The following is a 72,089-nucleotide window of genomic DNA, read 5'->3' as shown; positions in this document are numbered from 1 at the left end:
GCTGTTATTTCCTGGTAGGGTCATTTCCTGACAGAGGGAAGCCTGAAAAAGGACCAGATGTGCCTTGCAGACAAGCAAGTGGAGATGTTGAGCAGGCAGCTGGATATTTGTGTTTGGAGCTCAAGTAAGCGATCAGGGTTGGAGCTAAAAATGTGAGTGCATTGGGCTGTGGTCACAACTAAGATGGCCTTAAGAGGGATTTAGGGGAAGAAAAGTACAACTTTTGGGACTAGCCTTGAAAAGTTCTAGCCTTTAGGGTTTAGGGAGGGGGGAATAAGGCTGAGAAGGAGCCAGAAAATAGGGTCTGGATTGCAACTCCAGCTTTCTGAATTCTGGTATTCCAGTATATTGCACTTTTTTTTTCTCTCTTCATGGAAAACAACATACCATTGTGGAATATCTCATATTCCACAAATGCTGATCTGAGTCATTTGTGTCTTGAGACAAACCTAGATGGTTATGTACTGTTCCAAAGTCTTTAACTGAACAAAGATGCATTGATTAGCAAAGCACTTAGGTCACATCTCTCTCCTGCTCAAAATCTGTCCAAGGGTTAAAATATTGCTATTTTAATTCCCATTTCTTGAGTTAAAATTAGCTGAGCACTGTTTCCTTTTCTCATATCAATAGGGAAATGGGAGCCACCTTAAAAATTTATGGCGGAGGGGCGCCTGGGTGGCTCGGTTGGTTAAGCTTCTGAGTTCAGCTCAGGTCATGATCTCGAGGTTTGTGAGTTCAAACCCCACGTCGGGCTCTGTGCTGATAGCTCAGAGCCTGGAGACTGCTTCAGATTCTGTGTCTCCCTCTCTCTCTGCCCCTCCCTCTGTCTCTCTGTCTCTCAAAAATGAATAAATGTAAAAAGAAAAAAAATTTTTTTTTAATTTTATTTATTTTTGGGACAGAGAGAGACAGAGCATGAATGGGGGAGGGGCAGAGAGAGGGAGACACAGAATCGGAAACAGGCTCCAGGTTCCGAGCCATCAGCCCAGAGCCTGACGCGGGGCTCGAACTCATGGACCGCGAGATCGTGACCTGGCTGAAGTCGGACGCTTAACCGACTGCGCCACCCAGGCGCCCCGAAAAAAAATTTTTTTTTAATTTATGGGGAAAAGGTGGAGAGGAGGACAAGAGGAAAGTTTCCAGGACTAATTCTTAGTCTCAAAACCTCTCTTCCCTCTGCCCCCATCTCCTGGGGCGTAGCCATGGTTTACCTAAAATAATTCTTGAAATAGACCCTGTCATCTCACATGGGAAGAGATTCAAGCTGCAAGGACAGCCTGAACCCTGGCCTTTTAGAATGGGAGAACATCTGAAGTTGAAGCGTGGGAGGGAGGGTGATCACCTCTTGCCTCTTCTGAGTACGTGAAGTAAACACCCCAGGATCGCTATTGCTGGTTTATATCCGTACTGCAGTCGCCAAGAGGGAAGAAAATGAGGAGACCATGGTGTCACCAAAGTCAAGGAAGATATTTCAAGGAGAAGGTCAAGTAACATATGGCCTCAGATATGTCTCATAAAGCTGAGGAGATCATTTTTCATGGGAGCTGTTTGGGGGTGAAGGCATGGACACTGTTTCAAAGTGAGTCGAGGAGTTAAGTGGGAAGTGAAGAAATATATCGGAAGTACAGATGTCTCTTTAGAAATTTGATTGTAAAGAGGAAGAGCAATAAGGCCGGAGAAGGATGTGAGGTTTAAGGAAGGTTTTTATTTTTTGTTTTTTGTTTTTACTGAGATGGGAGAATCCTGAGTGTGTTTAAATTTCTATGGCAAGGATCCAGTTGAGAGAGTGCGGTGAATACGCCTGTAGAGAGGAGGGATAGTTAAGAGGAATTGAAAGTAACATTCCTAAGAGAGAAGGAGAGACTGGGATCCAAACTCCTGGGGCACTGGCCTTACATAGCAGAAGGGAGATGCAGGAGAACTCAAGAAATGGGCAAAGATGCTCTTGAAATAAGGACTGCATCTTCTCATCTTGAAAATGAGGAAAATGAAGCAGTTTTAAAACTGGCTAAAAAATTCTCCCACTAGGGGAGCCTGGGTGGCTCAGTAGGTTAAGCCTTGGACTCAATTTCAGCTCAGGTCAAGATCTTGTGGTTCGTGGGATCGAGCCCTGCCTTGGGCTTTGCACTGGCAGTGCAGAGCCTGCTTAGGATTCTCTCTCTCCCTCACTCTCTGCCCCTCCCCCACTTGCACACGAGCACTCTCTCTCTCTCTCTCTCAGATAAATAAACATTAAAAAAAAAAATCTCCCATTGGATTGTGAGTTCATGGAGGTTAAAGACTCTATCCTAATTATTTTTGCTAAAAAAAATAAACCCACTCAATAAATGTGTGTTGAACTGAATTGTTAAAAGCCTTACTATTTCTTAAATCTCTAGTAAATGAGTGCTAAAATCCAAATCCAAATCCTGTGGGCTATGGATTATGATGTAACATATAAAACATACAGATCTTTTTTAGCCTGGTGAGAGGATATATCTTAAAATGCATGGAGGTTGATAGAATGAAGCCTCACCATATTTACAAACAACATCATTATTGATAAATTTTTATTTTAATCCAGCAGAATTTAAGAATGTGTGTCTTACCTGAATGTGAAATTCAATTTTATTTGTCTATTTGCCTGATTTTAATGCTTGAGCTAGTGGTCCAAGAAAGCCCCAGACTGGTATGTTTGCATTCTGTAGAGTCCTAAAACTAACCGTATCTTATTTTATAGTGTTCAAGGTATGTAGTGGTATTTAAGGTAGATCTATAAATGAGGAATAATTATGCATTAGAACACTTGTAATATCAAATAAAAGTCAAACTTGTTGGCAGCCACAAAGATAGCCACCAAGAGCATTATGTTAGGAGAGAACACTAGATTGTGACTTCCGGTTTCAAAATAAATAATTATCATAAACAATTGAATCAGCAGTAAGTCTGGCAAATTTCTACTTTCTTTATTAAACTAGATTTTTGTAGATAGAGAACAAGTTTCCCTTCCTATTTTTTTTTTTAATTTTTTTTTCAACGTTTTTTATTTATTTTTGGGACAGAGAGAGACCGAGCATGAACGGGGGAGGGGCAGAGAGAGAGAGAGACACAGAATCGGAACCAGGCTCCAGGCTCCGAGCCATCAGCCCAGAGCCTGACGCGGGGCTCGAACTCACGGACAGCGAGATCGTGACCTGGCTGAAGTCGGACGCTTAACCGACTGTGCCACCCAGGCGCCCCTCCCTTCCTATTTTTAAATAAAGTTCATCTGTCCCTCCCTTAAGTCAGTCTGACACCTGTTAAGTCTTTAACATAGGGAAGATACTTGCATTAGAGATACAGTGTTGGCTTGGGTCACTATTGAACATCATTAGAATATTCACTCATATTTATTTATATTGATATTAACTTGTTATCCAATATCAAGTTCCATAAGTTCCATGTCTCTTCTGCACTCATAAATTTTGTATTCACATGTTTTTATGCATATGTATCAATGCTGAGCACAGAGCCTGGCTTATCAGTCAGTGATTATCAATTAAACAAATTAATGCTTCCCAATGATACATGTAGATGTCACGTATGTGTCTCCTCCATTCAACAATAAATGTAGGGCAGGTGCCATATCCTGTTCACCTTTCCACCTCTTACATTGCCTGGCATGCAGTAGATACTTCATAGATATTTGTGGAATAAGTGCATATTTTGATAATTGCATTTAGTGCTGAGTTTGCCTTTAATTTACAATGTCTCGAAAATAATCATTATTTGCTTTCTTTAATTTTGGTTCTTTTTTTTCCCCTGTTCCTTCTCTCCCCGTATATTGGTCAATTTCTCTCTTTACCCTTTCAAGTGTATTTTGGTATTAATCCCTTTAAATTTTGCAGTCTGGCTGAACAGGGGGGATTAGGTCACACAGCCTCTTCAGTCGTAAAGACCCCACAGCGTCAGTGCTATGACTGATAAAGTATAGTCAGCACAATGATGACTCACTGTGACGCCGAAACACTTGGATGTCCTTCAGAATTTGTCAGTTGAGGTGACTTTAGTGTGTGTGTGTACAAGTGTATGCACAAGTGCATGTGACTGTGTAAATGTGTATGTATGTTCCATTCACAACCTCTATCCTTATTGTAATAGAGAGAAAAGAACACTATTTTCCACTTCTCTTTTTGTGGTTTATTGACCCTTCCTTGTCGTGTATTCATAATAATGATTTTGGCGTTGGAATCATGACATTTGTGGCTATATCAGCTTCCCTTGGATGTTTAATCACCCACAAAAGCGGCTCATTATGTTTTATACTCCACTGTCACGAGCATTATTTCTTAAATATATTTTGATTCAGCTCAATGGGATTCATGTACTTTCGAAAAATAAAGTAACAATGATGATAAGTTTTTGAGTCCGATACTCACGGTAATTCTTGTTTGCACTTTCAGACCCTCTTTTTTTTAGGTGGGCTCAAGGAAGCAACATTAAGCTAATCTGAGTCTTGCATCTTGACAAATTGTATCCTAGTGAATAATAATAATTATTGTCCTTGATTGATGGTTTACTCTGTGACCGTACTTGACTTATATTATTCCTCACCATCACTACATCCATACAAGGTATTATTCTCCTTGTTCAGATGAAGAAATTGAGAGCAAGATTAGATTACTTGCTTATAGCTATTCAACTAGTGGCTCGATTATAAAAGAAGGAACCCTATACACAACTTCCAAAGAGAAACATACTTTGTAAATGGGGTGGAGGGTGGTGGAAATGGGGAGAAAATGGTTGGACAAAGAGGATAGACAGGGAAAGTGATTTCCTGACTCCTGACTTCCTCACATGACTGCTATGATCCAGATTCCCACCAGGAATTTCTGGCACCATTGCTAAACGGAGGTAAGAAACTAGTATAAAGTCATGCCCTACTCCAGAAAAAATTTTCTACTGGCATAAAGAGTGGAGGGAAAACAGAGATGCGGGGATGGGATTAGGAGATTTCATCGAGGTGTATTTCGACTAGGCCATTCATCACCTGCATCAGATCACCAGGCATGCTTATTAAAATGCCAGTTCCAGGGGCTCCTGGGTGGCTCAGTTGGTTAAGCCTCTGACTCTTGATTTCAGCTCAGGTCGTGATCTCGTAGTTGGTGAGTTCGAGCCCCGCATCGGGCTCCATGCTGACAGTGTGGAGCCTGCTTGGGCTTCTGACCGTCTCGCACTCTCTCTGCTCCTTGCCCGCTTGATTTCTCTCTTTTTTTTTTCTCTCTCTCTCTCTCAAAATAAATAAATAAATAAACTTTAAAAAGAAATGCAGTTTCCTGGACTTGCTCCAGGCCTGCTTCAATGAATCTTGGAACGGATGGGATGGGGGCTTGCCAGGTGACACTTAGGCACAATGGGGAAACTCCTAATTTAGGGTAAGAGCCAAGAGACTGAAAGGTGCTAGGACAGGAAATCATGATGGAAAGATGATATAATTTAATATTTCCAGCTTGCTCTCCAAAATTGACTTACAGTCCCTGCTTTGCCAGCACATATACCAAAAATAATTAACAAGCAAAAAAAAGAAAAATCAGAGAAATAAACTTACTGATAGTTTATTGGGATTATTTTTACAAGAAAATTAGGAAATTCAGGAAAATATAAAGAAGACAATAAAAATAACAAAAAATCCTACAACTAGAGAAAATCCCCGTTACTATTCTTGCTATTTCCTGTCAGTCTTTTTCAGGATCCAAATCCCAATGTATTTATGTAATTGGGGTTACACTCTTTATACTCTCTTCTCCTAACGTTTATCTATCATCAGCAAATCTTCAAGTTGCTAAAGATTCTTTGAAAAATTGACTGCATAATATTTTATCGTTAAAATGAAACAATTCAATGATCTTTTCATCACTGGACATTTAAGTTGCTTTCATTCCCCCCCCCCATTATAGTCAGTATCTCCAATATTGTTTTTATTATTTAAAATTCAGCTTTAACTGAGTTAACTAATCTTTTTCATATGTTAGAAAGTTCAAGGAAGGTTCTGAAAGATATGTGTTTCAGGTATTTTTTTAGAATTTTTGCATTCTGAGATGCATGTCTATTTAGCTGGGGCCCAAGGGAATGGATGTCTCTGGGTACAAACAGGGGTAGCGTAATGAGTTTGGCTTAGAAGCGCATTATTAGAAAGAATGAATGAATGAAATAGTTATCTGAATAAAATCAAAACCAGGGGATTTTGCTGAAGCTGCTTTCAAAACATGAATGACCTATGCTGACATAAGGAAAGAATAAAGATTACAAGGTTTGGTTTCTATATGATTGTTTTGGGGGTTTTCCAGTGAAAAAGTGTTATTTACTAGTACTATAAAAGTATGCCAAAAATATGTCTTCAAATGCAGAAGAGATCATTGGATTTCACTGTCCCAAGTCAAAAGAAAAAGAATTATTTTCTGTCCAATCTCTAAAACTTTGGCCACCTGCCTGGTATTTCTCTTCAATTTCACACTTTGGAATGGCCTCCGGGCAGACACCGTTCAGGATCAGTACCAAAGAACAAAGCTGCCAAAGTAACCTTTCCACACATTTTTCAAAGCAAACCAGCCATATTAAATCTATATGGAGAGGGATTGCTAAAATTAACTTTTGCTTATGGAAATTATTGTTTTTGTGTCATATTTCTTATAGTATGGCTATCCCTGATTATAAGCCAACAAAACTCATGCAATTTATAATAAACATAAGCTATCTCACCTGAATCTTCAGGCTTATAAAATTTTAACTAGATTGTGCTCATTTCCCCACAAAACTAACTCTCGGCATATTTTTGAAAAAGATAAAGTGTTTCTTTGGATATTCTTGCACTGATGTTTTTGGGGTCCTTACACGTTCTTCCTTTTTTCTATCTGCAAACCATTCACGCTAAGTTACAAAGCACCAAAAATCACATAAAATGTTACCCCTCCCAGATGTTATCGCCTGTAGGCAATATTTCTCAAAGTTTAGAGTGCAAAAAAGTCCTTGCTAAACTGCAGTTCCTGTCCCCGCCTTCCTGGGTGAAGCCCAGGAATCTAAATTATTAATAAATACCTCAGGTTACTCTGATGCAGGTGATAGAGAACCCCATATATAAGGGGAGAAAGCTCAGATGGTTGGGATTATAAATGCTATCCAGTGGGCAGCTGAATTATCATATTGAATATTGGACTCTTTTCTGTGGTTCCTAAAATGGATGCAGGGAAATGTTCTTTTTTTTTTTTAATTGAAGTATATATGACATGCAACATTATATTAGTTTCAGATGTAAAACATAAAGGTGGTTGGACATTTGTATACGTTGTGACATGATCACCACAATAAGTCTAGTTACTGCCTATCACCATACAAAGTTACAACATTCTTTCTTCTTGTGATGGGAACTTTTAATATTTACTTTCTTGGCATCTTTCAAATTTGCAATACATTATTGATTATAGTCACCTTGCTGTGTATTACATCCCTATGACTTATTTTATAACTGGAAGTTTATACCTTTTAATCCCCTTCACTCATTTTGCCCACCCACAACCTCCCTCCCCTGAGGCAACTGCCAGTTTGTTCTCCGAATTTATGAGTTTTGTTTTGTTTTTTAGGTTCTACATTTATGTGAAATCGCACGATATCTGTCTTTCTCTAACATTTCACTCAGCATAACACCCTCAAGGTCCATCCATATTGATAAAAATGGATAAGATTTTATTCTTTTTTCATGGCCGAATTGTATTCCAGTGTGTGTGTGTGTGTGTGTGTGTGTGTGTGCGTGCACGTGTGTGTGTGCACGTGTGTGTGCACATGGGCACACGTGCATGCATGCTCATGTATGTACACCATCATCCGTATCCATTTTCTTTAGCCATTCATCCCCTGATGGACAATTAGGTTGTTTTCATATCTTGGCCATTGTAAATAATGCTATAATAAACATAGGGGTAAACATATCTTTTCAAATTAGTGTTTTCATTTTCTTTGGGTAAATACTCAGAAGTGAAATAGTTGGATCATATGGTAGTCCTATTTTTAACTTTTTGAGGAAACTCCACACTGTTTTCCACAGTGGCTGCTCCAATTTACATTTACATCAACAGTGCCTGAGGGGTCCCTTTTCTCCACATCTTCACCATTCGTTATTTCTTGTTCTTTTGATAAAAGCTATTGTCAGGTGTGAGGCTACATCTCATTGTAGTTTTGATTTGCATTTCCCTGATAATTAGTGATGTTGAGCACCTTTTCATGTGCCTATTGGCCATCTATATGTCTTCTTTGGAAAAACGTCCATTCAGATCCTCTGCCCATTTTTAAAATTGCATTTTTTTGGTTGTTGCTGTTATTGAGTTGTATGAGTTCTTTATATATTTTGGATATCAACTCTTCATCAGCTATATGATTTGCAAATATCTTCTCCCATTCAGTAGGTTGCTTTTTCATTTTGAAGCCATTTGTTTGCTGTGCAGAAGCCTTTTAGTTTGATGTAGTCCCATTTTTAAATTTTTGCTTTTGTTGCCATTGCCTATGGAGTAAGATCCGAAAAACATTGCCAAGACCAATGTCAAGAAATTTACTGCCTATGTTTCCTTCTAGGACTTTTATGGTTTCTGGTCTAACATTCAAGCCTTTAATTTGAGTTTATTTTTGTGTATGGTGTCAGATAGTTTCATTCTTTTGCATGTGGCTGTTCAGTTTTCCCAACACCATTTACTGAAGAGACAGACCTTTCCTCATTGCAAATTCTTGCCTCGTTCATCATAAATTAATTGACTATATAGGAGTGGTTTATTTCTGGGCTCTCTATTGTGTTCCACTGATCTATGTGTCTATTTTCATACCGATACCATACTGTTTTGATCACTAAAGCTTTGTAATATAGTTTGAAATCAGGGAACGTGATGCCTCCAGCTTTGCTCTTCTTTCTCAAGATTGCTTTGACTAGTCAGGATTTTTTTTGTGGTTCCATACAAATTTTAGGATTGTTTGTTCCAATTCTGTGAAAAATGTCATTGGAATTTTGATAGTGATGGCGTTAGATTATTTCGAATAATACGCACATTTTAATAATATGAATTCTTCCAATCCATGAGCACAAAATACCTTTCCATTTATGTATGTCTTCTTTAATTTATTTTTTTAAGGATTTAAAAAATATTTATTTAGTTTTTGACAGAGAGAGAGACAGAAAGAGAGAGAGTGTGTGTGTGGGGGGGGGGGGAGGCACAGAGAGAGCAGAAGAGAGAGAATTTTAAGCAGGCTCTGTACTGTCAGTGTGTACTGACGTGGGGCTCAATCTCACAAACCATGAGATCATGACCTGAGCCAAGATCAAGAGTCAGACATTTAACTGATTGAGCCACCCAGACGGCCCTCTTCTTCAATTTCTTTCATCAGTATCTTATAGTTTTCAGTGTATGGGTCTTTTACTTCCTTAGTTAAATTTTGTCCTAGGTATTTCATTCTTTGTGATGCCATTGCAAGTGGAATTGCTTACTTAATTTCTCTCTGGTGTTCACTGTTAGTGTATAAAAACAGAACAGATTCTTGTATATTGATTTTATACTCTGCAGCTGTACTGAACTTGTTCATTAATTCTAACAGTTTTTTGGTAGAGACTTCCATATATTTTTTAAAAAGGGTCTTTTAATGTATAAAATCATGTTGTACACAAATAGTGACAGTTTTACTTCTTTCTGTCCACTTTAGATGCCATTTGTTTATTTATTTATTTATCTTTCCTACCTAATTTCTCTGGCTAGGACTTCCAGTATTATGTTGAATACAACTGGTGAGAGTGGCATCCTTGTCTTTTTCCTGATCTTAAATGAAAAGCTGAAGCTTTTCATTGTTGAGTATGATGTTAGTTGTGGGCTTGTTATATATGACCTTTATTTTGAGGTATGTTCCATCTCTATCCACTTTGCTGAGAGAGGGAGAGGCTCCTAACCTACTTCCAGCTAGGTGAAATCTATTCTTCAACTGTTTGTTAACTATTCATTCACTTACTCATTCGTTCACTCACTCATTCAATCATTTAACACATTGTATTTTATGGGGCGCCTGGATGGCTCAGTTGGTTGAATATCTGACTCTTAATTTTTGGCTCAGGTCATGGTCCCAGGGTTGTGGGGTCAGGTTGCACCCCGTGTCAGGCTCCATGCTGACCATGGAGCCTGCTTAATGTTCTCTCTCTCCCCCGCTTGTGCTTGCTCTCTCTCTCTCTCTCTCTCTCTCTGTTTCTCAAAAAAAAAATTATTTAAGAAACATTTTAAATGCATGATCTTTTAGGGAATTGATGGAGTGGGATGTGGAAAAGTAAAAGGTGAAAAAGACTTTATATTTGCCTATGAATTATACTATGGAATTTGCATATGTTAACAAGGAACCATGGTATGAGACAAAATTCAAGATATACCAAATAATATTAATTTTTTGTAAGTTTTTGTTGACTTATTTTTACCTTATTTGGTTTCAAAAAACGATGTGAGATGGCCCCAAGGATACACAGCACACAACTGAATGAAAACAGAACAGATGAAGAAGTCAGAAAAATATAAAGGTAGGAAAAGAAGATGAAATCAGAGCCAATACCATACACAAAATGTCCATCTTAAGCATATGTATTACTAGAGATGGGCAGCACATTTGGATCTGAACTCTCTTGGCTGCCAAAGAACTGGCTTATATGTGGCAAATTCACTATATCTGTAGATATAAATCCTCCTGGAACTAAAGCTTGAGAAAAATCTCTTTTGTTGGTCTTTATCAGGGATACCTGTGTGATATAGTGGACACTGTTACCAACCAACCACATTGCTTCAAAAAATACAAAGTTGTGTTTCACAAAGCAGTTTATTATAATGCTAAGATGCTCCTTGTAAAAAGAACCTAGGACAGCTACATGCAAAAGAGTGAGTTGGGTCCTTACCTCACACCATATACAAAAATTAACTCAAAATGAATCAAAGACCTAAAAGTAAAATCCAATGTTAGAATACTCTTAGAAAAAATGTAAAGGTAAATCTTTGTGACAATGGATTATTTGATATGACAACAAAAGCACAAACAACAAGTACATGGGATTTCATCAACATCGAATGATTTGTGCTTCAAATCAGCAACAAAGAATGAAAAGTCAACCCATAGAATGAAAGAAAATATTTGCAAATATAAGGAACTTCTTTCTTGAATATACCAAGAACTTTTACAATTCAATAATAAAACAACAAAGAACCCAATTTAAATAATGATCAAAGGATCTTAACAGACATTTCTCCAAAGAAAATACACAAAAGGCCAATAAGCTCATGAAAAGATGCTCAACATCATTAGTCATCAAGGAAATGAAAATCAAAACAACTAGATGCTACTTCTCTCTGACTAGGATGACTGCAATCAAAAATTCAGATAGGGCACCTGGCTGCCTCAGTCGGTAGAGCATGCAACTCTTGATCTCGAACCCTACATTGGGTACAGAGTTTACTTAAGAAAAAAAGTCAATTAATAGCAAGTGTTAGAGACAATGTGGAGAAATCAGAACCTCATAGACTCATGGTGAGAATATTATAGTTACTGTGGAAACCAATCTGGGAGTTCCTCAAAAATTTAAATTAAACATAATGAGGGGGGCCTGGGTAGCTGAGTTGGTTAAGTGTCTGAATTTGGCTCACACCATGATCTTGCAGTTTGTGGATTTGAGCCCCATCAGGCTCTGTGTTGATGGCTTGGAGCTTGGAGCCTGGAGACTGCTTTGGATTCTGTGTTTCCCTGTCTCTCTTCCCCTCTTCTGCTTGTGCCCTGTTTCTCTCTCTCTCTCTCTCTCTCTCTCTCTCTCTCTCTCTCTCAAAGATAAACATTTTAAAAAATGAAAAAAATTTAAACATAATGATCCCATTTGGCCCAGGAATTCTACTCTTAGGCATATACCCAGAAGAAATGAAAACATAAACCCACCCCAAAACCTGCACATATTGATAGCTGCATTATTCATAATATTCAAAAGGTGGAAACAACCCAAATGTCTATCAACTGATGAATGGATAAATAAAATGTGGCATATCTGTACAATGGAATATTATTTGGCCATTAAGAGGATGAAGTACTAACACATGCTACAACATGGTTGAACTTTGAAAATATTATTAAGTAATGAAGGAAGCCAGTCACAAAAGACTATATATAGATAATTCCATTTCTATGAAATGTCCAGAATAGGCAAATCCATAGAGATGGAAAGCACTGTAGTGGCTGCTTAAGACTGGGGGAGATAGGCTGTGGAGAGGTGATTAATGGGTACTTTTGTTATCATTGTCATTAGATGATAAAAATGTTCCAAAATTGATTGTGTTGATGGTTATACAACTCTGTGAGTATTCTAAAAACCACTAAATTCTACACTTTAAATGAGTGAAGCATTTATATCTCAGTAAAGATGTTACCAAAGGGGGAAAAATCCTAGGAGATTTCAAAAAGTTGCAATCAAGTATATGGCTGTCTGATGGTTTGGCTTGATCCCAGACAAAATTGAGAATATCTAGGAATAGACAGGTTATATGTCTTTCTGGAAATTGTCCATTAATATCATTTCTCATCAGTGGGCTTTGATAAGAAGAGGGTAGCAGAGAGTTCAAGTTACATTTTCTGGCAGGATTCCAAGACATAATTATTTTTTGATGATTAAGGATAAATTCACATACTTTGGCAATCCAAAATACAGTTCTTTCTACACCTGAAACTAATACAACACTATATGTTAATTATACTGGAATTAAAATAAAATTTTAAGAAATAGATTTCTTTCACAGGGCCTGAAACTTTCGATATATTCTCTCGAAAGTGCTTTGAGGTCTTTTGATTAAAGCACCGCTCAGTACTGAAGACAGAGATAAAACATCATAGTGATTTTAGTCAATAGTCAGAATAGTTGTTCTCAATGCAGAATGTACTTTTAACAATTAAACTAGCAGTGGTCCCAAGTACCAGAATAAATTAAAAACAACATAATTTTCTTTTTTAAAAAACATTTTTTTGTTTTATTTTATATTTGAGAGAGAAAGAGAGAGACAGAACATGAGCAGGGGAGGGGCAGAGAGATGGAGACAGACTCTGAAGTCGGCTCCAGGCTCCACGCTGTCCACACAGAGCCTGATGCAGGGCTTGAACTCACAAACGTGAGATCATGACCTGAGCTGAAGTCAAGAGTCAGACGCTCAAACAACGAAGCCACCCAGGTGCCCCGAAACAACATAATTTCCTAAAAATAGTGGCATCTTTTGTGGTTTTCTTAAAGTTCTTACATTAAGAACCACGGTAAGCGAAAAAAAATGTATATTTTTTTAGAAGACTCGTGGTCAACCAGAACAGTCTTACATAAGCTCTCGGTTAGCAGGTGCTCATCAGCTTCTCTAGTCAATTCGTTGTGTGATGCCTGTGGAGTTTGCACAAGCTCATATTCCCTCTATCAAAAATAATTACAGTGTAAAGGGGAATAAAAGCCAAAGATCATCTTGCTCTGGGTACCCCGAACTTGGATAACTCTTCTCCTTGAATCATTCTTTTGGTTAGAAAGAGCGCAAGAAGACATGACTGTCTCCCCCATTTGGAAAGCCCATGTTTGCAGCCATCACTGCTGTCTCCAAGGAAGAGGCCTTTGCCCAGCCCAGGGGCCTAGAGACATCCTCACAGGCTGCCTGCTTTGAATGTTTTCTAACACAAGGCTTCGTTGTGTCACAACAGCTCCAGAGGAGGCCACTCAGGTCCAACTCTGTCACCTTGAGGCTCCATCTGTCTGCCTCAACATACTGCCGACAGTTCCCATCTTGGGTTTGGGCCCTCCCCCCGAATTATTTTTAAGGCTTCTAGAGGAAGCAAATAAGACTATCCTGCATACTGCTTGCAGAAGGTGCAAAAGTTCATGGATAATAAGAATGAATGTAAGTTTTCTAAATGACTTGTTTTCAAAATGATTTTTCCTGAATGAGATGGAGAGTCACATTATCATCTTATCATAGCAGAGGCTCTGAACAGCACATCAAGAAGGGGGTGAGAGGTAGACCCCATCACTACTATTTACTGGGCCAGCCACTGAATCTCCCTGGGCCTGATTTTCTTCATCCGTAAAATAAAAAAGTGGGGCTGTTTTATAGTTATTAGGAGATGGTATTTAAGGCATTTTCCAGCACTAACATTTATAACTATTTTAATGGATCCTACTCGTCAGATGCAGAGAGAAATCAATCAAAACTGTGCTGCTAGGGGCGCCTGGGTGGCGCAGTTGGTTAAGCGTCCGACTTCAGCCAGGTCACGATCTCGCGGTCCATGAGTTCGAGCCCCGCGTCAGGCTCTGGGCTGATGGCTCGGAGCCTGGAGCCTGGTTCCGATTCTGTGTCTCCCTCTCTCTCTGCCCCTCCCCCGTTCATGCTCTGTCTCTCTCTGTCCCAAAAATAAATAAAAAACGTTGAAAAAAAAATTAAAAACAAACAAACAAACTGTGCTGCTAACCTGTTACTTTGTTTCCCTCAAGGATTATGGCCTTTATACTGGAAAGAGTGACTAAGAAGGATTTGATGCCCCATTTGGATGTCAGAGTTTTGGAAGAAGGTTCAGCTTAGAACCCTGACTCTACCCCTCAGGATACAGCTCCTGACAAGGAAAGGAACCCATCCTGACCGGCTAGGATCCTTTAAGACTTATGAACTCTCTCCCAGAGGAAGATTCCAGGTGTCCATACCTGCTGCAGGGTTTTGCCGATGGAACAAGAGCAGCAGGTCACTGTCCTGGATCTCAGGCCTAGTTTTTGCCCCATGCAAGGTTTCTGTCATGTAGCAAATATTTATTGAGCACCTACTATGTATTAGATCTTGAGACCTTAGCAGTGACCAGATTGACAAGGTCTTCCTTTGTGGAGCTTGGGGGAGGTGGGCAAAAAATAAACAAATAAATATGGTAATTATTCATAAGGCAAGAACTAATAAAGAAGTAAGTACGATGTCTACATGAATGCAAAGATAGAGAATTATGGGTATGGGATGGGGAATGTCCCAGAAGGTTAGGTTAGGCAGTGCCCCTCAGTAGAGGAGACTTTGAACCTGAGACCTCAAGGCAAGAGGAAGCTGGCCTTGCAAGGACTAGGCAGAAGGAAAGCCGACACAAAATTCCTGAAATTCTCTCTCTCTCTGCCCCTCCTCTGCTTGCACTCTTTCTCACTCTCTCTCAAACTACATAAATAAAAACATTAAAAAAAAAAAAAAAAAAGGTAGAGGGGCAGACAGGAGGCTGAAGGGAGAGCCTGGACCGACTTGTCAGGGCCCAGAAGGCCCTGACAACCGTCCGGGTTGTAAGAGGAGAGAAGCAGGATCTGATCATGGGTTTTAAGATCAGTCTGGCTCTTGGGTGGAAAATAAATGAGAGGGGGTAGGGGGTAGGGGTACAAGGAGAGGAGGGTCACTGAGGATTGATCCTAAGGAGTAAGAAGTTCCATTCAATTTTGCCTAAAATAGCTAGCCAGTTGTACCATAGTATTAATTAACTTCTCTTTCTTTGAACTCTTTTAATTTATATTCTACATCCCCAAGTATGCACATTGATCTCTTTCTGAGCTCTATTTCATCTGTCTGTTGTATATTCATGCCAGTGCCACTGTTTCAATTGCCATAATTTTATACTCTATCTCAGTATGTGGTAGAGCTAGTCCCCCTATTACCTTTTGAATATCTTGAGTACGGTCATATCAGTGGTCTTCAAACGTTGCAGAACACTGGAATCACCTGGGGTGCTTTATGATGCAACCAGAGCATTCGGATTTTTTTTTTTTTTTAAGTAGTCTCTATGCCCTACATGGGGCTCAAACTCACAAACTCAATCAGGTGTTGCATGCTCTACTGACTGAGCCAGCCAGGTGCCCCAGGGCACCTGGGATTTTAAAAGATCCCTAGGTACTTTGATAGGGATTGCATTTAAGTGTGTAGATTGCTTTGGGTACTACAGACATTCTAATAATATTTGTCCTTTCAATCCATGAGCATGGAATGTTTTTCCATTTCTTTGTGTCTTCTTCAATTTCTTTCATAAATGTTTTACAGTTTTCGGAATACAGATCTTTCACGTCTTTGGTTAGCTTCTTTCCTAGGTATCTTACGGTTTTTGGTGCAATTGTTAATGGGTTCGATTTCTTGATTTCTCTTCCTGCTGCTTCATTACTGGTGTATAAAAGTGCAACTGTTGTCCACAGAGCTAGGACAAACAATACTAAAATTTGTATGGAATCACAAAAGACCTGAATAGCCAAAGCGATCTTGAAAAAGCAAAGCGAGAGGAATCACAATTCCAGACTTCAAGTTATATTACAAAGCTGTAGTGATCAAGGCAGTACTGGCACACACACACACACACACAAACCACAAAAACAAAAACAAAAAACAAAAAACAAAAAATAAACCCAAAAAAACAGACACATGGATCAATGGAACAGAATAGAAAACCCAGAAATAGATCCACAACTATATGGTCAACTAATCTTTGACAAAGCAAGAAAGAATATGCAATGGAAAAAAGACAGCCTTTTCAACAGATGGTGTAGGGAAAACATGCAAAAGAATGAAACTGGACCACTTTCTTACATCATACACGAAAATAAATTCAAAATGAATGGAAGACCTAAATGTGAGACAAGAATCCATCTTGTCTAGAAGAATTTCTAGAAGAATTTCTGGCCTTCCCTTTCAATTCATCCTCATGAACTCCCACCACCATCATCTCTGCCCAGCAAGGAAACTATTTTTTGCTTCCGTGAATCCTAATAGCATTTTGACTAGACTTCTCTTGTGGTTCCTATTCATTATGATAATGATAGCACTTATAGCTGGTTTCCTTATAAACAGTAGGCTTATTGAGGTTAAGGTCTTTTTTGTTTTTTCCCATAGTCCGTACCTCAGTAACTTTGTAACATATTAAACACTCCATAAATTTTGTGGAAAAAAAAAATGAACGATGACATCTGTGTAGAAAAAAATAGATGACGTGATAAATGAACAAAATGAATGAGCCCTTGACTTAACCACAATGAAAGTTCTGTGCTGACTTTTGCCTAAAAGTTCAAATAAACCTAAAAACTAGGATTTAGTAGTATGCTGTGGGAATTTGTCCTTGATCCTATGTTGAGCCCTTCAATCCTTCATTTCTTCTCTCATTCATAATGTCCTTCTATGTGCCAGGAACTATGTTCACTCGGGTGGGAGCAGAGGCGTAAAACTCAGAAGGCTTGGTCTTTGCTGTCTAGTAGACTCTGGGAAAGCAAAAAATAATAATAAAAAAACAATGATAGAGAATTAAAATGATTGGCTACAGAAGGTGAGTGGGTGAACTGGAAACACAAAGAAAAGAGCAGTTGATCTGAGGTGGGAGGAAGGGAGGCATTGGAAAGGCTTTATACAGAAGGTAACTCTTGATGTGAGTCTGTGTTTGGAAATTTTATCAAATTCAGACTAAGAAAAAAGGTGTGCTTATCACATTTACCGAAAATACAAAACTAGGAGAGACATAGTAGATGACAAAGTTAGGAATTAAAAAAAAAATTATGATAGTGGTGCTTCTAGTAACTTCTACCAAGGAGATAATCATACAAGTGCAGAAAGACTGTTTACCATAGTTCTGCTTATAAAAGTATAATTTGGAAGCAAATCACTTGTCTAAGTTGTACTTCACAAATGCAATAGAACACTACACAACCATTAAAAATAATGTTGTTATTCTCTATTACCTGAAAAGATGTGTATGTTGAGAGAAAAGAGCATGTTATAAGACAGAATATAGTGTGATCCCGTTGTAAACATTGCACATTCACATCAATATGCATGGAGTTTCTTTTTTAATTAACCAAAGTGGAATTACACCGTTTGGCAACTTGTATTTTTTCTGTATTATGCCACAGGTCTCATTCTAAACTTAAAAATGACAGAACACAGGCACCTGGGTGGCGCGGTCATTTGTGTGTCTGACTCCATTTTGGCTCAGTTTATGATCCCAGGGTCATGGGATTCAGCCCCATGTTTGGTTCTGTGCTGAGCGTGGAGCCTGCTTAAGATTCTCTCTCTCCCTCTGCCCCCCTCCCCTGCTTGTGCGCTCTCTCTCTCTCTCTCTAAAAATAAATAAGCAAATGAGTAAATAAATAAGTAAATATTTTTAAAAAGACAAAACATAATTAACAAAGCAACGGTAAACTTACTATTATAAATAATGTTTTCTTTGATACCATTATAAAAATAAACTTGTGTGTTGATTTTTTTAAAAATGCAATCACTCCTAGGTGTAGAATTGGGGATGATTTTTACTTTCTGTTTTGTACTATTACCATCTGAATTTTTACAAGGAAAAATAATTTTTTTAAAGCATCAATCTACTCTTTTAATCATAAAAAGCTAGCTACGTATCAAAATAAACAAGCTGAGACAAAGAGGGATATTTTATATCCTCCAAATAAAGCACACAAAATAGGGGAGGGGCAACTTGATAGTTTATATGAATAAGATCTGGGGTTTTAATTATTCATATAATTACATGCCCACCATGCATAGCCCAAGGGTATGATGTAGTTATTAAAATTTGAATGCAATTTTAGGCTACATTAACAGAATTATAATACACCAACCATTGGACTGTGAGCCTGTTTAACCACATATGGATTCAGTTGCAACTTTGCTCTATAGCAAGAGACATTATAATTTAGGGTGTGTTCAGCCAGAAGAGAGAGATCAAAACACTGTCACAGATCAATGTTGTTGAGAAAACTCATAACAATTAGCCTGGAAAAGACAAGATGCAAGAGGGCACATGTCCGATATCTTCAAATATTTTGAAAATGGAAAGCAGCATAGAGTTCTTCTGTGTTGTCCCAAAGAGCAAAACTGGGCATAGGAATGGGATTTATAGCAAGGAAGGGTTCAGCACAATATCGGAATATAAATCAGAGCTGCCCCCGAACAGATCTAGCTGCCCACAAAGCAGTAAGGGTTGGAAGCAGGTAAGAGATCATTGGGGGGTTTTGTTTTGTTAATTTATTTATTTTGAGAGAGAGAGAATGAGAGAGAGCATGCGCGCATGAGCTGGGGAGGGGCAGAGAGAGAGTAGGACAGAGGATCTGAAGCAGGCTCTGTACTGACAGCAGCAAGCCCAGTGTGAGGTTTGAACCCACAAACTGTGAGATCATGACCTGAACCGAAGTCAGAGGCTTAACCGACTGAGCCACCCAGGTGCCTCGGTAGGAATCATTTGACAAGGAGGTTATAAGTGCTGGGAAATGGCTTCAAATAACATACAGATGAATTAGATCCCTTCTATTTTTAAGATTCAATGGCTTATTTTTTCCCTCCATAAATGTGAATCCTCATTGGCCCCATATGTTCATATGTTCATTTCTGACTACATCTTCATTTAATTAATTAATTAATTAATTAATTTAGGAGCAGAGGGAGAGGAAGAAGGAGAGAGAGAATCTGAAGCAGGCTCCATGTGAAGCACAGAGCAAGACTTGGGGCTTGATCCCACAACCATGAGATCATGACCTGAGTCGAAATCAAGAGTCCAATGCTTAACAGACTCAGCCACCCAAGTGCTGCTGTCAGTCATTTTAAATCATAGTCTTATAATCCTTAGCTGGGAGAGCTCATGGTCCAAAGTCCAGATGGTTACTAACAAGGTATTTCTTGGTATGAGTTCATGCCAAAAGAAATTAGAAAATGTATCTTGCTGAAAAATCTCATGTCTTTTCACTTCTAGGATTTGTTTCCCTAATTCCCTAAAAAGGGAAGTTTTTAATTAATAAAAGATATGCAGTGCCACTTGAAATTGGTGATAATTCAACTCCCTTCCCTTGATGACCCATCAAAATCACTCATAGCAGGTCTTCTATGGATTATCCCATCCTCTCTTGGCAAGGTACTTTTATAGGAACTTCTGGTGTTGGCAACAGTTACAATAAGGTTAATAACAGTTAATAAGCTGTCAAGAAGGTTATTTTAACAGCTATTTAAAGATGATCATTTTGGGGCACCTGAGTGGCTCAGTCAGTTAAGCCTCTGACTCTTCATTTCAGCTCAGATCATGATCTCATGGTTTGTGAGTTTGAGCCTCATATCAGGCTCTGCCCTGACAGTGTGGAGCCTGCTTGGGATTCTCTCTCCCTCTCTCTCTTTGTCCCTCCCCTACTTGCACGCACTCTTTCTCTCAAAATAAATAAACTTAAAAATAAATATATAAAAAGATCATCTTAACAAAGTAATCTGTGCAAGAGACATTCTAGGCTCTCAATGCCATCCCTGAACCTATTTCCAATCCTTATTGAATTTTTTGTTCCATCCCTGAAAATTGCCCCATCACACAACCTTATCAATTTGTTTATTCCTACTCCATGACAGATCTTGAGCTCATCCTCACCCTCTCCCATCTAGGAAAAGGGTGTGGTTCCTTGGGAAACTGAACTCAGAAGGCCTTAGGCAGGAGGTAGGTGTGAGAAATAATTTCTCATTTCTCTCTGAAACCACTTTCTTAGATACAAACATCCGAAAGTCAAGATGTCTAACGAAGGCGGGAATTAGGGGGGATGCCAAAATAGTGCCCACCATATGGAGGCAAACCATCAGCTAGAATGGGGCTGCATTCCTGAGGGGAAGATTAATTTTTAAGCAAGATTATTTATTATTATTAACCTCTGTTGTTTCCTGTTGTACTGTATAATGTTAAAGCCTTTATTTAGTCTTTCTTAGAAGTTTTATTTCCACTTGATGATCATAACCAAACCATTTATTAATTTGTTGATTTGTTTAATCATTTATTCACTGATCCATCAAAGATTTATTGAACATTGCATTCAATAGCAGGAACACAAGAAGGAACAAGATACAGACCTACCTTCAAGATGCCCACACTCCAAACTGGATGGGATCTCCATTCTTGATGCTCCCAAAATAAAAAGGTCACACTTGGGGAAGTATAATGGCCCAGCTGTGATCTCTACTAGTGAATTATCTTCCCCAAAGCCAATCTTAAAGAAGCGGGTGGGGGTTTGTTAAGAATGTAGCTCCCTGGGGTGCCTCGGTGGCTTAGTAGGTTGAGCATCCAACTTCATTTTGGCTCAGGCCATGGCCTCATGATGCTGTCAGCACAGAGCCCACTTTAGATCCTCTGTCTTCCCCCCACCCCCCGTTCACTCTCATGCACTCTCTCTCTCTCAAAAATAAACACTAAAAAAAAAAAAAAAAAAAAAGAATGTAGCTCCCTGGGAAACTCCTATTCATCCTTTAAAACTTAGGTAAAATATTTAAATATTTAGAGTAGTGTCTGGTGTCGTATTTAGTAGACCCTCCTTGACTTGCCCTGATGCTGAAGAATTTTGAAGAATCCCCCCAGACAACTTTTGTACTCCACTGTTTGCCTTTCTGTTTTCTTTTCCAGATAGTTAATTTTCAAAAGGAGGGGCTGAATTTTAGCATTACTGTATCTTCGCATCCGTCAGAGTTCCTGGCATGTAGCTAGTGCACTAAACACCTCCAGGAGTGAATTGCCATGAAGGCTCGGTGGTCTGCTGTTGCCAAAGCCATCCTCTTCCTGGTGTTGGGGTCACCTCTTTTTTTCAGATGATATCTCTCCCCAATCTAGATATCGAGGTTCTTAGACTTGCTGAGTCACAATAGGAGAGAGACTTAGAGGGAACCTTTCTACTTTAAAGAACAGTTATTTTCATTCTCTTAAATGTCAGCATTGTTTCTGCTTCCATTTTAAGATCCCAAATAGGAGTTCTTCTTTGTGGGGAGAGCTTGCAGCTCGGTCATTTCTGGACATGCCTGTTCTTCACCCAGAGTACCACGGAATGGAATCCTTGTGTTTTCACACAGGATTGATTATTTCACACAGGAGTCGTTATCCTTAAGTCTGTTTTTCAGGATAGCCTATACTGATGCCGCCAAGGTTTTATGAACCAAAAATCAGAGCTCATGTTCAATTGCATAAGGAAATACTCACAGACAGAAATTGGGACTGTCACAAATAACTGGGACATAGAATCATTGGGTCTCATGCTCCTCTCCCCACATATAATTCTTCTGAATGTCAAGCATGTGCTCTGCTCTTCAAAAAGTATACCATGGATGTTACCAGTTTGTACAGAACCCCCACTGTTCTTCCATAGTATTCCACAAGAAGGCTGCGTTGGTCTCAGGGAGAAAACACACTTAGAGCTGGGTTTTAATTCCTGGCTTTGTAACCTACCATCTTAGGCGTGACCCAGAAGTTAGTTGACTTCTCTGAGCCTCTTTTCTCTACAACAGGGTTATTTTGGGAATATATGTGATGAAGTAGATAACATGTCTAGCAGGCATGACAGACACCTGATATATTCTAGATCCTCGTTTGTCTTCTTTAGCTCCTGTGAGATACTGAAATGATCACTTCATAAAACCAAACCAAACTAAGCCCAAACAAGAGAAAAGTAAGTTTTTTTAAGAGGAAAAGACAATAGGTTTAAAATTCTGGCTTCCAAAGTCCTGAGTACTTTACTCCAGGAACTGTGGTCACATTGCAGAATAACCTGGGTTACATCTGGATGGGGGTCCCCGTGGCTCACTGTGGGCCCCAGAACTGGATATTGTGTTTTGCTTTGGGTAGGCAGTGGCCAATTTCCTAAGAATCAAATTCTCCATGTGACTTGCAATGTTGATTCAGCTTTTGTCATGTATGTTGATAGATGTCATTCAGAACACAATTCAAAAACTTGTCAAAATCATATTCTGCATTCCTTCAAACTCAAATAGTAAAATTTATGGATCATCAATTTTGGTAGAAATCCAAGTTCTCTGTAAATCTCCAATGCTACAATTTCTCAGCAAATAAAATTATGAAAGATCAGGTTTTGTCTAATAAGGGTTCTTTGTTTCAAAATCAGTTTATTAGTTTCCTTAGAAATGTTTTCAAGTTCATTCTTGATGGTTTTTCCCTAAAATTTTCCAAGCTATTAAAGTGAGGCTGACTAATACATTATATGCAATGTAAACAAAACTCCAAAAGGAAAACAATTGAACTTAAATTTAATGACAATGACAATATGGTTGTAATAGGTTACGTGAAAACCACAGGCTATAAAACAAAGTATAGGATGAATTTCAGTTTCCTTTCAAACAGGATGCATTTAGTTATGAAAAAAGTCCAGAAAGATATGTACCAAAGTGATAACAGTGGTTATCCCTAGACTTCAAAATTACAAATAACTTAAACATTTTTTTTTCTAGTTTCTAACTCATGAATCAATTGACAGGTAGTCTAAAATGAGCATATGCCACTTGTTTAATATAAGATAAAAAAGCTTCAAAAGTTATTTTAATTTTTAAAAAATCTGACTTTTAAAATGATAAACTGGTTGGACAATTGCATTAATGTTATTTATAGCTCATGCTATAATATTTTAAGCCAATAAAACACCCTAACCAGATAAGCATTTGGTGAAATCTCCAACCCCAGGCAACTTTTTTGTGTCCTACTCTTAAATAGACATAAAAAAAGTTTTTTTTAAATCCCAAATTCTATGATTAATATAATTAGTATCCCTGAAAATGAGAATCAGACACTGTTAAAAGAAAAAAAATCAAAGAAAAAACACACAGTTTTTGAAAATTAAATTTTGATATGACAAATGAAAAAAAAAAGGAATAAAAGGAAGGAACATAAAGTTGAGGAAATATCCCAGAAGGCAGAATAAAATAATAGAGAGGGAATATAAGGAAATAAAGAAAATTTAGAGATTCTATTCAGGAAATCCAACATTCAAATAATGGGGTATTTCAAATGGTGGGGGAGGGGACAAAGAAATTAAGAGAAGAGAGAAGAAGCTATTGAAGAAACAACTTAAGAAAATTTCCCAGACCCTTTCCAACTGAAAGGGTCTCCAAGTGCCTTCCTCAAGGAATGAGATTTCACCCACACCAATGACAGCATTAAACACTGTCAATGAGACAGAGTGGGGCTAAAGAGCCAAATTCACATTTTCCATTGTGGCGAGTCAAAGATAGAATAGAAAACGAGGGGCACCTGGATGGCTCAGTCAGAGTCACGAGTTTGAGCCCCACATCAGGTGTAGAGATTACTAAAAAAAAAAAAAAAAAAAATTATGGAAAAAAAGAACAAAAACTGAAAACCAGGAGGTAGCAATAGAAGCATATTATTTAGACATATTGAGTTAAGAAAACAATCAGTGAAAATCAGTGGCCTCTGTGAGGAGGAAATTTGAATTTGGAGGTAGAAGTCAGTGTTTCTTACTACATGTCTTGGAGAACTATTTGATTCCAGAAATCATGTCCATGCATAACCTTGATAAGAATAAAACTTTAAAAAATTCCTGTAGAAATGGCAGTACTCACTGAAGGCACTTGTGTAAGGGAGCAGTGTTGATGTGATCCAAATACTGTATGATTGTTTTCTGACTTTACACAGAAATAGCACTCAAAGAACTTAGGAATAGTTGACATACATCCTAGATGCCATTTCTCACAAATATCAGGTGTCTAGAAACAGCTTTTGGCAAGTTCTGGGTTGCAGTCAATGGATGCTTGAAACCCTGTCAAGTGTCTGAAGAGCTGATATTCCATGTTGTTGATGGAAGTGCTTCCAATGAGCTTAGAAACTGGATACACAAGACAGAACTATCCTTTTCTCGTACCATACTAAGAACTTCTGTGTACTCTTGCAGATTGCGGGTTAGCATACTTGTACATGGATGTGGGAGGAGGGGCACATGCAAGTATTCTTTTGAACACTTTTAGAGCCATACAGAAGCCCAGAAATTTGTTGCAGTAACACAGAAGGTGTTATTTTGGCCTGAAGAACTCTTACCTGAAAAATGCAACCTAACAGAGCTCTCAAGATGTCAGCCACAAAGGTGTTCCCAAGTATCTGAGTATCATCCTATTGAACAGTCATCTCACAGTTATTTTAATGTTAAAGGACTTCTGTTATGATGCTCTTACTGTCAATATATTTGATGCTAAGTTGTTGCTTCCTACTTCGATAAGATAACTGGATTAGCTACTTCCAAAGTCACACTCAGGTGACACAGAACACTCTAGACCATCAGCTAAGAGGCTGGTGCTTACTCAGTTCATGGAATAATTGTTATTTAACTATAAAGTAAAATAATAAAGAGCCTACAATAACGCCTTATTTTATACTCGTTAGGACTGAAAGTACTTTCCATGATTTACTCAGTAGTGTTTTATACGTTTTGAAAAAGAATGGTTAACGGTCTAGGATTTAGAGACAATTAAGTTACTGTTTATGGTGTCAAGAACTGAAAGTCTGATTATGTTGCAGAGACCCACATTACCCTCAACTACTCACGGTGAAGTGAAACAGGATGTAAATTATAATGGACCCATTGCTTTTGCAAGCTGCTTAATCTTCTCAGAAGATGTCAGCTTGAGTCCAAAAATTTGTTGAGTAAAAAACTCAAGATATTTGGCAGAAATGATAGATTCAGTTTCACCTTCTAAAGATGGGCTACACGTGAAACTAATTTAACACTGTATGGTAACTATGCTGGGATTCTAAAATTTAAATGAATGAATGAAGGAAGGAAGGAAGGAAGGAAGGAAAGAAGGAAGGAAGGAATAAGTAAATAAATAAATAAATAAATAAATAAATAAATAAATAAAATGGGTTCGATAAAATTTTGAATCCCTCTTAGGAATTTGTATTTATATACTATCTTCTATAAGAAAGTCACCAATTAATTTTTGGTCTACCATATGAAGAGAGCAAAGATGATAACTCTAGGCATAAAAGAAAGAGAAACAGACACAAATAAGCCATTTTATTAGTTAAATGGAAGTGTGCAATAGTAGAACAAATGCCAAACTAAGAGCCACGAAATCTAGGTTCTATCTTTGCTCTGCTACTTTATTTTGTTACATTGGGCAATTAATTATTTTCCTCATTTTTTAAAATGGGATTCACTGAGTCCAAAATGAAATCATGTTCCATAAAAGTAACTTAAAAAAAAAACCCATAAAGTAGTGTGCAAATGTTTAAAAATGAACAAATTAAATGCAAGGAACTGGAAAAGGGAACTTGCATAGGGCTAGCCTTAGGAGTTCTGGCTCTTACAAATACTATGACGAGGGTTAGACTTATGGGGAAATTTCCAAACATTTTGGCCTTAGGCCATTTTATGGTTGATTTTTTAAATTTCATACTTGTTCTTTATTTCAAAGTAGGTTTTTTTGGTTTGTTTTTGTTTTTGTTTTTTGTGTTTTTGTTTGTTTTTACTATGTTTAATACACCAAATTTGACACCAGTTGGCATATGTCTAACAGAGAAGCCCTTGGATTTGATGACAAGTCTGGAGACTAGGATTCTGGAAGTTAAATATCCAGGCAATTCAAGCACCCAGCAATGCATGTTCCTAGTGCGCACTCAACAGTACATGTTCAGTGAAGGTAGGTCCTGATGAAGTTCAACTTGAAAGGTACATAAGGTCAACGCAGCACCTTAAGATGAGAATTCTATTGAACTACACTCTGAAGTCCAAATGGTATGTATTCCAAGAGCTGCAGTTGGCTTTGGCAAAAGATACAGCTCGGTTCAACATGCCAGGACTTTTATGCTTTTTTTGCTTTTCAAAATTTTCAACAAACCATGTCAATTACTTAGTTAATTTGTTGGCCTAGAACAATTTGCCCAAATTCCCTAAAGAGGCTACTGTAGCCTCTTTTTGGTTCATAGCAACAACTTGTCCCTATGTTCTGTCACCAGATGGCAAAGTAGCATAATACCCCTATGTAATTATGTCTACTCTATGTGATTATCTTCTAGACACAACAGGAAGTATGGAAGTTGTTGTTAGCTCTGATCTTCTGGGAAGTTCTAGGAAACTTAACAGGTTGTTAGTTTCTGCTAAAATGTTAAGATGGTTTTGCAAAACTCTTTCCTGGAAGTGTATAGTGACCTTTCAAAATGAAAGTAGAAGTCTAGATTTCTAGCAGATACCATTCATACATAAGTAGCAGAAGAGCTACTCTGGATATTTCACATTTATTAGGTTTTTATGCTTATGAAGCTCTTTTTACATTATTTGGAGAGGCAGTTCTGATTATAAAGGAAACACAAACCCATTGGAGACACAGGAGAGAGTAAGGATAAAAATGCAGGAAAAAGACATTTCCTGGAGTTTTACCACATAGTAGCAACACTTAAAATATTTTGGTGCATTTTGTCCATTTTGTAAAATGTGTTTTCTTATATGGTTGTGATTATATTGTGATACAAATTCCTATGCAGTTTTCTTTCTTTCTTTTTTTAAAGTTTATTTATTTAATGGGGGGAGGGGCAGAGAGAGACAGAGACAGAATCACAAGTGGGCTCCACACAGAAGCACGGTTTGATCCCACGACGGTGAGATCACAACCTGAGCAGAAATCAAGAGTTGGTCGCTTAAACGACTGAGCCACCCAGGTGCTTCTGTAGGCAGATTTTTCTTATTTAACAGTTTACACTTATTGCCCCGTGCCATTAAAAATCTTTTAAAATCGACTTTTAGAAAATATTTTTCTGATAATAAGAAATATACAAAGTTTGAGAAATATATAATAGTATAAGGGAAATAAAATTTATCCATAATCTTGGGGTGCCTGGCTGGCTTAGTCAGAAGAGCATGTGACTTTTGATTTGGGGTCGTGAGTTGGAGTCCTATGTTGGGAGTAGAGAATACTTATAAAAATAAAATCTTTTTTAAAAATGTTTACTTATTTTGTGAGAGAGGAAGTACACGTGCGCTTGGGAGCAGGGGAGGGGCAGAGAGAGACCAAGAGAGAGAATCCCAAGCAGGCTCCATGCTTAGTGCAGAACCCAATGTGGGGCTCAACCTCACAAACCGTGAGATCATGACCTGGGCAGAGATCAAGCGTCACTTAACTGACTGGGGCACCTGGGTGGCTCAGTCTGTTGACCCTCCGACTTCGGCTCAGGTCATGATCTCACGGTCCGTGAGTTCGAGCCCCGCGTCGGGCTCTGTGCTGACAGCTCAGAGCCTGGAGCCCGTTTCAGATTCTGTGTCTCCCTCTCTCTCTGACCCTCCCCTGCTCATGCTCTGTCTCTCTCTGTCTCAAAAATAAATAAATGTTAAAAAAAAATTAAAAAAAAAAAAAGAGTCACTTAACTGACTGAACTACCCAGGCATCCCCCTAAAATAAATTCTTTAAAAAGAATTATCCACAATCTTACAATTAAAGGTAATCATCAATACTTTGGCATATTTCCTTCCTTTTTCTTTATGTTTTTTAAAAAAATTTTAAATGTTTATTCATTTTTTGAGAGAAGGGAGAGAGAGAGAGAGAGAGAGAGAGTGCGGGAGGGGCAGGGGCAGAGAGAGAGGGAAGCACAGAATCCAGAGCAGGCCCCAGGCTCTGAGCTGTAATCAACACAGAGCCCAATGTGGGGCTCAAACTCAGGAACCACAAGATCGTGACCTGAGCCAAAGTTAGGTGCTTAACTGACTGAACCACTCAGGTATCTGTTCCTTTCTCTTTAAATGCATTTCCTTTTACACAGCTGGGGTAATACCTTTTGTAAAATCCTGTTTTCTTCACTCATTTATCTTTTTTTTTAAGTTTATTTATTTATTTTGAGAGAGACCCAGATAGCGCAAGTGGGGGAGGGGCAGAGAGAGGGAGACAGAGAATCCCCAAGCAGGCTCCGCACTGTCAGCCTGGTGCCCCATGTGGGGCTGCAACTCAGGAAACCATGAGATCATGACCTGGAAACCGTGAGATCATGACCTGAGCCGAAACCAAGAGTCAGACGCTTAACCAACTGAGCTACCCAGGCACCCCCCCTTCACTCATTTATCTTAAGCAGTTTCCCACATGATTAAAATCTTTCCCAAAAGATTGTTTTTAATGTCTGCGGTGTAATGTTATACCAATACACATAATTTCCTTCACCATTCCTCTTCTTCGGGCTTTTTATTTTTTAAAATTTTTTATTTTTTTATTTTAGAGAGAGATCAAGAGCAAGCCAGGGAGAGAGGCAGAGGGAGAGGGAAGGAAAGGAGGAGAGAAAGAGAGACAGAGACAGAGACAGAAATCTTAAGCAGGCTCCATGTTCAGAGCAGAGCCCATCATGACCTGAGCAGAAATCAACAGTCAGACCATCAACTGACTGAGTCACCCAGGCACTCTCCTTTAGGGCTTTTTCCAACAGTTTAATTCTTTCATAGAATGATCCAGAAGTCTTGAATTTTATATTAATTTGTAATATTTCATAAAAAAGGTTGAGAAATTTATACCAATAAGGTATGAAAGAGGAAAACAGGACATTATACATATGAAGTCAAGAGGCAGTCCTTCATAGTCATAGGGACAGTGCTGGACCCTAAATACATGCTGCATGGGCATTGCTTTCTTACCTTTTCCAAGGAGGGTTTGGGATGGCGTATAGAGATACTCAGAAATTAGGACAAAGTAAAAAAGGGGCTAATGGCGAGCCACAAATTTAATTCTGAGCACCCAGCAGCCAAAGAAATTGATTTTAAGACAATTTCCTTAGAATGAAAACCAAGTTGGGCACCGAAGGGCAGCTACCTGGTGTCGAAACGTAAGAGAAATCTTTATAAAAGAGTGCAAGATGAGGGCATGGTCTGTGGGTTATGCCCGAGACTAGGGTACAGGAGGTCTGGATCCCAGGATTGGCTTTGCTACTAACCAGAAGTGCAAACTGGGTAAATCATTTAATCACTGGTAAGGCCTTTATTTCTGTCACTTAATGTTCATTTGTAAGGGCTCACTATGTGCCACTAGGATTACAAGGGCAAATAAGTTTGTGTCCTTAAGGAGCACAGATACTCAGGAGGAAGACAAGCATGGAAGCTGTGTGGGGGAATCCACTGCAGAAACGGTATAATAGAGGGATGAACAGGGACATGAATGTCTCAGCTGACGTACATCTCGACTTCTAGGTTAATCTAGACGCCAGATATCACCTTCTGTAAAATTCCATTATGTTAAAATCAATATCCTGAATTAAGAAATATTAAAATCCTAATAGGATTGAATTGACTAAAGTATCTGTGAAGCAACCGTAACTGAGAATGGTAACCGTGTTAATGTGGAAAACTGATCGAAACATCTGTGGTTTTCTCACTTGCTTTTGTAATTGTAATAGGGGTTGCTTTGCAATATCTGTTCCATCCAAGGATGGTCTTTTTTAATTGTATGCTTTGTCAGAAGACCAACTCTATTTTTTTCTCTTCCTACACCCTCTCATGCTCTTTTCCTGTAAAATAGTCTGGCTGAGCTCTCCTTTCAGAATCTCTTCCTATTGCCCCTGTCTTCCACAATCGTCATTGCAAATCTCCTTTTTCCGTTTCACATTCAAGTTTAACATATTCACATTCCTTGGCACTTATTTTTCTTTGGTTTCTTGTATCCAGTCAATCAAATTCTACAACTTTTTTTTTTTTTTTTCTGAAGAACACTCAGATTTTTCATCTGCCTCTGTTGTCACTGACAATTCCTTGCCTTCACTTGTGGTAAATTCTCATTCGGGATCCTCCAATATCTTCCTCATGTGGGTTCTCTGCCTTTATTTCCCACACTCCATTCTAATTATTTCCATACCTCTTTACATCACTGGCTTCTATGGTGATTTAATTCTTAGAATTCATTTCATAACACTGCCATTTTCCAGAGTCAATGACTAATTTGGTCTTAGTGGGAAAACTACCAAGACTCTGATCAGGATTTTCCATCCAAGCAGGTTTTATTTCATATACTTTCTCTTTTCATATAATCTTTGTCTCTCAGATATAAGCCCTCTCATTGGTCACTATGATTATTTCTTCTCTTTTAAAATTTATAATCTTGATTCTCCACAAATCTTTTAGTATTTAACTTGTATTTTTATAATACCATAGTCCACATGTATAAGCCTTTCTTTATTTCATATATACAAATTTCTTTCTTTCTTTTGAGAGAGAGAGATAGAAGATACAAGTGAGTGAGAGGTAGAGAGAGAGTATCCCACAAGGGGAAAAGAAAGAGAGAAGTGGGGCTCACCTGGGGCTCCTGTTTTACCCAAAGCGGGGATCGTGCTCACCCAAAGTGGGTCTCGAGCTCACCCGATGTGGGACTCGAACTCATGAGCTGTAAGATCATGATCTGAGCCGAAGTCAGATGCTTAATGACTGAGCCACCCAGGCGCTCATACAAATTTCTATATTTTGCTCCCTCACTAAGTTGTGAGTCCTGAGGATAGTGACCGTGTCTGCCGTAAACACTAACTGGGGTAACTGACGTTCCCCACGTGATTACTTCTACCCTTCTCCCTCCTCCAGCTCTAGCTAAGTGTTCTGAATGGAAATGGTCATCTTCTTTTATGATCCTGCTCTTCTGATCATAGGATTGGTTAAGGTGTAGACTTGTCACCATAACAGCTCATTCCCTGGACCACAGTGAGTGATTCAGAGTGACATGTGACCTAAATAGGGCCAGAATCCTATCTCAAGAGTTGAGAGAGAAAAACCAGTTTTTCTCTTGTATTAAAAGCTGTAAAAACAAGAGCCTGGACCCTTTGGGTGGTACATGTCCCACCAGAGAAAAATGATCTGGGAGAATGGCTGAGAAGCAGACAGAGAAATCTTTGTTCATTCCTCTTCTTGCCAATCTGAGATTTAATTATTTAACTATTTATTCAATTCTTAGAGCTAGTTCTCAATAAATCTCTGTCCTTTTATTTGTTTCATCTGGTTTGAGTTGAGTTTGTCATTTACAACCATGGAGGTCCTCATTCATATAATATTTGAACTATATTTTGAAATCCTTGTAGAATTGATCTGTAAAATGGGGACCTCTATATATGACATGCCTCATATCTGACCAAGTAGCTTAACTTAAAAAAAAAAGAGCTCCAGAAGAAATTTTTTTTTAATTTTAAATTTATTTTTTTAATTTACATCCAAGTTAGTTAGCGTATCATGCAACAATGATTTCAGGAGTAGATTCCTTAATGCTCCTTACCCACTTAGCTCATACCCCTCCCACAACCCCCTCCGGTAACCCTCTGTTTGTTCTCCATATTTAAGAGTCTCTTATGTTTCGTCCCCCTCCCTGTTTTTACATTATTTTTGCTTACCTGTCCTTATGTTCATCTGTTTTGTCTCTTAAAGTCCTCATATGAGTGAAGTCATATGATATTTGTCTTTCTATGACTAATTTCACTTAGCATAATACCCTCAGTTCCATCCATGTAGTTGCAAATGGCAAGATTTCATTCTTTTTGATTGCCAAGTAATACTCCATTGTATAAATATACCACATGTTCTTTTTTTTTTTTTTTTTTTTTTTAATTTATTTTTGGGACAGAGAGAGACAGAGCATGAACGGGGGAGGGGCAGAGAGAGAGGGAGACACAGAATCGGAAACAGGCTCCAGGCTCCGAGCCATCAGCCCAGAGCCCGACGCGGGGCTCGAACTCGCGGACCGCGAGATCGTGACCTGGCTGAAGTCGGACGCCCAACCGACTGTGCCACCCAGGCGCCCCGTCACATGTTCTTTATCCATTCATCTGTTGATGGAAATTAGGGCTCTTTCCATACTTTGGCTATTGTTGATAGTGCTGCTAGAAACATGGGGGTACATGTGTCCCTTCTAAACAGCATACCTGTATCCTTCGGATAAATACCTAGTAGTGCAATTGCTGGGTTATAGGGTGGTTCTATTTTAAATTTTTTGAGGAACCTCCATACCATTTTCCAGAGTGGTTGCACCAGCTTGCATTCCCACCAGCAGTGCAAAAGAGATCCTATCTCTCCGCATCCTTGCCAACATCTGTTGTTGCTTCAGTTGTTAATGTTAGCCATTCTGACAGGTGTGAGGTGATATCTCATTGTGGTTTTGATTTGTATTTCCCTGATGATGAGCGATGTTGAGCATTTCTTCATGTGTCGGTTAGCCATCTGGATATCTTCTTTGGAGAAGTGTCTCTTCATGTCTTTTGCCCATTTCTTCACTGGATTATTGGGTTTTTTTGGGTGTTGAGTTTGATAAGTTCTTTACAGATTTTGGATACTAACCCTTTATCTGATATGTCGTTTGCAAATATAGAAGAAAACTTTTGTTGTCAAAACTCTTTAAATTCTATCCTGAAATTCTTCCTAATTTATTCACTCCCCAAGCTTTTTGGGAGTACCTGAAAAGTACAATACCTGAAAATCAGTGCATGACAATTTAATTTGCCTTCTAATAAGGCACACTCCCACCTCCCTAAAGTTACAGACTCTAATTTGTCGATTGTCCCTTAAAACTGTGATTTGTTTATTTTACATAACAAAGATATACTGAAGGCTTATTTTGAGCCAGATGTGCTAAAAATTTACCTCTTCAATCCTCCAACACACCTCTGAAGTAGGTACTATTATTATCTCCATTTACAATGAGAAAACTGAGGCACAGAGAGACTGAGTAATTTGCCCTAGGTCACAGAGTTAGTACATAGTGGAGCTGGAATTAATTCTTAAACTTTATTATGCATCAGAACAACTCAGGTGTGTGTTAAAAATGCAGATTCCTGGAACCTACTCGTCCAGAATCAGACCAAGAAAAGGTAAGACTACTTTTTAGATTTTTTTTACGTTTACCAAAAAATTCTCTCATCTGTAGCCTTCAGCTATCTTAAATTTGGTTGAGAATACATTTCATCTTTTTTTATTTTTGTAATAGAATGAGATTCTGCCACATGTGGATCTGATATTTAAACTGTACTGATCTTCTGTATGCTGAAAACTATAGAAAGCTTATGAAGGAAATTTCTTTAAATGGAAATTTCCATTTAAAGAAATGGAAAAACATTCTGTGCTCATGGATTGGAAGAATAAATATTGTCAAAATGTCAATACTACCCAAAGCTATCTACACATTCAATGCAATCCCAATCAAAATTGCACCAGCATTCTTCTCGAAACTAGAACAAGCAATCCTAAAATTCATATGGAACCACAAAAGGCCCCGAATAGCCAAAGTAATTTTGAAGAAGACCAAAGCAGGAGGCATCACAATCCCAGACTTGAGCCTCTACTACAAAGCTGTCATCATCAAGACAGCATGGTATTGGCACAAAAACAGACACACAGACCAATGGAATAGAATAGAAACCCCAGAACTAGACCCACAAATGTATGGCCAACTCATCTTTGACAAAGCAGGAAAGAGCATCCAATGGAAAAAAGACAGTCTCTTTAACAAATGGTGCTGGGAGAACTGGACAGCAACATGCAGAAGATTGAAACTAGACCACTTTCTCACACCATTCACAAAAATAAACTCAAAATGGATAAAGGACCTGAATGTGAGACAGGAAGCCATCAAAACCCTAGAGGAGAAAGCAGGAAAAGACCTCTCTGACCTCGGCCGTAGCAATCTCTTACTTGACACGTCCCCAAAGGCAAGGGAATTAAAAGCAAAAATGAACTACTGGGACCTTATGAAGATAAAAAGCTTCTGCACAGCAAAGGAAACAACCAACAAAACTAAAAGGCAACCAACAGAATGGGAAAAGATATTTGCAAATGACATATCGGACAAAGGGCTAGTATCCAAAATCTATAAAGAGCTCACCAAACTCCACACCCGAAAAACAAATAACCCAGTGAAGAAATGGGCAGAAAACATGAATAGACACTTCTCTAAAGAAGACATCCGGATGGCCAATAGGCACATGAAAGGATGCTCAACGTCGCTCCTCATCAGGGAAATACAAATCAAAACCACACTCAGATATCACCTCACACCAGTCAGAGTGGCCAAAATGAACAAATCAGGAGACTATAGATGCTGGAGAGGATGTGGAGAAACGGGAACCCTCTTGCACTGTTGGTGGGAATGCAAACTGGTGCAGCCACTCTGGAAAACAGTGTGGAGGTTCCTCAGAAAATTAAAAATAGACCTACCCTATGACCCAGCAATAGCACTGCTAGGAATTTACCCAAGGGACACAGGAGTACTGATGCATAGGGGCACTTGTACCCCAATGTTTATAGCAGCACTCTCAACAATAGCCAAATTATGGAAAGAGCCTAAATGTCCATCAACTGATGAATGGATAAAGAAATTGTGGCTTATATACACAATGGAGTACTACGTGGCCATGAGAAAGAATGAAATATGGCCCTTTGTAGCAACTTAGATGGAACTGGAGAGTGTTATGCTAAGTGAAATAAGCCATACAGAGAAAGACAGATACCATATGTGTTCACTCTTATGTGGATCCTGAGAAACTTAACAGAAACCCATGGGGGAGGGGAAGGGAAAAAAAAAAAAAGAAAAAGATGTTAGAGTGGAAGAGAGCCAAAGCATAAGAGACTCTTAAAAACTGAGAACAAACTGAGGGTTGATGGGGGGTGGGAGGGCGGGGAGGGTGGTGATGGGTACTGAGAAGGGCACCTTTTGGGATGAGCACCGGGTGTTGTATGGAAACCAATGTGACAATAAATTTCATATATTGAAAAAATAAATAAATAAATAAATAAATAAATAAATAAATAAATAAATTGTACTGATCTTGCTTCAATAAATAATAACAAATACATACCCTTCAGGCACTCACCAGAGATCTTAATCTTGAACTGACCGCCAGCCAGATCGCTGCAAAGAAATAGTTGAAACAGGTATTTGAGAAAGACATGACCAAAGAACATGCTTACTACTTAATCCTTTCGCTGTCCTTACTCTATCACCCAAATAGAATAAATCCCCCACAAATCCACATACTTGGACTTTGTCAGTGTGATTCTCTGTGGAAATGCTTTCAACTCTTCTCAATCTCTCAATTAACCAGCTCCCATTCAATGCTCAGTTTCTGGGTATTGTCCCCACCATACTTCTAAAGGCACTGTTACTGAGGTCACCAGCAGCCAACTGGAGACTATATGATTTCGAGGCTAAGGAGGTGTTCTCCGAAGTCAGTCCAGCTCAATTCAAATCCCGATTCTGCCACCTCCTGGCTCCAGCTCCTTGCTGAACCTCTCCGTGTTGCTCAATGTTCCTATCTGTAAAATGAGGATAATTATGGTACCTATATCCAGGGTAAGTGTGAGGAATGAGCGAAGTAATAATGCTTGTCAGGTGATTAGAACAGTGCGCACACAGTCAATGAATGCTATTCGCCAGAATATAAGCTCCTTCAGAGCAAGTTCAATGTTTCCTTCATGACTATGTTCTCAGCGCCTGACATATAGAAGTTACTCAAATGTAAATGCAATGAATCCAGTAACTACCAAATCTAATGGCATTTTCAGGTCCTTTCTTAGTTGATCTTATGTGACATCAGTCAAATACTCAGATAGTATTACCTCTGTTAGGCACTGTTCCAAGCACTTTACACTTATTTACTCTTTTAGTTCCCGTAACAATCTTATGAGACAGGCACATTACTGTGAGCATTTTATACATGATGAAAGTGAGGAACAGAGATGCTTAGTAATTTGCCCAAGCTCACACAGCTAGTAAGTGGTAGAGCCAGGAATGGAACCCAGGCAGTATGGTTTCAGAGTTTATGCCTTTAACCTATGTTTGCCGCTACTCATTTCTTCTTTAAAACTCTCTTCTGGGTGCCTGGGTGTCTCACTTGGTTAAGTGTCAGACTTTGGCTCAGGTCATGATCTCACCGTTCGTGGGTTCAAGCCCTGTGTTCGGCTCTGTGCTGACAGCTAGGAGCTTGGAGCCTGCTTCAGATTCTGTGTCTCCCCCCCTCTCTCTGCCCCTCCCCTGCTTCTCTCTCTCTCTCTCTCTCTCTCTCTCTCTTTCTCAAAAATAAACATTAAAAGAAATAAATAAAACCAAATAAAGAAAAAAATCTTCCATTGGCTTCCATGAAAGCACCATCTCTCTGACTCCTCCTTCATTGGTTTTCTCTCTGCTTAGCTCTGAAGCAGGAATGGCATTTCCCAGAAATCTGTCTACAGCCACTGCCTTCATTTACTTTACGTGCTCCCTAGTTGAGGGCATCCACTGCCATTCCTACTTGGATGATTCCTAGCCCTGTATCTCTATCCCAGAGATCCTTCCTGAGGCTCAGACTTGTGTGTCCAATTGCTCAGTGGACCACATTCCCATCTGACACATATAATAAATGCATTCTTTTCCTCAGCAAACATGCTTCTTTTCCATTTAGTTCTCTGCCTTAGGAAATCACCCGTCACTGAAGCCAGTGAGCTGATGATCACCTGTAACCCAGCTCTTGCTTTTTCCTGTCCCGTCCAGTCAGCATCCACCTCCGTTCGATATTTGACTGTACCTCCTAAACGTCTCTGAATTCTCATAACCATTTCCCTCGTTTTGGATTCTCTTACCCTGACTGTAGCTTCCTAACCGGTTGCCCTATGCCTCTTTAACCGATTTCTCTCAGTGCTACAGGAGTTACTTTACAACAACAAAACCCCCAAAAGCTCCTGACATCACTTTCCTGATGAAAACTTTGTAGTGACCCCCTTTTCTAGGAGAGGAATAACTGGATTCCTTGACACGCTATGCAAGGCCTTTCGCGGTCTGGTGCTGCCCCTGCTTCTGGTTTCATCAGCTTCCCCTCTCTCGCTTGAAAGCAACTTGCTCTAGCAATTCTGAGCTCCTTGCGTGTCCCCTGGAGATCTCTGTGCTTTCACGAAGCTGTGCTTTCTCAAAGATCTCTCGTAAATGCCCTTTCCCAGCTGTCGCACTGACCACGCTTCCTTCTCCTTCAAGAATCAGATCTTCAGAAGAGCAGCAAACCAAACACATACCACAAGAGGCCATCGCTTAATAGATTTTTGCTCCCTTCTCATGATGCACCCACTTTCCCTGGCAAAATTGATGTGTTCTGCTGTATAAACTGCTTATTTTCTTTAGTCTACTAATCACAAGTATACATATGTTGGTAAATTATACCCCACTTTTAAAAAATAATAAATTCTTCTTATTTTTTAATGTTTATTTTTGAGAGAAAGAGAGAGAGAGAGAGAGAGAGAGAGAGAGAGAGAGAGAGTGAGCGCAAGTGGGGGAGGGGCAGAAAGAGAGGGACACACACAATCTGAAGCAGGTTCCAGGCCCTGAGCTGTCAGCACAGAGCCTGACGCGGGACTTGAACTCACGAACACAAGTTCGTGATAATGATAAAGCCGAGCTCTGACACTTAACCGACTGAACCACCCAGGTGCCCCAATGAATTCATTTTAAATAAACCCACTTACATCTTTTTTCGTTCAAATGTATTATACTCTTTATTTTTTATATTTATTTATTTTTCAGAGAGAGAGAGAGAGAGAGCACATGTGTGCATGTAAGCTGGAGGAGCAGAGAGAGAGTGGGACAGAGAATCCCAAGCAGGCTCCATTCGGTCAGCACAGAGCCTGCCATGGGGCTTGAACTCACCAACCGTGAGATCATGACTGAGCTGAAATCAAGAGTCAGACATTTAACTGACTGAGCCACGCAGGCACCTCAGGTACTCTTTATATTAAAATAATAGCGGGGATGCCTGACTGGCTCAGTCATGTGACTCTTGATCTCAGGGTTGTGAGTTCGAGCCCCACTTTGAGTGTAGAGGTTACTTAAAAATAAAAGCTTTAAAAAAATAATAGGAGTCAAGAAAAAACCCCAATCTTACCCCAAATCAAATCAGTATTTTATTTGTCCATCTTATCTTTAGCTCCTTATCCATGTGCAGATTCTTTTTTCTATATTTATATTTAATATCCTCCATAGAATTGTACATTCCACCTCCTTTGATAAGGTCATACATGTTTTTCTAGTGTGCTTCTAACATGTTTCTGACTTGCTTCCTCTCCCTCACGTCTTTTCCACTAGGAAAACCAGTGACAACAGTGTGGTGTGCACCTTTCCACTCTGTTCTCCTGTTGAATCAGTTGTATTTGGGGAGGAGGAAGGGAGGTTTTGTCATTTGTTTTAAAAAAAGAGACAATATAACACACGTGTCTTTTCCTCTTGCTCTTCTCCTTTAACAATTCATGAAATTACTCCAGGCTAATAAACATAGCTCTAACTCATTCTTTCAGCTGCCTAGTATCTTAAGGGATGAAGAGAGCACGATTTACTCAGCCAATCCTGTGTTGAAGGGCATTCAGGTTGTTTCCAGTTCTTTACCACTACACACAGTGTTGCAACAAGCAAATACACATATCCTTGCACACTAATGCTTTTGTTTCCATGGGATTTCGTCCCCCAAACAGGAATTGTTTATAGAAACTAGGTTGGAGCATGGTTTGTAAATAAATAAAAGCACACAGCATAGCACCATACATTCAAAGAAGGTCAGTAAATGATGATAATGATAAAGGATATTTGACTATGTGGTTACCTAGCAGCGTTTTGATGGGAAAAGATATGTTTCCCAGCAACTAGCAAGTATATATCATTGAATGAGAACTTGTAAGGAAGCACAAAAGACAGAACCTGGTGCATAGCAACTAGGAACCACTGTTGCAAAGTGTATTTCCTGTTGTATTTGCTAGGCCATCTTAGACTGTGGAGCACTAGTCTAAGCAGCTCTGTTACTGGATACTGAGTCCCTGACCTTCTACAGTTCTAATCAAACTATAATATGCTTTCAAAACACCTCAGCTTTTAAAGAGCTCACCAATTGTATTACCTTGAAGCTGGTGATTTCAGAATTACGAAGGTGTCTATTTGAAAGCACATTAGATGAGGAGTCAGAAACTAATCCTTGCCTCTGCCCACTTGTCAGCACGGTGGCATTTTGAGCAAGCCTCAGAATCCTCATATGTAAAAAAAAAAAAGCTAATAACACTCATGCTGCCTACTTTGCAGTATTGTAGTGAGGAACAAATGGAATTATGCAAATGAAAGTACTTTGAGAGAGCTATACATATATTAGCATTGTTAATATTCTTCTGATTCCTGAGTGGGCAATGTACTGTGTATAGTGGCACCTTCCTGTTCTTTGTATCTCCAGGAAAGAATACATTACCACAGAAAAGATTGATTTTGTAGCAGTCATGAAGTGCACTACGAAAGTACAGAACAATCAATATAAAAATAACAGACTAGATGTCAGCCATTGAATCTATCTGCCGACGTTGTTCAATGAACTTCTAGGACAATGAAGATATTTACAAAGCTGCCTCAGTTTTTAATGTTTCATACATAAATGAAAATAAAATAATATAGCATGATTTCCCCCCTTCTTTCCTGTAAGTTTCTATTTTTAACTCCTGTACAGCATCAGATGTAATACCCTTGTGTTCTTTCCCTGGTCCTGGCCCCTGCCCATAATATATACACATGCTATAGGAATCCAGCTACGCTTGGGATGTTTCCTGTCCAATTACCGTTATTTTTACTGTGATTGAAACATTGAGAAATTGGTTCCATTATAAATTAATACTCCATATATATTTTGAATGGGTAGGTCTATAGATGGAATAGCAGAAACTCCCCAACAGACATGAAGGATCATTCGTTTCAGAAATAAGGCATACTTACAGTGTTCACTCTTTGGTGGGACAGAATGTTGGTAGAAGGAGCTCAGAAGTCTCAGTGCCAGTTGAAATTTGGCAGTTGGTTCCTTCCAGCTGTTCTTAAAGGTATTCTCCCTGCGGGGATTTAAAAGTGGCTCCTAGTTATGGTTTAAGATTTTTATGTTTAGCTACTTCTGTTTTGATTCTTCCCTTGGGAAAAAAGAGAAAATGAGATGTTTAACCAGTAGTGAAGGGCTTATGAAGTTCTGTAGAGTTAGATCTAAATTATCACAACTGTCAATAGTTGGTAAAAATCAGTGGGGAAAAAAGGCACCATGTATAAAACACACAATTTATTATTATTATTATTATTATTATTATTATTATTAATGTTTTACTTTTCAGCTGGTTGTGGTGACATCAGGTAGACAACCCAAGAGAAAAAAAAGCAGAGATTCCTTGGAGTGATTTCAAGTCTCAGGCTTTTTCAGGATCTTTGAAGTAATAATTTGGGGATTGCTTACCATGCTTTTAACTGTGCATCTGTTGAAGAGAAAGGAGAAAGAGAAAAAAAACTTCTGAGACTGAAGCTGCCTTTATTTAAAACAGTTTTTCAGTCTAAATCTTTTTTTCAAAAGGCAGACTTTTGTTGTGGATCATTTTATATTACTTTAAAGAGTTAAATATGTGAGAACTTAAAATGTATAACAAGTAACATGGAAATAGAGTAAATAAAAATATTAGAACATACTCCATATCCTTCTTACTTTACCAAGACATGGAGAATGAATGTGATTTTTGAAATTTTCTTTTCTTTTAGAGAAAATTGAATTTACAAAATAGATAAATTACAGAAGTGATTATACACATCATAGAAGGGCTCTTCTATAGATGTCTCAAAATATATAGATAACAGCCGAATTTCTTTGTGCATTTTTTAATGTTTATTTATTTTTGAGAGAGAGCATACGGAAGGGGCAGAGAGAGAGGGGGACAGAAGATCTGAAGCGAGCTCCTGGCTGATGGCAGAAAGCCCGATACGGGGCTCGAACCCACAAACCATGAGATCATGACCTGAGCTGAAGTCAGCTGCTTAACTGACTGAGCCACCCAGGCACCCCAACAGATGAATTTCTTAACGTATAGAAATCACAGTGCCTGTTGTTCCATACACAAGGCATTGTGGTGAAGAACTTAGGTACTGCACAAAGCAAAATACTCCTGTCTCATACATAGAAGTAATTTGAGTGACCTACTCTTAATTTTATATCTATAGAACACAATATGAAATAAAGAATTAGCAATTATGAAAGGAAGGAGCACTATTAATTATTGTATAGTTTTGTCATAAGTCAGAGAACTTTTTTCTTGAATTATCTAGAATATAGGCAAACAAGCAGCCTATAAAATGAGTATCATCTAAGACGCTTGAATTCACACTATGTAGATCTTGAGAAAGGCTACTTGGATGGATTTGAGTATTGATATTGAGCTATGGGACATGATGTATACACAGTGAAGAAACTCTCACTGTACTTGAATTTTTAAAAGTCAATGACCCAGTAGACATTTTTGGTTGTTCAAAACTCTTTATCAACCTTTCTTCCTAATACAAATACATGTAATGAAAGTTTGTTTCTGATATTAATAGAGAGTAGTATTGAAAACTTGTAAGATTAATTGTAATGAACATACCATACTAAAGTAAAATGATGAGGGGCACCTGGCTCAGTTAGTATTGCATGCAACTCCTGATCTCAAGGGTTGTGAGTTTGAGCCCCATGTTGGTGTAAAGATTACATAAGAAAATAATAAAGAAAGTAAAATTGTTCTTAAAAAATAAAATATGTTACAGAAGAAACTAATGAGCAAAACCTAGTTCTGTTTTATTCAATCTCCTTATTATAGGATTGTTTCCGTTATCTGTAAGATGTTAAGTATGCAGATATAAAACAAATATTAAAATATTCCTGTAATATTTTCCTTTTGAAATGTCACATTTCTTAACTATTTGAACCATTTCCAGACTTTAGTCCAGGCATCTATCTCATATTTGGTTTACTCATACCTAACAAGAATAGGATAATATAGATTTTTTCTTTCCCCTGCAAAGCCAAAATACATGGAAAATTTCTTGCTATTTTCTCTAATAAGTTTAAACTACATCAGTTTTATTTTCTTAAAAAATTTAATATTTTAGAGAGATTAATTTTATATTTTACAATTAAGTATTTTCTAAAACTAAGGACTAATAAACAGCAGATCTTTGAAACTTCTTTATAAAAAGTTTACAATAAAAATGTGTGTAGTTTTACAAGTGATAATGTGAAATTTTATCCTAACCTGAACTGGAGTTTTAAATATTGTTTAGAAACTATTTATTACCCTAAGTTTATCTTTTTAGTTGTTTTCATTAAAAAAATTTTTTTTACTCCTGTGAAGACTTTAACCAATATATTCCATTTTCCGTAGTCTAAAACAGGGTTTAGAAATATTGATGCTGACTGCTATTGATTACTTTGATGACATTTTCTGAGTTTAATTTTTTCATTACCTAGCTATCTTTCAGAGACTGGCATTTTGATTTTTATAATTAATATTCTATGTACCAGGAATGGTATTTTTATTTTCTATTTATGAAGAATTGCGTAGCACAACCACTGTAAGTGATGTGCTGGTATGTTACCTTATAAATGCTCAAGGTACAGCTTCTAATGTTGAAAAATAGAAAAATAAATTGACCTTGATGAAGTGTGTCTTCTTTTGTCTGTTCCCAGGAAAGTTTATTTCAGGTATTTCTACTGCTGAAATGATTAGCGTTAACAGCTTTTTCCCTCCATTTTATTTTACAGGGTCTCTTCATCTTCCTGATATATGGGGTATACAACACAGAGGTAAGTCTGCTTGGAGTATCTCAAGGCTGACAGAGTGAATGAGAGAAATGACAGGTTTCTTATCTTGATAACTGAGGAACAAAGTTGGCTTTTCATATGAGTGTCCTACTGCCCTTCATGCTTGGACTAGCTTATATGCATCCCAGCTTACCATTAAACACTGACGCCCTGAATAAAGGGACAGCCTCATTTCTCACAGGCATTGACTAATATTTTACTACTGCCTTAAGTTTTGGAATTTTCAGTCTTTCTTTTAACACTTAGCTATCCTTGACGGTATTCAAGTTTTGCAATTTAAGTGGCAGAATGCTTATAGGTAACTTCATGGAATTAGAATAATATTTCTTACCACCAAATGTTCATAAATATTACCTTTTAAGTTTCTGCACAGGTTCAGAGAGGCCCATAAAGAATAATGAATAATCTTATGGTTTCAATGGTGAAGTTTCTCAGAGAAGTCATTTACTATTTAGTTATGAGCAGTTATTTAGTTAGAAATATTGTGAGAAAATGGACTTGAAATTTCACGAAGAAAATATACTATGTAAACGAATTATTGTGATGGTTCTAGTTCTTTTATGAAAAAAATTGTGATTTATATAGGCTTTGTTAGGCAAGTAGCTGGTTTAGATTTTGGCACGTTTGATAGTGAGTGCTTTGTGTACATTAGCCACTGAGTAGAGACTTGTGTGGTATTTGTTAGTCTCTGATTTCAAGATTTTACTTTGTAATTTTCCCTCAAGAAAAAATTTGTAATTTTGCATGCGTTTCTCAGCAGTCTATACTGGGGGAGGGCAGAGTGAATCCTGGTACACGTCTTAGAAGGGCCTGGTAGTCAGTTTTTCCTAAATAAGTAACATAAGGGGCTAGGCAACATTGTAACATTGCAAACAGAGTCATTAGCCAGACTGAAAAGGTATGTGGGCATTTAAATAACATCTGATGATGATGAAGTATGAGTGTGGGCGTGTTTTACAGGGCTGCAGCACCCGGATTACACGCGGTTTCCTTCTTCAGTAGCCTTCAGGTAGGTTGGCAGTAAAACAACTTTTTTTTTTTTTTTTGCAACGGTTTCAAAGCAGGCTCCTCCTATAAATGCAAAGGTACACGCCCACTATTAAAATATTTCCAACCTAAGAGGGATAACGGAAGAAATCTGTTTTAATAAATGTTGGGCATTTGAAGTTTACTGCTTTTAGGCAGAACCAAAAGTGCCCTAAGTGACCCACTTCTGGGTTTGGATTGTGATTCAATACCTAGACTACAAATTGTAAGCTAGAAAAAGCCCCAACATTCAGTCCTCAGTTTCCCCCATCTTGCCAGCCTCTTTCTCTGCAGCCCCCGAGCCACGCCGCAGTAAGGTCCCGCGTAATTCCGCCCCTTGGGTTCCACCCCCTGAGCGTCCTCCCCCAGAAGCCCTCACCCACGTCCAACTCCGTCAGTGCAGCCCACCAATCACGCCCGTTCGCCTGGAAGCCTCTTTCTACAGGGGACCCAAATCCCCGCCCCTCGAGCCCTGGGCCTCCCCTCCGCCCAACCGCCCCAGTGATTGACAGGCAGACCGGGCGGAAGCTGCAGCGCAGGCGCCGTGGCTCCGCAGAGCTCCCCTCTGGCTGGGTTGAAGAGTTCCCAGCAGACACCGCGCCGCGGCTGCGCAGTACAGGGGAGGCTTTTAATTCCATTGTGGAGAGGACGGCGTTATTTTTATTAACTGGAGGCGACGGCGGCTGCGGCGGCGGCGGTACCCGTAAGTGTTGCCGGTGGGTCTGAGAGGGAGAGGGCGAGGCCCAGGGAAGAGTCCCAGGACCATGTGTGCCGGTGCCGGAGGCGACCGGGCTGGGAATTAGTGCTGGGCGCGTTGCGGTCTGGGCGGCGGCGCGGCGGGGTCCTGGGCGCTGCGGTGGTCCCGGCCCGGGGCCCGGTTCCACCCCCTTTCCTCCCTCTTCCCTCTTCCTCCTCCTCTCCTCAGCCAGGCCTCCTTCGGGGTATGAAAATCGGCAGTGGGTTCCTGAGTGGCGGCGGTGGTACCGGCAGTAGCGGTGGTAGCGGCTCCGGCGGCGGTGGTAGTAGCGGCGGCGGCAGCGGCGGCAGCGGCAGCAGCAGGAGGGCAGAGATGGAACCCACCTTTCCCCAGGGTATGGTTATGTTCAACCACCGGCTTCCCCCGGTCACCAGCTTCACCCGGCCGGCGGGGTCGGCCGCCCCTCCCCCGCAGTGCGTGTTATCCTCCTCTACCTCCGCAGCCCCGGCCGCTGAGCCCCCCCCTCCGCCAGCCCCGGACATGACTTTCAAGAAGGAGCCGGCGGCGTCAGCCGCGGCCTTCCCCTCGCAGAGGACCTCCTGGGGATTCTTGCAGTCTTTGGTTAGCATCAAACAGGAGAAACCCGCAGATCCTGAGGAGCAGCAGTCCCACCACCACCATCACCACCACCACTATGGGGGGCTGTTCGCTGGGGCTGAGGAGAGATCTCCTGGCCTAGGAGGCGGGGATGGGGGGAGCCACGGCGTCATCCAGGACCTCAGTATTCTCCACCAGCATGCCCAGCAGCAACCAGCCCAGCACCACCGTGACGTATTGCTCAGCAGCAGTAGCAGGACTGATGACCACCATGGCAGTGAGGAGCCAAAGCAGGACACTAATGTCAAAAAGGCAAAGAGGCCAAAGCCAGAATCTCAGGGAATCAAAGCCAAGAGGAAGCCAAGTGCATCTTCCAAACCTTCTTTGGTTGGAGATGGAGAAGGTGCCATCCTCTCCCCAAGTCAGAAACCTCATATCTGTGATCACTGTAGTGCTGCTTTCAGAAGCTCCTATCACCTGCGGAGACATGTCCTCATTCATACTGGAGAACGACCTTTCCAGTGCAGCCAGTGTAGTATGGGTTTCATTCAGAAATACCTACTACAGAGACATGAGAAAATTCATAGTAGAGAGAAGCCATTTGGATGTGATCAGTGCAGCATGAAGTTTATTCAGAAGTATCATATGGAGAGACACAAGAGGACGCATAGTGGAGAAAAGCCATATAAATGTGACACTTGCCAACAGTATTTTTCAAGGACTGATAGACTGTTGAAGCACAGGCGCACATGTGGTGAAGCCATAGCTAAAGGAGCCGCTGGTGCAGAACCTGGGTCATCAACCCATAGCAGTATGGGTAATCTAGCTGTGTTGTCTCAGGGAAATACAAGTTCTTCAAGGAGAAAAACGAAGTCAAAAAGTATAGCTGTTGAAAATAAGGAACATAAGACTGGTAAAACAAGTGAATCACAAATTTCAAATAATATAAACATGCAGAGTTACTCAGTAGAAATGCCTACTGTGTCTTCCAGTGGAGGCATAATTGGCACTGGTATTGATGAACTGCAGAAAAGGGTGCCAAAACTGATCTTTAAGAAAGGAAGCAGAAAGAATACAGAGAAAAGCTACCTTAATTTTGTGTCACCATTACCAGACATCATTGGACAGAAGTCCTTGTCTGGGAAACCAGGTGGCTCACTTGGCATAGTTTCGAATAATAGTGTGGAGACTATTAGTCTTCTCCAAAGTACCAGTGGTAAACAAGGTCAAATAAGTAGTAATTATGATGATGCCATGCAGTTTTCAAAGAAAAGAAGATATTTACCAACTGCCAGCAGCAACAGTGCCTTTTCTATAAATGTAGGACACATGGTCTCCCAACAGTCCGTCATTCAGTCTGCAGGTGTCAGTGTTTTGGACAATGAGACCCCATTGTCCCTTATTGACTCCTCAGCTCTAAATGCTGAAATTAAGTCTTGTCATGACAAGTCTGGAATTCCTGATGAGGTTTTACAAAGTATTTTGGATCAATACTCCAACAAATCAGAAAGCCAGAAAGAGGATCCTTTCAACATAACGGAACCACGAGTGGATTTACACACCTCAGGAGAACACTCAGAGTTGGTTCAAGAAGAAAATTTGAGCCCAGGCACCCAAACGTCTTCAAGTGATAAGGCAAGCATGTTGCAAGAATACTCCAAATACCTCCAACAGGCTTTTGAAAAATCCACTAATGCAGGTTTTACTCTTGGACACGGTTTCCAGTTTGTCAGTTTGTCTTCACCTCTCCACAACCACACTTTATTTCCAGAAAAACAAATATACACTACGTCTCCCTTGGAGTGTGGTTTCGGCCAATCTGTTACCTCAGTGTTGCCATCTTCATTGCCAAAGCCTCCTTTTGGGATGTTGTTTGGATCTCAACCAGGTCTTTATTTATCTGCTTTGGATGCTACACATCAGCAGTTGACACCTTCCCAGGAGCTGGATGATCTGATAGATTCTCAGAAGAATTTAGAGACTTCATCAGCCTTCCAGTCCTCATCTCAGAAATTGACTAGCCAGAAGGAACAACAGAAAAATTTAGAGTCCTCAACAAGCTTTCAGATTCCATCTCAGGAGTTAGCTAGCCAGATAGATCCTCAGAAAGACATAGAGCCTAGAACAACATACCAGATTGAGAACTTTGCACAAGCGTTTGGTTCTCAGTTTAAGTCGGGCAGCAGGGTGCCAATGACCTTCATCACTAACTCTAATGGAGAAGTGGACCATAGAGTAAGGACTTCGGTGTCAGATTTCTCAGGGTATACAAATATGATGTCTGATGTAAGTGAGCCATGTAGTACGAGAGTAAAGACACCCACCAGCCAAAGTTACAGGTAAGGTCCCCAAAGTGACCAGGCTGGAGGTCTAATGTAATTTTGTTTTATTTTGAGAACACTGCCATTGGAATGTTTCTACACGATCCTATTAAGAATAATGTAATGCCCTTTCAATGCAACTTTTCATATTTAGTTTATTTTGTTAGTGTGATTTTAGCTCTGTTTGTATTATGATTTTTAATCAAAATCAATAGATTAAAAATAGTTTGACATTCAAAGTGACAATGTTTAGCAATCAAATTTACATGTATAGATTGTCAGGGAATAGCCCAAAAGTTTTAAATGCAAAAAAACCACAAAAATACAAAAAAAAAAAAAACAAAAAAAGCAAAAAAAACCAAAAACAAAAACAAAAACAAAAAAAAAAACCTACAAAAAAGACAAAAAAAACCCACAAAAAAAAAAAAACAACTTTGTTGCTAGGATTAAGGTTATTCTAATTGCTTTACTCTCAGGAAAGTGTAATAACGCATGGGAATTCTGTACGTTATCACTGTAATGGAATATCCAATTTACAGATAGTATGATAATACATTTTATCATTTAAGTAAGGGATCGAAAACATTTCAAATTGCTCTATCTGGGCTGATACACATTTCATCATTTTAAGTAAGGGATCGAAAACATTTCAAATTGCTGTCTCCATCTAGGCTGATCCAAAATTCTGAGATGTTGGCTACCTATGTTTTGTTGCAGCTTTTAAATGTACTCTGAACTTCCAAACCATTCATTCCAGCCTGGTAGAACAAATATTCTTGGATCTTTGATCAAAGCCTGGAATGATAGCTTTAATAAAAGAAGAAGAAAAAATAGCACCCTCTCCTTATCCCAACTGTAACAGGGCTGTAGTTCCATTAGGAGTTATGATATCTGGCACAGTGTTGACACCCAAGTGGTTGGTTGGATCCAGTATTAGAACCCAAGTTGGAATTACATAATTTTTTGAAATTTGGGGTATGCATTATTTATTATACATGGCTTAAAGCATCGTTTTCTTGTCTGTGTTACTACGTGTCACCCACACTTCTGTTTTTTTGTTCTTTTCTTGACTTACCCTCTTTCTGAGCCTGCCTTGTTCCCTCTTCTCTCTGGACAGTTTCAATTTTAGAATGATTTACATTCCATTAGGTAACTCATTAGGCATTTTATATGCCTTGTGGCATTCAAATACTAAATAATAGGATAAACAACCCCCCATCTTTAAAAAAACAAACAAAAAAAAAAACAATAGAGATTTCCATGTATAATAAAGCCCCACATAGTCTGAGCTACAGATACTGTTAATAAGGTTGTAATTCCAACTGGTGACCTAGCTAATGTGAGGAGTAAGTGTCTGCATTTAGTAGTGACATCAGAACCTCTTTGCGAAATTGCAGCCTTTAATGTACATTTTAAAAGGGTGCATTAGTCAGTATTGTACAGGGGTCTTGTAAAGTCATCAAAACTTGCTATGAACGCTAATTGCCATTTGGAGCTACTGATAAGACAGTGGCTTTGCTCTAAACCACTTTTTAGCAATTGTATTTTTTTCCTGATTATATTTTTTAATGTACTTTGATGTTTATGCTGATGAGTTTTTTATGTACTTTTGGTGATGTTTCAGTCTTATGTACTCTTCTGACGTCAGAAAAGTACCACTGGTTGTTTGCAGTCTTATTGTGTAATCAGCCTACCACAGGCTTCCATGTATAATAAAGTAATTAATATTGTGCAAGTGTAAAACACTTCTGTTATGAAAGCAGTGTTTGGAAAATAAGAAATTATTAAAAATGGTTACAAAATATTAGTTAATTTCCTTTCCCCACTTTCCTCCCTTAAGTCTGCTTACCAGCTAAAGGGTCACCTATTTGTCATTGCAAGATTCTTAGAAAATGTGTTTAATCCTCTTAAATACATCAATACTAAAACGTCTGTATTTCTTATTTTGGTAAGTGCGGTAAGTTCTATTGGGTACAGAGTACAAGCTGTAATCAAAGGATGGAGAGGACCTTTACCACTGTATCTCTTAAGCTGTATGATTTTTCTCCAGTTGTTTTATACAGGTTTTGAATTTCTTTAACTTTTATTGTGTGTACTGAATACTGCATATGTATTATTCTGATTGTTTGCTCTAGTTTACTACCAATAAAAGACCTGTTAATCACAAAATTGAAGAAAGGAGATATCACTTAATATCCAGTAACATTTTTCAGTTTTTTTCATGAACTACATTTTCTAAAATATTCACATCAGTGGTATAACTTGCAGTTTAGAGACTTGTATTTCTATTGTGTTTTTTTTTTAACTTAAGTATTTCATGTTTCTAGGTTTATTTTATTTGAAAACTGGTTGAGCATTTTGTGTTTGAGGTGCACTATATGGAAGGGTAGAAAGTTAATATGTAAATTAGAACATGTTTTGTTGAAATTGGGTTACGTATCCTAAGTATTACATTAGAGAGACTATTGAGGCCTCACTTAAAATCAGATTCCAATATCTTTTGGTTCTCGATGCATCCTTTTTGCCTCAAAAAGGTTGTAATAACAGTAGGACACAAAAAGGGCCTTGAGCATTTTTAGTAGGAAAACTATTAGTCATAGTCTAACAATGTTTAAAAAAGTTGAAAGTATAGATATCAGAAGGAAAGAGGTAAGACATTTAAATATTGAAGATGCAGAAGAGATATTTGAAAGTAAGTACCTTTTAAAGATGGAGAAAAAATTGCGGGTGGCTATGTAAAATCATGAGAAAATTGTGCTTTGAAATTCAGTAGCTACAAATGTTGAATTAAGGAGTAAAAATATTAAAGGATAGAATAGGTCTTTGAAGCTTTGCTTTTTTTGGGTATATGATACTATTACAGGGAAATGATAAATTATATTAGACATAAACATGGGTTCATCTCTAGTGAAATAATCTGCTGGGCCCATATGATTGGGAAAAGTAAATTCTTTCTTTGCCAAGGTCATTTCCTAGCTTTGGTATTTTCTCGAACAAGACTGCTAAACAGAATCCCTGATTCTGCATTCAAATCCAGTTCTTAATTTTTCTGCACAGATGACTGACTTCTCCATTCTAGGTTAACCTTAACATTTTTTTTTTTTTTTTACCCACTTACCCCCCCCCCCCCCCGTTTTCTTCTGTTTGTGGAATGGCCATATTTGAATATGGTCATTTTAAAATTAAGGTTTTTACTTTCAAGATGTTAGGGTATGGAAGTAGAAAACTGTTGTGTTGCTGTACATTCAGGATGAATGTACCATAATTTACCATAATTTAGCAGTTGCTAGTCAGTAATTTGTGTGGTAATTCAATAATGAGAACAGAAATACGTGCAAAAAGATCTGTGCTTAATTTTTTTTCTTTATTAGTAGGCTCTACCGCCAGTGTGGAGTTCGAACTCACGACCCGTAGATCAAGAGTCACATGCTCTAACGACCGGGTCAGTCAGGTGGCCCTGTACTTAAAATTTTTAATATTTCTAAAAAATTGCAAACAGTGATACAAATATTTCTGCCTCACATTTAGTTTTCTGTATTACATTAATCAGGTGAGAAAGGCAAAACTTTTTGTTCATTCCTGGTATCTGGCATTTTGTAGTTTCTTGTAATTAGTAGCATTTAAGCCTGAACTGGGTGACCGTTTGAGCAATAGGACATACACAGTCCTTAGCTTCCAAATTCGTAGTTCTTGTTAAACTAAAGAACTTTCTTCAAATGAAAATTAACTTCTGAACTTCAAAGTTATGTTTTTAGAGTAAACTACATCTGAAGACTTACCATTTTTTGAGTTTTATGGTCTTCATGTTTTCTGTGATCCATAATGACAGGTTTTAATTTTTAAAATGTGATGCAAGATTCCTTTGTTGGTGCTATGATACTCATACCGTCTATGAGAGGATAACGAGTTCCTGGCAGATTTTGAGGGAAAATGTGTTAGTTCCACTTGTTATTTACGTCCTTAGTCATTGATTACTTAAAATGAACATTAACATAAAGACAGCATTAGGAATTCTATTGTCTTATCCTTGATCAAAAAACTTGAAAATAAATTCTCTGAAATTATAGTGAGTTTAAACCATACAGAGGGCATACAATTCTAAAGTTATTTCTCCTTTTTACCTGTTTCGCTTTTTAAAAAAGTATTAACTGCATGTGAGTGACCAACGTAAGTAGATTCTACTGTAAGATTTTCATGAACCTTTGCTCTAGGGAGAACTGTATATAACATTTTTAGTGTCTCAAACTCTGGGCAGCTGATGAGAGAATTGATATCTCCCCACCCCCATTCGTTACCAGAAATATATTTGCACATGAAAGTTTACAAGCCAATTTGTATACTCACAATAACCACCCCCTTCCTCAAAATGAACAAACTCCAACAAAAAATTCTTAACCTGTGGACCTTAACAAAGATTCCCTGCCTTGGGGCGCCTAGCAGGCTCAGTGGCAAGAATACGCAACTCTTTATCTCGGGGTCGTGAGTTCGAGCCCCACATTGGGTGTAGAGATTACTAAAAAAAAAATAAGCTTAAAAAAAAAAAATCTCTGCCTTAGAAGAATGCCTAAATATTGAAATTTTGTGTTATAAATAGTCATTACCTAAATTAAGCGTCAGATATTAGGCATACTTAAAAGTTTCTTTATCTGCAATTTAATTAGTTACTTAGCATTTATGGAACCACATCTAGGTTACATAAGGCCATAAAGTTTTATGATAAAGCTGGTCAGATAATTAGTGGAATATAATTCTCTGCACAGTTTCCCATCTGATAATAAGTACCATAGAGACGCTAAACGTGACAATTGTTCAGTATTTTCAATCAACAAAGAAATGTGTTAACAGTGTATAATAACTACAGTCAACCATTGTGCTGCTTCAGTTGCACAGGAGTAGCTTCCCTCATAAGCAAGTATATTGATAAAAATGAAAGCCCACAGCCCCACATCTTTTTGCCTAAAGAATAATACTGAGTTCTTAATAACATGAAAACTCTGCTTCATATAGCCTGAGTGTGACTAGCTAGGTTGAAATATACTGTGCAAGATAAGCCTTGAGAAGTATGTTGTTACATGTTGAGATAAGTATCTCTTGGGAAATGTAGATAAACAGCTGGAGAAAAATGTAATGATTTGGATCTTATACTCCAAAGGGAAAATTTTGTTTCCTGTGTTTGTAGGGAGTAAAAGAATAATGAGCAGAGGTTGTGTGTTAAGGGAGGTAAGGAATATGTTAGAATAGGAGAAGGAAAGGAATAGGTTTGAAGGAAAATAGGGAATATAAAATTTACTCCAATATTGATAAGGGTCCTGGGGAATTTAAGTAACTAGAAAGGTAAAGGAGATCTTTGAAAACCTGTTCGCGTTTTGTCATTCTCTCAGTTCAGACTTCTTTAGGTACTTTGGTTTGGTATGAACTTTAGTACTATTGTGGAACAATTAATAAATAACTCTTAACAGACAACTGTGGTGAACTTCTGTTTACATTCCCAATCTAGGAAAAAGATGGCTAATCTTTGTGTTTATATATTAAATCTTTTCTTTAGTAACTCATAAAGTCACACAGCTCCCATTGGTTGGTGAGAATTGCAAATAACTTTTCTTACCAAAACAATTGCAGTCAAAATTATTGTTATATGTGTTGAACTGAATATGCACAGAATTGAGGAATTAAGACAAAATCTCTGAATCAACATCCCCAACCACCAAGAAAGAGATGTACAAGTACAGTGTATAAAGGCATATTGTGTTCTGACAAAGAAAAAGTGTGAGTGTAACGTGTTGGAAACTCCCTAATTATTATTTTTTAGGTTTTGCTTTGAAAAGTGTTGTTTAATTTTAACTTGTGACTGACTCATTTGTTCATTCTACTTTATACAAGATCTTGTTTTTATAAGCATTATCTATTGGAAAATTAAAAGGAGCTAAAGTTTAATCTTGATTTTTGAGATAAATACAGCTTTTTAAACCTGGGAGTGACAGTTTTAGATTAATTTTTTAACAGTGGATTGCAAAATTGAATGACAAGATCAGCAATGTAACTATTTTATGTTTGGTTGCACATAAACTAGGCTCTTCCTACAAGGAAGCCAAGTATAAACATTTGAAAGAGAGTTCCTTCTTTTTGGAGGATAATGAGAACTGTAAATGGGTATCATTGTGGGTCTCCATGAATAGACAACCCATGACCTTGATCAGTTTAGTAGTGGTCCTGGAAATATCCTCTCTGAGGCTGCAGTTTTGTTACTTAGTGGCCCCAAATAACAAAAGTGTTCAGTAAGAGATTAGAAAGCAGGCTGAGATGAGATCTGGAGTTTTCCTCTTGCAAATGGATGAAGTACAGGAATGAAAGTTATTAGGAAAATATTTGCTTTTAATAGACCCAACATGTAAATTTTACTGTCCTAAGCACAATATTAGAAAACTGATTGAGGTTCATAGCATTGCATATGTGCGTTAAAACATTTTAAAAAATTAGTCCTGTATGATCCCATTTTGTTTAGCCTTTCAATGAACATCTTAAAATTGTGTTAATATTGTTAAGAATTATGTTGTTTCTAAGTTACTGTGGAATTTTATTCCTTTGAGTTTGGGAGACAATGCTGCGGAAGTTCCCAAGATTGTTTTTGTTTTTTTTTTTTAATGTTTATTTTTGAGAAGAGAGAGAGCATGAGCTGGTTAGGGACAGAGAGCGAGGGAGACACAGAACCCAAAGCAGGCTCCAGGCTCCAGTCAGCACAGAGCCCGACTCAGGGCTCGAACTCACAAACCCCCGAGATCATGACCTTAATTTAGTTAAGCCGAAGTTGGACACTTAACTGACTGAGCCACCCAGCTGCCTGAAGTGTTTTATTTTTTTAATGTGATTTTTTCCACTAAGATATCATATATGTTTCGATCACATTTGGAGTAGTCAGCTGTGTATCTTTTTTTATGAGTGTTAATGTTAGCAATTTAGCTAATCTCTTAAAAGTTTGGTGAAGAAAATTTATATGGGTAATCTGAAATCATTACACTCTTAACTTTTTTAATTGTTTCATTTTTAGTAAAGAAGAAATCATAACTAAACATAGTTCAGGATTTATTTGAATATGAAATACCTAAGAATGTTGAACATAGTGTCAAAAACATTCAAACTGTTGTGACAGATTTGTCTTTGAAAAGGAAGGATTATTGTGTAAAGGAAAAGTGTAAAGGGATGTAAGGAGATGAGTATTAGTGGATGTGTTTACCATAGTCGTATAGTAAAAGATCTTAAAGATTTGAATGAGATGCATTTGGGAGACTGGTAATAACAGTAAGCTGATATGGGTTACTGCTGATGAATCACAGGAATGTATTATGGAAGCACAATTAAAATGCGATTTGGGGAGATTTCTAGAGAAGGCTGGGGGAACGAACAGAAAATTACAGTTTTCATTTTGTTCACACTTTAATTTTATTAAACCTCTAAAGCAAATTGATATTTGACAAGGAGAGAAAAGGTATATTAGTGAATGATACAATGTTATTTTTGCTGATAATGCTAGTGTGTATGACCTATGAAAGGAGAAAAGGTAGTATTTAGGAAAAGGTGGGAGAAAAGGGGGCATCTTGCATAATCATGTATTTCTAACAAGAACATTTAAATTCCCTGCCTTGTAACTGTTGAGATTTTGAATTACTGTAATTTAGTATGGGTGAACATCTTAATTTATGAAAAATAATGTTCTCACAAACAACTAATTGGTTAATACAGGGTAAAAGAACACTTTTATTCTTATCTAAAAACTAGGTAGCTAAGAAAGAATTATAAGGGGGAACTTTTTTTTTTTTTTTTTTTTTTGCTTTTAAATCCCATCAGTTCATCTGTGTATGTAATTGAAATCTTACATAACATGCAAGTAAAAATTTATAAGATTGGATGTATAATTATGGAATCATTTCAAGGCTTCCCATGGCATTTAATGATACAAATTATTTGTCTGATTTTCAAACCCAAAATAAATAATATGCATTTTCTAATTTAATAAGAAATGATCACTCTGGGTTATATCAGTCACTCACCCAACTGGACCAATACTCCATCTGGAGCTAAAATACAAAAACATTTTGAACAGTCTGAAAGTACTGCTTGTTAAAAACATTCAGTACTGAATATCAGTTGGAATTTTGGCAGCTGAATATCAGAGCAGAAATTCAAAATATTTGTAGAATTGCTTTTCAGACTTCAGTTGGTGATTTTGTTTATAAGCCACATATAAATAATTATTTAGATGATCAAGTTTATTCTAACACCCCCCCCCCCATGTACTTGCTTTGTAATAAAATATTCAGAACACAAATTACTGGGGCTGAATATATAAAAAAAAAGAATTGTATTTTTAGATGGAATACTAGCAAGAGCAGATGGTAGGGACATTGCTCAGCAATAAATAAGATTAATGTGTTTAGAGCTATTAAGATTGTGAAGAGAAAGGAAAAAAGTTTAGCCTATCGATAGGAAGCAAACCACTGCCTGAACCTGACTTGACTGGATTTGAAAAAGCTCATTTCTCAGAAACATGGCTAGAGAATTGAACTTCACTGAACACATATAAGGTTTAAGGTAGATCCGGTTTCTCCCTGTGTGTTAAGAGCAGCCACTCCAAATCTTTCAGGAGGCTTTCAAATGTTGGAGAGCAGCAGTTGTTCTGGTGTATTATAAAATGTACGTCAAAGATCTCTTTTTGAAAAACACTGAATTTTTTTCACATGATAAGATTACAATGCATATCTAGAAGTGTCTGTTGAAAAGTAAAATGAAATAATTCATAAAGATATTTAGTATTTACATTGTGAACATGTGAAATAAATTATTCTTTAGAAATGGTCACGATAGTGTACTTAGAATAGAAGAAATAATAAATTTAATTTATACTTTGGAAATGGATATCTTCAAAATTCTCTTATTCCTTTCTGCCATTTGTTCTATGAAACCATCAGGTTAGTTGAAGCCTATTAACTTATTCATTTATAAATAAGTTTTAGTCATTTTTTCTCTTAAATACAGCATCACTGTATTTTACATTAGGAATAGATAAAAAGAAATGTATTGATAATTTTATAGTTGCACTTAGCTGATTTGATTTAAAATTTTAGCCATTTCTAATAAAAGTAAATCGAACATTTTACTGTTACCAGAGACTCTCATAAGTAAACATATATTTTTTTTTTTAACTTTTTTTTTTTTTTTTTTTGGGGGGACAGAGAGAGACAGAGCATGAACGGGGGAGGGGCAGGGAGAGAGGGAGACACAGAATCGGAAACAGGCTCCAGGCTCCGAGCCATCAGCCCAGAGCCCGACGCAGGGCTCGAACTCATGGACCGCGAGATCGTGACCTGGCTGAAGTCGGACGCTTAACCGACTGCGCCACCCAGGCGCCCCTAAACATATATTTTTTAAGTTAGAAACCTATGGTGCTCAGTGTTCTTCTTGATTTTGGTCCCAATTACATTGTTATCCAGATTGAAACTGGGACAACTGGTCTTGAACTTGGGAATGTATTCCCTTCTCCATTTAGCTACTTCTTAATCTCATAATTTTCAACTCCTCATAATCTACCCACTACAAAATTCAGAGTTTGTGTTGGATTAAGCATTAAATAATGTTGAAGGAGAATGTGGAAAAGAAAGCTTTTGCTAATCTATTAGTGAAATCAGACACATTAGTCACTAGTATTTTGTATTATATGGTAATCAGAAATTAAGCTAAGTGTTTTTTTAATATCAAACATTTCAGTATATTGCTTCCTGAGCAAGTCCAAATGTATATAGATGATCATTGCATCAAGAAAAAGATGCCATACAAATAAAAGAGATTATTTGGTACTGGGATTTGCAGATTTTTCATTCCATGAAGTATTCCTTGCATCTATCTCGTCAGTCTTAGAAGCTGAAAGGAAGGCAATATAGAGAAATATGGCATTACTTCTCGTTAGCAAATAATTCCTCTGCTTAGTCTTTGGCAGCCCTAATTCTCATCTAGTGAAAAGTTTTAGAATGTTTAAAACATTAGCCAATGCTCCAACACCACCTCCTTGGCTTTCCTTTCTCATCTCAAATCAAAGTCCATCTGATTTCCACAGGTCCTTAATTCCAATTTTCCTGCTTTAATTTTTGCATTTTTTTGGTTTACTGTTTATGATTGAGTTTTAATTGACATGTAACATTCTATTAGTTTTAGGTGTACAACATAATGATTTGATACATGTGTATATTGTGAAATGATTACTACCTTAAGTTTACTTAACATCCATCACCACACATAGTTACAATCTTTGGTTTAGTTTTTTTTGTTGTTATTGTTGTTTTTAAGATTTTATTTTTAAGTAATCTTTACACACAACATGGGGCTTGAACTTACAAACCCAAGATAAAGAGTCACATACTCTACCAGCAGCCAGCCAGGAACCCCATGATCTTTGGTTTAGTTTTTAAGAATCCACTGAGAAAACATCTAGGTGCCCACTGTGTGCCAGGCATTGTGAGATGAATAGAAGTGAAAAGAGAAGAAAATTAAGTGTCCTTAAATTCTACTGGAGGAGCTGGGTGAACAAATGTCCACTATGATGTGGAGTAGGGTGAGTGCTAGGAAGAAAAAATAAAGGGACCAGAAAGTGAGACTGAGGTGGGTGCTCTTTCATATAGGGAAGTCCTAGGAGGGGTACTATTGGAACAAAGACCCAAAGGAGGTAGGAAAGAATCTGGGGAAGAGATTTTAGGGTGCTGATAACCTATCATGAGGGAAAAAAAATCATTTGATGATAATTCTACTTGTATGCCATCAGTCCACATAGTACTTGTATGCTATAGGTTATGGGAGTATTCCTTTTCTAAAAATTTGTTTTTGGGAGCACCCCAAAAAAGTTGAGTGCCCAACTCTTGATTTCAGCTGGGGTCATCCTGGGGTTATGGGATGGAGCTGCACATGGGGCTCCATGCTGAGTGTGGTCCCTCCTAAAGATTCTACCTCAGGGCACTTGGTGGCTCATTTGGTTGAGCATCTGACTTTGGCTCAGGTCATGATCTCACTGTTCGTTGGTTCGAGCCCCATGGTGGGCTTTGCGCTGACAGTTCGGAGCCTGCTTCGGATTCTCTGTCTCCCTCTCTCTCTGCCCCTACCCCACTAGTGTGTGTGCATTCCTCCCTCCCTCCCCCCCCCCCCGCCTCTCTCTCTCTCTCTCAAAAATAAACATTAAAAAAATTCTATCTTTCCCTCTCCCCTGCGCATGCTCTATCTCTCTTAAATAAATAAGAATTTGTTTTTTTAAATTTCAGTGTAATTAACATGCAATGTTATGTTAGTTACAGTACAGTGATTCAACAATTCTGTACTCTGTACTCATCACAGTAAGTGTACTCTTAATCCCCGTTACCTATTTCACCCATCCCACCACCCTAGATGGGAGTATTTTTCTATCACTGGTGGAGAACAGAGACCCAGAAAGGGAAGTGACCGCTCCCTCAAGGGTGGTAAATCCCTTTCACGAATCTAAATCTTGTGGGTTTATTTTGTTTAGTTTTTAGCCCTACTCATCCTACTATGCCTTCTTTCTTCAGAGGTCTTTGTCCTTATGGAAGGATCTCTCCATATAAAAAGCTTTATAGTTAGGTCTAATTTAAAATCTTTGTTCTGGCATTGAATAAAAAAGTTACTTCATCTTCCTGAACCTGAATTTTTTCATCTACAAAGTAGTACATGTAGCAGCCACTGTATGGGGCTAGGGCTCATAACAGTGTTCAGAGGCATTAACAATTGCCATTGGATCAGTGACCGTTGAGGGAGTGCATGTGCACTTTAACAAGGGTCTTGTCGAGGCAGAGACACCAGAGAAATGAATAAATCAGTGATTCAGCCAGGGAGCAATTTTGCCCCCCCCCCCCCCCAGGGACAATGGGCAATATCTGGAGACATTTTTGGTTGGCACATCTTAGAGGCATGTTGTGTACTACTGGCCTTTAATGGGAAGAGACTAGAGATGTTGCTATACAACCTACAATGCCTAGGACAGCACCCCCCCCCCCATCCCCCAAAGCATTATGCAGCACAGAATGTCAATAGTGCTGAAGAAATTTCTAAATGATGTGCCACTATTGGGATAATTTGGGGACAGATGGTGAGAGCTTTTGGAATAAGATAACCTGAACAATCACTGTTTGAGAAATGAATACAGGGCTAAAGATGGAGCAATTTTTAGTGGGAAACCTTCCTAGAAAAGCTCCTTGGGCCTATCTGATTCAATTATTTAGTTTTTAAGCTTGTTTATAGGCCAATGACAATTTTATTTCTGATCATTGTTTTTGGCTGACAATATATTGGCAAACCGAAGGAACTTACTGCTTCTTAAAATCACTGATGGAATATTAGTATCTACAGGCTTTCCCCAAAGCTCTAATCTTGTGTATTCTGGATAATTTTGGGTTCACTGCAATGATAGATTTATGGTTATTATGTGGTAATAAGAGTTCGAGATTAGCCAAATTTCTTTAATGAGAATAAATCTATTTGCAATTAGCCAAAACTCCCTATTTATATTATCATGTTTATAGTTACCATTTAAAAAATAGTCAAGGAAGAGATATCTAATATCTCTTTAATTCCAAGACTCTTTAAAATCTCCTCTCATAAAGACAGGTCTTATTTTTTATGCATTTTCTGAATAATACCTTTATGTAGCATACAACTGTGGCAGAGGAATTGAATAGCAATTATTGCTTCAGATCGGTAGTGGCAATGGATACAAATGGAGGAAGGAGGAGTCCTGTTACGTTGCTAGGAAAAGTGGTTTGCGTGTGACTTGAGACTCTAGTCCATCAGTTGGAATGTCTGATTTTGGAGCTGAATAAACCAGCAGAATTCCGTTTGTTGTGTGTCCTGCCATATTGGGATAGAGTGGACCAGTATACAGAGTACACACCCTGAGGAACCCAGGGTTGCTCAGGAAAGTTGCACAGGCTGCTTGTGGCCCTTGGGCATATACGCATTTGTGGAACATCTTTATGGCCACAAATTTTACATACTTTGCCTCATTTAATTCTCCTGACAAGCCTGAAAGGCAAGATCATATTAATCTCATTTTACAGATGAACAAACTGGGTTAGGACACTTCCACCAGAGAAACACTGGAAATGGTGGCACAAGAATGTGCATGTAGGCTGAGCCTTACACCCCTGACATTTTGACGTGTGTTCACTATCCAGCCTGGCACCGGCTTTCATTATAATGGGACAGAACTCAAGTCTACAAGTCCAGATGCTTGAGTTCTTAGAACAAGGCCCAGCTCCAGAACTTTTAAGCTGTGTGATTCAGGGAAACTGCTAACCTTTCCAGATCACTTCTTCCTGTAAAGATAAAAATACTTGCCTGCCAGGTTCTCAGGACGGTGACCACCGCAGCAGAGAACAGGAAATTAGTCGGCAATAAGTAAGGCCTATGACCCAAGGAATCCTAACCTGCCTGAGTTACATAAAAGAGGTTGTCTGGCAGAACTGGGCTAACAATGTGGAGGAATGAAGGTTTTCTATTTTTACTCATTCTTTTTTACAGAATCTTTCCATGTCCTATTTGTGATTCCCTGGTTAGATACTGTCGATCCTATCGTGCTCAGCTGTTTGTTTGCAATTTTCAATGTGTATAGTTATAGTGCTAATATTTAGAATTTGCACAGTGGGAATTTTTTTTGAGGGAAGCAAATTTGTAATATGAAAAGGTAGGTTATTTTCTATCTCTGATGTTCAGATTATTTTTATTGTTTCCACTGGAAACATGAATATAAAGGAAATTTGGTATAAATATTACCACCTTCCTCATTTTGTTTCCCCAAAGTGTAACAATTTATAGAAAACAACTGACTCCTCTTGTTATCCTGTCATAGCATTCTTTTTTTCTTTCTTTTTCTTTCTAGCTTTTTATTTTTTTTATAATTTGTTTTCATTTTATTTTTTTTAATTTACATCCAAATTAGTTAGCATATAGTGCAACAATGATTTCAGGAGTAGATTCCTTAATGCCCCTTCCCCATTTAGCCCATCCCCCCTCCCACAACCCCTCCAGAGTCTCTATGTTTTGTCCCCCTCCCTGTTTTTATATTATTTTTGTTTCCCTTCCCTTATGTTCATCTGTTTTGTCTCTTAAAGTCCTCATATGAATGAAGTCGTATGATATTTGTTACTGCCATAGCATTCTTTCTTAATAAATAAGTAGGTAAAAGGAAATCTAATTTTCTCAGGAATAGAAATAATGTCAGTGTTGTTTATATATACCGTGTACTTTGATTTGTTTTCAGAATAACCACTTCAGAGGAAAAATAGAAAATAATATGATAATTTAAAAGTAAAAACTCCAGTGTTTTTTTAAAAACACTCCAGTGTTATTTAACTATTTTTTGAATTATAGTCTATAGAGGAATCTTTGCTGAAGCAGTTTAGTGCAAGATATGCTTAGAGAATAAACTGAGAAATTGAAGATAATTTGAGAATATTTTGAAGTTGTTTTTTTTTATGTTTATTTATTTATTTATTGAATGTTTATTTATTTTTGATAGAGACAGAGCATGAGGGGGGAGGGGCAGGGAGAGAGGGAGACAGAATCCGAAGCACGCTCCAGGCGCTGAGCTGTCAGCACAGAGCCCAACCCGGGGCTGGAACTCAGGAGCCGTGAGTGAGATCATGACCTGAGCGGAAGTCAGACGCTTAACTGCTTAACCGACTGAGATCCTTCCCCCGATCCCCGGCGCCCCTTTAATGTTTACTTTTGAGAGAGCATGAGCCGGGGAGGGACAGAGAAAGAGGGAGACAGTGGATCCCAAGTGAAGGGAGCCCACAGGGCTTGAACTCAAGAACTGTCAGATTATAACCTGAGCTGAGATTGGACTGAGCTACCCAGGTGCTCCTGAGGTTTCTTAAAACAAAAGTGCCACATGGTTTTCTACTGCTTGTGTTTATTACCTGATGATGGTTTTTTTTTGGCCTCCTCATTGTTTAGCCAGTTGGCCCATTTAATCTTTTCCCAAAAATAGGTCTAAAGGAAAACAGAATTTGTTGTTTGCATTTGGGATTTGACTTCAATATTCTAAGTACATGAATGTCAAACATAAAAGATAGAATTTAGGAGAGTATAGACACTTCAAAATGCAAACAAGTATTTTGTTAGTGTCATCTCATTAAGATGCAAATCATGCTTTTTAATTTTTAAGGATCTATCTTCACTAATACACTTGGTGATTTTTAACAAAATTTTTTAAGACACCAGTATAAGATTAATAATAATATCACATAATGGGTAACAGATTTTCTTCATTGTTGAGATCTCACATTTGAGCATGCTGACATACACTAACCAGTAGGTTTTTTATTTTCTTTAAAAAAAATTTTTTTTAACATTTATTATTGAGAGACAGAGAGACACAGAGTGTGAGCAGGGGAGGGGTAAAGAGAGGGAGACATAGAATCTGAAGCAGGCTCCAGGCTCCGAGCTGTCAGCACAGAGCCCGACACGGGGCTTGAACTCACAAACTGCGAGATCATGACCTGAGCCGAAGTCAGACACTTAACCAACTAAGCCACCCGGGCGCCCCTAACCAGTGGTTCTAATGGCAAATTTTTGAATTAAAAAAAAAAAATTTTGTCTTTTATTTTAGAGAGAGAGACTGCATGCATGCGGGAGAGAGCCAGAAGGAGAAAGGGAGAATCTTAAGAGTGTAGAGCCTGACATGGGGCTCGATCCCATGACCCTGGGATCATGACCTAAGCCAAATCAAGAGTCAGATGCTAAACCAACTGAGTCACCCAGGCACTCTGACATAAACTTTTTAAAAGGTGATTTTTAGGGGCACCTGGCTGGCTCAGTTGGAAGGGCATGTGACCTTGATCTCTGGATGGTGAGTTTGAGCCCCATGTTGGGTGCAGAGATTACTTAAATAAATAAAGATAAATAACAGGTGATTTTTCAGTATTAACATTCTGAAACAAAAATTCCAAAAGGAATAAATACATGAGCATTTAAAACGGTTCATGTTTCAGATATTCTGTGCTGCTGAATAGATCCTAACATCAGTCAGATATGTTGCAAATTTATGTCATTGGTCACAAGGGAGATCAAAAGGGTTAATCAATGTAAAAATCAATGCCTGCTGGCGGTAAGCCAATTTTATATCACTTTCCTAGTGGGACAGTCTTTACATGCAAAGGATAACAGACTAGGTAAGTTTGGTGAAAGATCTAATGTTATGATTTCACTTTTTCAACTCAAAAATCACTCTACTTTTTATGTTTCAGTTTTTAAAATAGGATATTACCCCATAACACTATTAAGTGCATGCCAAACACTACTAGCCACTGGCACTAAAGTTAAGAATCAGACATGGTCCTTGTTGTCCTCTTAAGCTTAGTTAAAGTCTAGTGAATTTTAAAAAAGGGCCTGAAGCAGAGTATAATGAGAGGAAGAGGTGAGGAGGGTATAGAGTTGGATAGTTGGATACTTACCCTGATTTAGGAATCATGAAGTCCTGAAAGATAAGGAGGTAGGCAGGCAAAGAATAAGTGTAGAGAAAACAAGTGGAAATTTCAGAAGGACCATGACTATATAGCAAGTGGTACCAGTTGGAAAGAACAGGCATAGATTTGCTAGGTAGCGGAAAGGACAACGATTGGAAATGGAGTATTGGATTGGGGTGGAATCCAAGCTGGATAGAAGCAGACAGGGAGATGGGAAAAACCCCCAGAAGTTTGGAAAACAGCTGTGGTGGAATTAGATGAGGAAGCCCAAAGGACAAGAGGTTTGGGTCAGAGTGGGTTGTTAGAACTTATTCCAGAAAGAGCAGATTTGGACCTTATGAGGTCTCGGGTGCAACTTAAGAGACGTAATTGAATTGCTGCAGGGCAGAATAAAGTTGGAGATAAGGGTGGTCAAGAACAAGAGGGGCAAAGTGATGGATGGCTGATTCCCTTAGATCTTGAAGATATTCAGAAAGATGGCAGGACTTGGGGAGGAGAGGAGCCCGTTTACAAAGTGTTCCTCTAGGATCTGGCTAGGTAGTTAATAGAAGCTAAGAGAAATGGTGGAGAAGGATAGAGCCAAATGCCATGAGGTTCAAAGAAACTAGCTTTGCAAAAAGGGAAAACCTTTAGAAAGTTTTTAGGAAGGAGGTGTGTGGGAAAAGAGGACACTGACCCCACCTAGCCCCAAATCTGTGTCCTTCTTAATTTTCCCCAATTTCAGTATATTGGCAGATTCTACTGACGTGCAGAATGTATTTTCAATCAGTTCTGTCTATTTCCACTGCCACTATTCAGGTTCAAGGCACCATCATCTCTCCTTCAGATGGTTTTCACTGCCTAACTCTCCTCCCTATTTTCATTTTTGCCACCACTCAATCCATTTCCTCTAAAATTATTCGTATAATGTAACTCCCCTGTTTTAAACACTTCAGTCACTTCCTACTGCTCTTCGAATAAAATCCACATTTCCTGTGGGGCCTTGTACAGCCACTCTGTCTGCTCCTCTCAGACTGTGGCCTACTCTCCTGACACATAAGCTTCCTCTCTGTGCCTGCAAGAGGGCCAGCCCAGAGCCAAATCAGAACACTGCATTTGTCATTCCTCATTACCATATTCATGGTGCTTTGCACATTGCCTGGCACTTGGAAGGTACTCAGTATTTGTAAAAACGGATGAAAGCACAGCCTCCTCTTAAGAGGACTGTGAGAGAGAGGTTTTAGGTGAATGCCAGGAGGTTAAGGTTGTAGGAGAGTTTGATTGTGGAATGAGTTCCAAAGGATACAAAGGAAGGCTTTAAGTGGGGGAGTATGGCCAGGCAAGTGGAAGCACAGAGAATTTTGAGGTTTGTGGTACCATAGCAGGCTATATAATTATGGTGTGACAGGTAGACTAAGTATTAAAAAATAGACCAGGGTTTAATGTGGCCAACCTGTCAACACTCCTCATATGATTTTGGGCAACACAAAATTTCTGAAGGTTTAAGGTTTGGGTCAGGGCATAACTCTAGAACCCCTCTGTCCCAAGTCATTTTTTTCATACTTTTTAGGAATGCTTGATTTGAGGACTTAATTTTTTTTTTTTTAAGAAATGTATTCATTATTTTTAGTAATCTCTACACGAAATGAGGGGCTCAAACTCAAGACTCAGAGATTAAAAGTCACATGCTCTTCCAACTGAGCCAGCCAAGTGACCCTGGAGATTAATTTTTAATTACTGTGGGGAACAGTAGTTTATTGATGATTTCATTGTGTCTCTATTACATTAGAATAGAAGTTTTCAGACTTTTATTCATGACCCCATAGTCAAAAATACATTTTATATCACCTATGATACAAATCATATATAACGTTTTCACACAAAATAACATCTTTCTTATTGCCTGCTCATACATTCTATTTTTTTTTTCAAGTTTCATCGAGAAACAATTGACATACATCACTGTGTAAGTGTAAAGCATACGGCATGATGGTGTCATTTACATTTATTGTAAAAAGATGACTCCGATGATTTCCTCTATTTCATTTTTTGAAAAGTGCTGGATAGGACCCACTAAAAACGCATCTGTAACTTGAAAAACACTATTCTAGAAGATGAGGAGCAGCATTTCTCTGAACAAGAGCGTAGCATCTACGTCTATACCTACATCTGTCTTGGTTTTGTCTCTTCTAGAGGGAATGAGGGAAAGAGATGGAAAGGGTAGAGAAAAAGGGCTTCTGTTTGTGACTCCAGTTTTTACATCAATATTGACAGCAGCTTCTGAATATTTTTGAGTGAATAAACTAACAATTCAAAAGGCCTCTGTCCCATTTCCTTTCCCTTGCTCTGTTTCCAAATGCCCGTCGCACAGGGCGCTGGAATGGAGAATAAGCAATTCTTTTCCTTTGATCCACTTTCTGTCACTTTTGTCTTTATTAACGGGAAACATCTTTTATTGCCACACATATCATAGGCAGGCCTTGAATTGCAAAATTATCGTGCTGTTAAAAGGTCATATAAATTATCCTAAAGAAAGGCGAATTTTAAATAATTTCATGAGCTACCTAGAAATTACAGGGCAACATGTAGAAGTAAAAATATTTTAAGTTATCCTTTAAATGAACAATGTCCATTAACTGTAGGCTACAATGCTGAAGATAAAACTCCAGTACTCTCAGAGAACTTGGTAGCATTTTTACTGAAAGAAATAAAGTTCAGTGACTGCACACATTTTTATGTTTCTTTTATTTTTTTCCAGTTAGCAGGCAGAGGATTATTGTTAAGAAGCTGGAAGATACAAAAAAGAAGAAAAAGCATCCAGCATTCAGACAACTATTTAAGCAACATTTTGTTGTATTTTTTTTTCAGTTTCCCCTATAGAAATGTAACTATTTTTCTCAAGATTTTATTTTTAAGTAATCTCCACACCCAACATGGGGTTCACACTCACAACCCTGAGATCAAGAGTCATACGCTTTATCAACTGAGCCAGCCAGGTGCCCCATAAAATGGAGCTTTTAAGTCTTACTTTAGTTCATAGGTATCTAATTACTGATTATTGGTAACTTTTCACTGTTATGATGAAATATATAACACTCTGAATGCCTTTGTTTGTAATTCTTTATACCTGTGTCTGGATTATTTTAGTATGATAAAGTCTATAAATACACTATACTAGGTTAAAGGGTTTGAAAATTCTTAAGGCTTTGATATTGCTAAATCGACCTTCAAAAAGTTTGTGCGTGTTTACTTACTTACCTGCAGGGTGTGAAAGTGCCCATCTTAGGCTCTTTTCTTTAGCCAACTCTAGATATTTCTAAGGAATGTTACCTTTTGAGAGAGGAGAAATGTAATCATTTTGATTTGCATTCTTTGCTGATTATTTTGAAAGTTGTTTTCTTCTGTTTATTGGCCGTATTTCTTTGTTAATTGATATTGCCTACATCTTGACTTAAGACATCATCTAAGGGGCACCTGGGTGGTCAGTTAATTGATGTTCCGACTTGAGCTCAGCTGGTGATCTCGCAGCTTGTGGGTTTGAGCCCTGCATTGGGCTCTGTGCTGGAACCTGCTTCAGATTCTGTCTCCCTCTCTTTCTGCCCCTCCCCTGCTCATACTCTGTGTGCCTCTCTCTCAAAAATAAATAAACATTAAAAAAAAAAAAAGACATCATCTAAGTTAAATGCATGATTAATGCAACATCCCTTTAAAGTGTCCTAAACTTCCTATTTTGCAGTTTACATTAGGACTGCTTTTCTGGAGGTTAGTTTATATCAAAAGGCTTAAAATATGCACAGAGCATTTGAGCTACCAATTATAATTCTAGGGATATTTTCTATGGGAATATTGTGGAATGTGGACTAAAGATGAGCAAAGATATTCATCCTAGCACTGTTCATAGTAGTGGAAAAATTGAAACATTCTAAATGTCCAGACAGGTTAAATAACATATTCTATTTGTAGAGAGTGCAGTCATTAAAAATGATTTTATAAAAATGGAAAGATGCTCAATATTTATTCACTTAAAAAAAAGTTGTAAAATGTAAGATGATACTTTCTTTTTGTCAGAATGTGTGCATAGGAAAAAACCTGGAAGTGTTAACAAAGTATTATTTCTGGGTGATGGGATTGTGCGTGGTTTTTTTCCCAAGTCTTTGCTTATTTGTCTACAGTGATACTTATATGCATAAAAGTAAAGCTCTGGAAAAACCAACAAAAATGAGGTGACCTAAATTGCATCAAATATCAGTATCATCAGTATCACTGGAAGCAAAAAGCATACTCGAGGTAACGTTAGAGAGTGTATCAATACGTGGTTACTTTAGTTGAAATCTATTTTAAAATAAGCTAAAGTATCTTTAAACTCACTCTCATCATTTAGTTGGAATGTTATTTGCTCCATTTTAAGTTAATGTGAAATTTAAATTCACTTTTATGATTTTTGATAGATCTTTTGTTAATATGCTAATGTGAAAACTTTTTACCTCTGCTTGACTCACATTGTCAGTCACCTGAGTGAGATGTTGCCCTTCCTATGCAGATAATAACACGCATTAATTCAGATTATTAGAGTATGTTTAGAGTTTTTCTGAACCCTTAGAATGGTTCTAGGATGGTTCTCTGTTTGACAATAAATCCTATGCCTTTTTTCTTTTTGAAGGAAAATTAATTTTTAAAGGGAGACTGAATTAGTTTGTGTCTTAAACTACATGAATATTAAAGAATATGATAGAAATTCATTTTAGTTATATATAACCAGTGTCTTCAATAGATTTGATCACTGTTACATTCTTTAAAACTTCTGGCTCTACCCACTCAGGGATGATTGCTTCTTCCACATCTTTATAGCTTTAAATAAGGGCCAGCATATCTGGAATTTTACTCTAGTTTTTTGCTGGAAAAAAAAATTGCTGAAGCCACAGTATCACATTTATTTTTGAAGCAGCTATTTGCACTCATTAGTTACCAAAAACCACCCCTGAATATCACATGCATAGAAATTGACACCTGGCTCAAGAAAAGGTATCTGGTACTTGGTACAATGTAAGTGGGGTAGAGATGTCTGGAATTGAGAAAAGTGTAAAGTTTGCTGAAATCTTTAAGAACTCTTATTAGAAATCTTTCTAGAAAATCTCAGTGCGCTCTTTAGAGACAATTCATGCTGAACTCCACAGCCACTATTGACTAACTTATAGTTAACTAGAAGCTACAACAAATTGTAAGGCAATTGAACTAGACTTTTTGGTTTTTGTGTAGTGTCTTCTTGCTGAGTTTTTTTTGCCTCTCTTCTCTGTTCTGATTACATGGTGCCCCTGGAGGGCTGTTTGGCTACTTTGAAGAGTCTCAGTTGGCTCTTAAGTCATATATGGTAAGATTTGCCATAGGGCCCTTTCCTCAAGGATATGTGGTTTAGCTTTTTGAATCTTTCTGTCTCTATTAATTTCCTTGAAAGAGAGCTATCTTCTCTTCTCACCATGGTTGTTTGTCACTTTATTTCTTCCTATTAAATTTATTTAATATCCTCATACAGAGATTGGTCCTTTAGGGAAGAGAAAAACATAAAACATTTGGCAAAGAGTGTATCAGGGTATTGAACTGTGTGGGACAGATCTTATCTGTGGGGCTAGAATGGCCAGACTGCAGAGAAGAATGAGGATTTGAATCCAACCTTCCCTACAAGGGTTCACTAGTGTTCTTCTATTAACTTCCTTCTGTGCAATGGGTTCTACCCAAGAGATTTGTAGATTGTAAGTAAATTAAGATTCTATGAGGGGTGTGGGAGTGGGTGAGGAGAAAGAATGAAGCGCCAAATTACACCTATGTAGTGAGTTCCTTTGGTTTTCTTAATATTCATTAAAGGGGGAGTGCCTGGGTGGCTCAGTCGGTTGAACATCCAACTTTAGCTCAGTTCATGATCTCACGGTGTGTGAGTTCGAGCCCCGCATCGGGCTCTGTGCTGACAGCTCAGAGCCTGGAGCCTGCTTTGGATTCTGTGTCTCCCTCTCTCTCTGCCCCTACCCTGCTCATGCTCTGTCTCTCTCTCTCTCTGTCAAAAGTAAATAAACACTAAAAAATTAAAAAAAATATATTCATTAAATGGATTCATTCAACAAATAGTACCTAACACAGTCCCCCTCCATCACCATTTGAAAGTTTGTTTTATGCCACTTTGTTTTTACAAAAGACCTACATTAGTACTTGAAAGACCTACATTAGTACTTGTTTTCACCAACTGAGATAAGTCTGAAGAGGATTTTCATTTTTACAGAATGGCAATTGTTTCTTTGCTATAGGATACTTGAGCTTAGGAGAGGTTTCATAGGAACACTGTGTTTTCGGAGAGTGGGGGAAACTTATAACTTCCTGGCACTGTTTGAGGTCCTGGTGCTACAGTGGCAAACAAAAAAGTAATGTCCTTGCCATCTGAGTGGTATAGCTAGTATCTTTAAAGCTGGCTTCTGAGTAGGGTATGTATTTAAATACTTCCATGAATAATTACTCCAAAATGGTGCTAAAGAAAACTAAGATGTTTTGGGGACCCATCTCATAAGTTGTCACAGAGGACCCAGACAGCTTCCCATAAACTCCTGGGCTGGATGGACCAGTCACTGGATATGACTTCTATCCTACTTCTCCAGTGCTCTACTTGATATAAACAAAGTCCATAACATTTTAATATTCATCATATACTTCCTGGAACACCCCTATTACTCATGTTTCTGAGAATAAACTTTTAAATCTGGGTTGGAATGTAATCAAGATGTGAAAATGTTCATGTTTTTTGACTTGTTAATCCCAGTCCAAGAATTTGCTTGCTTGCTTTATTTATTTATTTATTTATTTATTTATTTATTTATTTATAGTTTATGTGAAAGTGAGAGAGAGCATGAACAGAGAAGAGGCAGAGAGAGAGGGAAAGAGAGAATCCCAAGCAGACTCTGCACTGTCAGTGCAGAGCCCATCATGGGACTTGAATTCAGGAACTGTGAGGTCATGACCTGACACGAAACCAAGAGTCAGACACTTAACCAACTGAGCCACCCAGGCGCCCCCCAAGAATTTGTTTTAGACTTTCTAGTAAACTGTATCTTTAGTGTTATTTTTGATGGTGTCCCCCAAACAAAAGAAAAATGCCCAATATCCCACAGAAGGAGCATTTAAAACAAATCACAAATTTTATCAGATGGTATATTTCACCACTGAGAGTTACAAATGGAAATGTCTGCTATATATGGAAACATATAAAGCAAAAAAGACATAATTCTAAATAGCATGTATAGTATAAAGGCAATTTAAAATTATGTTCATGTATTGATAAGGAATGAAATATTTGATATGGTGCAATGACAGTATTATGCCATTAATCCTTTCCTTCTTTATGCTAATTTCCTTTACTGTTGCTATAATATTTGCACAAAGGTAAAATAACTGAGTTAATAATATCCATGCTATACCTGGTTTTGGAATGATTATTGATATAGGCAAAAACTGTATAATATCGAACCCAGTGTATGGGAAGGTGATGAAAACAAGTAAAACAGCTAAAAATGAATGTTGAACTTT

The 72,089-nt window shown here is 38.3% G+C and overlaps 1 protein-coding gene and 1 long non-coding RNA gene across 7 annotated transcripts; one reads left to right on the top strand and one right to left on the bottom strand.

The window, feature by feature from the left end:
• Positions 1–16,986: 16,986 nt before the first annotated feature.
• LOC131496003 (uncharacterized) lies at positions 16,987–40,581 on the bottom strand. 3 transcript variants are annotated; one of them, XR_009254257.1, is made up of 4 exons: positions 40,506–40,581; positions 35,781–36,058; positions 35,602–35,654; positions 16,987–17,269 (listed from the first exon to the last, which is right to left on the bottom strand). It is a non-coding gene; the product is annotated as an uncharacterized LOC131496003 (long non-coding RNA). The 3 variants fall into 3 exon arrangements; XR_009254258.1 differs by having other exon boundaries at positions 35,617–35,654; XR_009254259.1 differs by having other exon boundaries at positions 35,891–36,058.
• A 329-nt stretch (positions 40,582–40,910) lies between these two features.
• Positions 40,911–50,202, top strand: ZNF281 (zinc finger protein 281). 4 transcript variants are annotated; one of them, XM_058700358.1, is made up of 4 exons: positions 40,911–40,981; positions 43,333–43,374; positions 44,353–44,401; positions 45,344–50,202. In XM_058700358.1, exons 2-4 carry the CDS (start codon positions 43,355–43,357, stop codon positions 48,053–48,055), a joined length of 2,781 nt encoding a protein of 926 aa, XP_058556341.1. In that variant the 5' UTR covers positions 40,911–40,981; positions 43,333–43,354; the 3' UTR covers positions 48,056–50,202. The 4 variants fall into 4 exon arrangements, with proteins under 4 accessions (XP_058556341.1, XP_058556340.1, XP_058556342.1 ...); XM_058700357.1 differs by lacking the exons at positions 40,911–40,981; positions 43,333–43,374; positions 44,353–44,401 and adding an exon at positions 44,970–45,121 and having other exon boundaries at positions 45,348–50,202; XM_058700359.1 differs by lacking the exons at positions 40,911–40,981; positions 43,333–43,374; positions 44,353–44,401 and adding an exon at positions 45,008–45,121.
• Positions 50,203–72,089: the final 21,887 nt, after the last annotated feature.

Source organism: Neofelis nebulosa, chromosome 15 (genome assembly GCF_028018385.1).
Source record: "Neofelis nebulosa isolate mNeoNeb1 chromosome 15, mNeoNeb1.pri, whole genome shotgun sequence".
Lineage (NCBI taxonomy): Eukaryota > Metazoa > Chordata > Mammalia > Carnivora > Felidae > Neofelis > Neofelis nebulosa.
This window is presented reverse-complemented; position numbering and strand designations above follow the sequence as displayed.

Bases quoted from the DNA above. Each gene is read 5' to 3' on its own strand.
- ZNF281 (XM_058700358.1), top strand. From the start codon at position 43,355: ATGGGGTATACAACACAGAG. The intron at 43,375-44,352 runs GTAAGTCTGCTT...CGTGTTTTACAG, and splicing joins ATGGGGTATACAACACAGAG to GGCTGCAGCACCCGGATTAC. The intron at 44,402-45,343 runs GTAGGTTGGCAG...TCCTCTCCTCAG, and splicing joins CCTTCTTCAGTAGCCTTCAG to CCAGGCCTCCTTCGGGGTAT.